A 72,089-nucleotide genomic window follows, 5' to 3' on the forward strand; every position below is an offset into this window, starting at 1 on the left:
TTTTAAAATAATAATAATAATATCCTATATGTCCCCAACGGCTATAATTTTTCCTATCTCTATATATAGGCCCCTCATTTGCAAAAATTAAGACAAGATTATGGAGTTTGATTAAGAAGAATTTTCTCTAAATTTTTGAGTGCCCTTTCTTCATATACAGCCCACATATTCATTCTTTTATCATTCGCTTGCCAAATCTTTTTGAGTGAGTACATCTTAAGAGATCCTACAAAGCTATAACTCTTATCACGTTTGTTGATTTTTGATTTTCATATTGAGAGTTAGGCAAATATTTTTTCACTGATTTAATTCGATAAATCTTTGTGTGGGAAAAATCTTATAGCTAAGTTGCATTGTTATTGCAAGACTCATTTCGGCTTATATTTTTATATTTTACAAACTTATTTTTTTAATATCTCCTTGTGCTTAAATATTGAGAAAATATTGTTTTGAGATATTTACAATACTCTTGGTAGAAATCTTTGAAACCCTAGACTTATGATTGAGATATATTGATATATAGTTTCAAAGATAGTTCTAGTATACACTCGTGTGCTTACTTAAGAAAACATATTATAGTGAGTGTAGATTGCACACATTCACATCACAGAGCTTATAGTTCCTATTGTGTTGATGTGCGTTGTTTAGTGACTGTGCATAGTGGTACATACTTGCTTGTGTAAGAAGCATATTTTCGTGTATGCAAATTTTTATAACATTTGTTGTATTCTAGGCGTGGGCTTGAAAAGGGAGACTAGTCATATTGAATAGTCCCGGACTGGCTTAGACCCAGTTAGGAAAGATAGGTGCGCCATCCTAGTAAGGCGTGTTGGTTGAGGTAAGCCCCGTTAATTGACCTAATTGTAACCGGTGTCACTCCACCCATTAAGTGAGCATTACTGGAATCTTCGGACTTGCGAGCTAGAGGCGAGGACGTAGGCAGTATTGGCCGAACTCCGATAACATATCATGTGTGCATTTTATTTTTTCGTAATTTATTTATCGCACGTGTATGTTACATTGTGAATGCCGTGCATGATTTAATTTCGGCACGTTTTATTTATTTGCATATTTGGAACTGTATAGACAAATCTTAGGTTGCGAATATACTACTGTTAGATTAGCTAAAGCTAAGAATAAATTTTAAAGATCCAATTCACCCCCCTCTTGGGAATACACCAAAGCTAACACAACCTATGGATATTCACATCATCATGTATTCACCCCATATGACTGGGTTGTGCGGCACGAAGGTTGGACCTAACCGCAGTTGGCCTACCCGATTAGATCAAATGGGGAACGCGTCTATAGTATGATTGGCTTACCCAAACCTAGTCCGGACCTCAAAGGGTAAGACAACCCTTCACGAGCCCAATCGACTATCTCACCACACTTTGTACTGGACTTGTGGCTGCACTAAAACAATGCTAGCAATGGTACCGTGCTCTCAGAATAACTCTGGCCCATCAGGGTTCTCATTTCCACATTTCAGTATTCATATTTCATTATGTCTGTATAATTCTCATCACATTTATATATATCTCATCATTTCTGTATAATTCTCTGTTCAACATTTATGTACAAAACACCTTTAAGTATTTCACATATCATCATTTCAGTATAAAACACATCTGTGCATTTCTCATTTCATCATTTCTGTAATTCTCATTATTTATGTATAATTCTTATCTAATTTCATCATTTCTGTGTAAAACATATATGTATATTTCATATATCATCAATTTTCAGTAAAAACATATATTTATATCGCATTTCATCATTTCTATATAAAATATAACTGGGTTTCTCGTATCATCATTTCTATATAAAAATATTTATGGGTTTCTCGAATTTTTATATCTACATAAAATATAGCAATATATCAACATTTCTCTATACAAATCATATATTTCAATATCATTCACATACCCAATATAAAGCTTTTATTTCGTATTCCTCATGCCACACAATTTTAAACGGTTATTCACAATATAATAATCATAAGGAAAATATTCATATCATAATTTTCCAATACTATATATCATATTCTCATTTTTTAATGAAGAAAAAATCAAACTCTTCAAACATGATAATCTTGTATAAAAATAAAGGTAATAATATATGTGTTGTTTTGTGGATGTTAGCATGTGTATTCTTATGTGATCATCTACATACATATGACTTTTCTTTTCTTTTTTCTTCTTTTTTTTTTTTTTTTGATCTAATTTCATTAGTTACTAACAAATCACAATAAACTCTATTCACTACCAAAAAAAAAAGCGTCAAAAGAAAAAATGGCAAGTGATGTGATATAACATGATTAGCTAGTGTTCAATATAAATTTAGCTAATACCAATAAATGGTGGAATGACACATTACTTGCCATTTTTTTCTTTTGATTCTTTTCTTGTGAGGAATAGTAAAGCACCACAAATCAATAGTTACTTTCAACATTAATTAATAGTCATTCTTGATGAACCATTTCCAACCACGAGGTTTTACTCTTGTTAGCACATTTGAGAAACCCCCATCTCTCTCTCTCTCTCTCAGGCGCACACACACACATAACATATATACACACATACATACGCATATAAAAGCACAATTTACTTGTTGTCAACCAAGTGTTACGAGCAAGAATTTTTCTACATACAAGGAAATTTTAAAGATTAATTATTTTGGATAAAACTTTTAAGTTGTCCAAAAAGTTGTACCTTAATGATGATATCAATTTTCCTCTTAAATGTCAAAAGTTGTACAAAAAGTTTGATGTCTATTTATTCAAAAATGAAAAAAGCACCTTTAATAGTGTGGATGTGTGTGATTGATTATGAAGATGGTAAATTGGGTGAAAATGGACTTGTTATGTCAATCCTGTGAGAGCTGTTAGGATAGATGCCCTATTGCACAAAGGGTATCTTACAAAATAAATTAAAGGAAATTATAAAAATTCTAAAAAATTATAGAAAGAGGGAGATGAGCATACCGCAAATTAGAAGAGGGATAAGGGAGACATAAGAGAATCTATCAAAGGTTGAGGAAATTAAAAGAGAGAGAGAGGATAAAATGGCACCAGGCCATTTAGCATTGGGTTAATTGTATTAAAATGTGTAATCATTGAAGCTCCTATACACAAATACACACACACATTTATACACGCACATACATATACATATAAAAACACTATTTATTCATTGTCAACCAAGTGTTCTAAGGAACAATTTTTGTACCCACAAGGAAATTTGATTTTTAAGGGTTCTTCATTTGGGACAAAACTTTCAAGTTGTTCAAAAATTTGTACTATAGTAATGATATCAATTTTCCTCTTAAATGTAAAAAATTGTACAAAAATTTTGATGTCTATTTATGAAAAAAAAAATGAACAAAGCACTTTAATAGTGTGGACGTATGTGATTGATTATAAAGATGGTAAATTGGGTGATAACGGACTTGTTATGTCAATCTTGTCAGAGTTGTTAGGATAGATACCCTATTGCACAAGGGGTACCCAATGAAATAGGAAATTAAAGGAAAGTATAAAAAACATAAAAATTTATAGAGAGATGGAGAAAAAGAGGGACATGAACATATGCAAATTATAAGAGGGATAAGGGAGACAAAGGAATCTATCAAATATTAAGGAGATTGTGTGTGTATGTGTGTGTGTGTGTGTGTGTGTGTGTGTGTGTGTGTGTGAGTGAGTGAGAGAGAGAGAGAGAGAGAGAGAGAGAGGATAAAATGGCACCAGGTCATTTAGCATTGAACTAGTTGTATTAATATGTGCAATCATTGAAGGTCCTTTTAAACTAGAAATACATATTTATATCCCTTCTAGATCAAACCCACTTTAATATTATTGTACAAATAATAAATTTAAGATTTTTCTAAGGGGCGCTAAAATGGTGTCTGATAAGCCCTTCTTTGCAATTTTTTTTTCCAAGGGGGTCTAATCGATATCATTTTGGGGGCCTTAGCCATCTTCTTCCTTTCTTTTCCTGTGCTTGCGAACACCCCCCCCCCCCTTTGACTTTCTCAATGACACTACCATTCTTGCCATCAGTTGAGCCTCCCTTGCCACCTTTAACCTCTATCCCATCCCTTAGTCACCTAAAAATGGATTATGAGCCCTCCCTTGTCCCTTTCCCTCACTTCATGTCACCTAAAGTGGCAAAATTTCCACTACCCAAGAAGAGGCATCATCAACCATGGCAATTGGCCTCACCTCTCCCACTTATCCTCGGTCCAAAAGTCATTCACAATCCTTTCTCAGCCTGGTTTTCCAATAAAAACCTTCAAAAAAAGACCCTAAGCATGATAGAATATAATGTTCGATTGAAGACATTGAGGCATGGAATGTCTCCTTGTAGTTTATTGGATTTATGTTGCATTCATATGGTTTCACATGCAAAATCCAAAAACCTATGGGAGTAGTTCTTCAACAATATTTTGGGTAAATGGAAAATACTTATTCTACTTCTTCGGTAATAAAGGTATTTGGTTTCTTTGATTGCTTCCACCAATCTCAAGTCTACTTTTTCAAGATCCCTAACTTTAATAAATGGCTCCAACAATGCTCCAAAAATTCAAAGCTTCTCTACCCTTTGAGGGATTTGCCTTCATTGCAAGGGGTTTAAATGTTGGCACAAGTCATATGCTCTTTCGTTGTGTGAATTGTTCTCTTATACAAGTGTCATTTCTTTGTGAGCGTTTAGTCCAAAACAATACATATTTAACTTTTTTACTTATGTTTTCCTTACATGGTGCCAAAATGTTGATGCAAATTCTAGTAAGTACTCTAATATGCCTTTCTTCTTATCTACAATCAATAAAAATACAACAAGTAGAGTGTTTTGAATGAACCTTCCAATGACCAATTCAGAAAAATGAAAAAGTGATATTAATAGTGATTTGAATCATGTGCCTTTTTTCAAGGATTCATCTTTCCCCTTTCATAAAGGCAAGTGCCTTGAATAGTTGTCGCTCATTTTCACCAAACTTTGGATTTAGGTGAGAGAGTAGACTTTAACTTTCACTATTGGGTCATGGCATTTTTTGAATGGTCCCTCAATGAATGTGTTTACTCATCTTGCATTAAGTGTTTCTAAGATTTATTTTCAAATTAACATCAACACTCATATGATACAACTACACCCATAAAACATAAAGAGATATACATCTATATATGCATCATATTATTGGGTTCACATATATCGCGCGTAAACTCTAGAAAAATCTAAACATACAAATAAGAGAAAAACATGTAAAGAATGTGCTTGGAAGCAAAGTGCTTATGTTTTGCTATATTTGCTATGGGGAAAATTGTAGGACCTTACAAGTCAATTTGATGCAAGCACATGGTGAACCGAAAAAACGTCCACCATTTGGTGTGAAAAATCTAATGCTATGTTTGAAAATATAAATTTCAAATCTTAGATGTAGATTCTAGATTTAGACAAATTTTAATCCCAAACCTCTCTAAATATAGAATTAGAGTAATGAAGTGTAAAGGGCCGGGTTGAAAATTATAAAGAAAAGGTATTATTCCAAAACAAATTATCTTGCAAAAGCTAGTTTTGATTATGCTTCAAGGATTTGATATAGAAAAGTACAATTATAAAACATATAATGAATTTTTTTTAAACCATGACATAGAATAAATAATAATTATTACTAAATTTCTTCATAAAAACATTCATTCATATCCTATCCTATGCTAGATTTCACATCCTATTTCATGTTAGATGAGTTAATATAAACTTTACACAAATTACTCGTCCCACCTTGTTTCATACCCTCCAAACACAATATTATTATTTTTCTATTGAAATAGACGAGAAAGAAATACTTTTAACACGTGAGAATATGAATTCCTTTAGAAGTTTGAAATACCAACTTCTTCCAATGTCATTTTACTCGCAAACCAAAAGAACATGATCCTCTGAATTAACCAACGAGGTCAGGGCGCCAGTGTACGAAGAGGTTGGAACTTTAGCATTTACACTGTCTAGATTTTTATTTACCATTTGTCCCCCTCATCTGTTTATATGTGCACAATTTGACACCGAAAAAGAGACCATACCAAAGGAGCAACCTCTTTTGTAGCAGGGCATCATGTTTTTATATATCATATCAAACGCAAGCATAATTATAATTCTATTTTCATCCCATTCTTCCTACGTGGGAAGATGAAAACGTTGAAAAGCTAGTTATCTATATAAAGGCAAAACTTTGTGAGTTGTATGGTAAACTGATACGAGGTGACAGTGCAGAGTTCTGTATCATTTGTAATCAAAACAAGAAATTCCAATTCAGGGTCCTCATTGTTTTTATATAGGTGGGGCGGTGAAACAAGAAAAGCAGAGAGCCTCCCTATTAACTGAACTCAGCATAATGCTACCTCTCACATCCTAATCCTAATCCTATCCAAGGAAGTTCATAATCACCAAATGCAGAACCAAATTGCAGAGGACAAAGTCGGCAAAAGCGCGCTCGGGTGCTAGGTCCTGCAATTCAATGGCAGAAATCGCATCTCAACTATTGGAAATAAAAACATTTCAAGTGTAGAAAGTGTTTTTTTCAAAAAATGTTCATTTTTAGAATGTTCATTTTTCTGCCACTTCTTTTTTTCTGTGCAAAACAAATAAAATCTATAAATACCATACATGTTGGCGGCCAAAAAATATATATAAAATTTTATTTGGAAAGAGGAAAATAAGTAAATTGGAAAACTTTTCACCTCTATTTTGATTAAGGATTTTGTCTGGGATAAGAAAGGAGGAAACTCAAAAAAATGAACTTATTTTTTTATTATATTTTATTCTATATAAATAAATTATTAAAAAAGAAAAATTTTTAAGGCATGATTAAAAAAACTTTATTACCAAATACCAAAGATGTGTAAAATCAATTTCTTTCATAATTATATTATATATTTTATTTTATTCATTTTCCTTGATAACCAAACATTAAAAAAAACAGACTCTTCCATAGTTTTCTTTCTTTTGAATAATGCTTTTCAAGTATTAAACAGGACTTAAAGAATGCACGAGGGTGGAAGCTCTTCAAATGAGAAACATACCTTGAATTCCTTGTTTTCCTTGTTCACTTGAATCCGGAGACAGACTGGGGTCGAAGAAATCAGTCAGTCAAAACTTATGCCATGTGATAAAAAAAAATCAGTAAAAGTACCTATTATTCTCCTTACCAGCAAGCACTGCTGTTCCTACGCAAGAGAGCAGAGCTGAAAGAAAGGAATTGAAAGGAAACGACCCAACAATAGCTATGTAAGCTACCTATTCATCAGCAAACAAGATAAGTGTCAAAACGCCACAATTAATTTGGGGTCAAATTCACCAAAACAACTAAATGGAAGAACATTCATGAATGAACATGCAAGTTAATATGTTCAGAGGAATGTCAAAAAGAGTATTAAGAGGTAAAGTTCTACACCAGCATTTAACCATTCTGTGGATTGAAAATTAAACCATATTCAACAGAAAATTGCAAAGCATCCATTAACATTTCAAATGCAATAAAACAAAAATTTCATGCAATAACATGAATCTAGAGTGATCTAGTCAGGGCAAACCCTGCACCAGTTTGGGGGTTTTGCGGTGTGGGGACGGAACTCAAATGTCAACTTTCAAAGGAACAATGAAGCTGAACGAGTTGGACAAAAACTCCGTACCGGAGAAGTTTGAAAATGCCAAGAAGCTCTGGTTAACCAAACAATAACTGGTTCCCCAGTGAGTTTGAAAACCCTGATACTCTGGCTGACCCTACGATCATTGCTGGTCATTACCAGAACTACTTGCCAGCTCAGACTAGAGTTGCAAGACAAGTTGGGCTACTGAGAAATGCCAGTGCAATGCGAAAGAAAACTTAACTAAATTGGGAACTCTATGACACTGGAAAGGTGATAAAAACATGTATCTTTTAGCAAGAGAAAAGTTCACAAGGCTTAAAGTAGGGAATTCTTCTTGAAAAATCACTTCCAATGGTAAAATTGGCTTTCAAATGCACAGCGTTGAGTATAACAACCTCCAAATAGTGTGATTTGGATGTGGCAAATTTTGCCATCAGCAAAAGGAATGCAAGGAGAGAATGCAGGGAAATCCTAATGCTGAAATTCAAAAGGACCAAGGATCCAAACCATTATCCAAAAAAAATTGGAGATAATCCAACCTCTTGACTCTGGATATTGATGGCTACAAGGATTCTCAACACAAAAGGCAGCAACTTTGTGCTGAATGTTGCCATGAACAGGCTAACAGAATGGCAGAAGCTGCACGTCACAGAACCATAGCCTTGAACTGAGAAACAGTCAAAAAACCAGACCCCGGGCAATTATTCGTTGGTAGACACCATGTTATGATGTCATACAGAAAATGATCAATTAGGTGTGAGGAAGCATGGAGGACAGAGAAATAGAAGTATAAATAGAAAATCATGGCCCAGATGCCGTTTCTCATGCAAACCTCACAAGTCCCAAACATACACACAGATGCAAAAATGCAGAGAGCTTCATTAACCAAACCATCCACCATGACCAGAGAATATCTTCCCCTGGGGCCCATTCCAACTGAATTCCAAGCCAATGACAACCAGAGCTGCATCCCCAACTCAATAATATCCACATTAACCAACCAGTACATTAGATTGACAACTTTTACAAATCAAAGACTTTTAATACTCCTGCAACCATCACACATTCCAGAAGCCTTACATTAAGCTGGGATAATATATCTACCTGGAATAGTCATGAACTGTATTTGTCATCCCTGCTACCCATAAACCCTTCAGAAATTATTGAGACTATGATTGTCCCAGTGTCCCAGACCAGTTCTTTCTCAAGACTGGAAAGGGAGCCAAGATTTCTAGAACCTCCAACTTCCACATGCAGGTCCTTCAAGCAGAAGCAAGCCCCCATACTAAAGGGATCCTGGCCTGGCTACTCGAATCTCATATTCATAGCATTTATAGCTCTTCTTGGTGAATCAAATGCATAATCCCACTATTTCGGTAAGAATAATTGAGGACCTTGAGCAAATAACGTTAGTGCAGCAAAGAGGGGGTGATGAGTTTTTTTGGAGGTGCCTGGCTTCTACGGAGGAAAGAATTTAAAATTGAAATTCTCAAAAGTTCTGACAGATTGGAAAAGCTTATGTTAAGAGAAATAATGATGGTCGCTATTGTCCTATGCAATCTATGCAAGCTCTAATCCACCAGACACAAGACACTCACAGGAGTTTCCAATGAATCTGGTACATAAGAGCAAGCATGGAGGGATATTTGTAGCCATACAAACATAGACCACCTCTAGAGATGTATCCAGCAGTGTAACCCAAATGATCTAGGGGTAGGAAAAAAGAGAGAACTTTTAGCAAATAAATGACTACCAAATCAAATGAAATGGGTCCATAAAAGCACAAAACAATGCCAATCAAAAAATTCCATGCATTTTTCAAGGATCTCACATATTAGAATCCAAGATTGCCATGAGTCACTAAATTACTTCAATAGGCAGCTAGCATGCGCGCATCAAAAATTGCCAGGTGTCCTATACTTCATTAAAGATGATACAATCAAGCAAATAAACATCCATTTATTGCCAGGTATGCCATATAATGATGCTCTAAATGACATACTATTCATGAAATAATGCCATGTATCACTTAAGAAACACGTAAGGAATAACTATCCTGTTCGATATTGATCCCTAACAAATTTATTTGGCATTTACAAATGGATGAACGTGGTGGGTCATTTGTCAATGTCACAAGAATTTCTCAGGGTCTAGAGCGTCGCAACACCTGCCATACAATGTCTGGATTTTCTCTTATCTTCATGGATACTGGTATTCAAATTTGATTTGCATCAATTTCTCTGCGTCAAAGGGTATTTTCAGGCAGTTTGTCTTTACCTTTTTAGTTTCAGCCACCAGTAAGATCTTCTCCTCTCATTGTTATTTATTTTCTTATTACTATTATTATTATTATTATCATTATTATAATTATTATCTTCAATAGTTGATTAGCTGTGGTGATTTTTGTGTTTAGAATTTGTAGGCTTAACACATGCATTATTGTGTTTTTTTTTTTTTTTTTTGTGTTTTCATTTGCAAGTCTTGGAATATAACAATTTTTTTTTATTAAAAAAAATATTATTGCATGGTTTTTAGTCTAACTTGGATTCACGCCCAAAATTGTATTTCTTTAATGCATTGTATGTGTGTGGTTTTTACTAGTTGTAGGGCGTGACTTAGAAAATTATATATGTGAAATAAGTTTGCTATTGAAAAAAAAAAAAATGCAAACATGTACTTCACCTATGTAACACAAATTCTTTGCACACAAAGCCGGTCCCAATCTCAAATAAAGGGGCAGGGTTGTGTTAGGTAGCTGACAGTCAACGTAAAACTTTGTCAGATCTTATTATCATGAATTTTAACCAATTCCAACTAGATCAAGGGAATAGACCAGGTTAGTATAAAAGGGTGAGGATTAATATGTTAGCACAAGAAACTAAGATAAGAATAGCAACTTGGAATATAAGGGCTCTTGTGGGGAAAAGTATGGAAATAGTGGAAATAATGTTTAGAAGGAAAATCAACTTAATTTGCCTTCAAGAGACGAAATGGGTAGGAGAGAAAGCTAGAAAATTAGAATTTAAACTTTGGTACACTGGTAGAGAGAAATAAAAACGAGGTGGGTATTATTGTAGATAAAGACCTAAAAGAAAATGTAGTAGATATTAAAAGAATAGGAGATATGATCATTAAAATTAGGATAGTTTTAGGCCTAAAGATAGCGAGCGTCATTAGAGCATATGCTCCCCAAATAGGCTTAGCGAAAAAATTGAAAAGATAATTTTGGGAAGATATGGATAGTATTTTACAAAGGATACCAATGTCTGAAAAAACATTCATAGGAGCTGATTTAAATGGTCACATTGGCAAGGATAACATAGGATATAAGAGAATACATGGAGACCATAGATATGGAGATATAAATGAGGTCGGTGATACAATCTTAGATTTTTCCATGTCTTACGATTTGGCTATATTGAATGCTTACTTTGTAAAAAGAGTGGAAGAAAATTCCAGAAGAATGGAAGAAAAACAAAAGCGATATTCAAAACTGTAATAACTATCATGGAATTAAGATTATGAGTCATACGATGAAATTATGGAAAGGAGTAATTGAATATAGAATAAGATTAGAAACAGAAATTTCATAAAATCAATTTGGTTTTATGCTTTGGAGATCGACAATAGAAGTTATTTATCTTTTAAGAAGTTTAATGGAAAAGTTTGGGGAAAAGAAGAAGGACTTTATATGGTTTTTATTGACCAAGAGAAAGCTTAAGATAGAGTGCCTAGGGAAGTGCTTTGGTGTGTATTAGAAAAGAAGGGAGTTTGCAGTAGATCTACAAAGGTCATTAAGGATATATATATGACAGAGTAGTGGCTAGAGTTAGGACTGTAGGAGGAAATTCTAGAGAGTTTCCAATCACAATAGGTGTAAATCAAAGTTCTACTTTGAGTCCTATTATTTTTACTTTAGTAATTGATGAAATTACTAGGAATATCCTAAATGTGATCCCTTGGTGTATGTTGTTTGCAAATGAAATCGTGTTAATTGACGATAGTAGGAGCGGAGTGGAGTCTAAACTAGAACTTTAGAAAGCTACATTAGAGTCTAAAAAGTTTAAGATAAGTAGGAATAAGACTAAATATATGAAGTGTAATTTCAATAAGGTAAGGAGTAGCAAAGATTAAATTGGGTAATCAAGAGATTAATAGCACTAATAAATTTAGATATCTTGGATCTATCATGCAAGGTGAAGGGAAAATTGAAGAAGATAAATAGAATTAAGATAGGTTGGGTAAAATGAAGGAGTGGGTCAATGTGATCGTAGAATATCCTTGAAATTAAAAGGAAAGTTTTATAAGACAACTATAAGGCCAGCTATGCTTTATGGTTCAGAATGTTGGGCAACTAAGAAACATGTACAAAGAATGAAAATTGCTTAGATGCGCATGTTAAGGTGGATGAGTGATTTAACATTAAAATATAAAATAAGAAATGAACAAATACACAATAATTTAGGCATAACACCGGTTGAAAACAAGTTATGGGAAGGGCAAATTAGATGGTTTGGGCATTTAAAATGCAGGCCTAGTAGAGCAACCGTGAGGAGTGCGTTAGTTATGGTTTCTAACATGGAAAGGGCTAGGGTAGACCTAAAATAACCTAGAATGATGTAGTAAGGAATGATTTAATAGCCCTTAATCTAATAGAGGAAAATGCTTAGGATCAAGTGAATTGGCGGAGAAGGATTCATGTAGCCGACCCCACCTAGTGGGACTTAAGGCTTGTTGTTGTTGTTATTGTTGTTGTAGCAAAGAAAGTTTATTAAAGGGCATCAAGGGGATGCCACCCATTTACAATGAAAGTACAACAATATAACTACAATGAACATCCTCTCACGGTAAGGAGTCAAAAAAATCAAGGATTACATTAATATCCATCACAACCAGCCCATTATGCCAATTAGATACCATAGTTATCCAATTACCCTTTACAACAAGACGGGCCAAAGCCAATCCTTAAAAAGCTCTCTTGTTTCTTTCCCTCCTTACTGTTCAAAAAAATGGCAATGGAGATGAGGGAAAGAGCTTTGCTTCTTTCCTCACTGGAGAAGACACCTTCCAAGCTCATAGCTCACCATTCACAGTTTCAGTAGTCACCAAACTTCTGCTTGATCAGAGAAATGCCCAAATTCCAGAAACTTCTAGTCCAGGAGCAGTGCAACAGAATGTGCTCAACTAATTCAGCTTGATCCAGACACAAGTAAAACCTGTTATCGAAAGGCAAGCCCTTCTTCTAGAGGTTGTCAATGGTAAGAATCTTCATGAGTTGCCTCTCACATGAAGAAACCAACCTTTATGAGGGGCTGCAGTTTTCCAAATGATTATCCAAGGGAATTTGCTGCTGTTTTCCTGTCAGAGAGATGAGGCGTTTATGGTACGATCTGACCATAAAATTCTCATCTTTATCCAAGGTCAACTTGGACTCATTGGTTGTGTTCTGGGGCTGGATTTTAGAAAGGCTGCTGGTAAATTCTTCCAAATTAACAGTTTCCCAATCAAAGGCATTCCTAATGAATGGAATACTCCAAAACATCCCATGAAGTGAGCTCAAGGTGCTGGCTAATAAGGGCATCTTTGTCACAGACCAGCCTGAAGATAGAAGGGTCTTTTTAATTGAGCGGGAACTTGCCACGCCAAATATAATTCCAAAAGAAAACATTCTCCCCATTCCCCACTTGAAAATAAATGAGAGAAGACTTTCTCCCATCCTATTCATGAATTTCCAAACACCAACACTGTAAGCTCCACTGATATCTTTTTAGAGGCCCAGCCATTATAGTGTAGACCGTATTTAGTGGCAATGATTTTCATACAGAAACGGTTCTTCTGCTTCATGAATCTCCAGAACCATTTTCCCCGGAGGACCTTATTGAGAGTGGGAAGAGATTTTAGACCTACCCTCTTTTTTTGCATAGGTTGTTTAACCGCCCTCCATTTGTTATAAGACGATATTTAAAATCCTCGCCCTTGTTCCCCCAAAACAATCTCCTTTGAAGACCTTCCAATTTCCTGGCTATAGAACTAGGGATGGGAAAAAGGAGGCATAAAATAGACCAGGAGGTTGGATGAAGTGCTTACAAGTGTGTATCTTCCACCTAGGAGCTCCTTTTCCAGCAAGTTTTCTTTCTGATTCTTCAATCAGATATTCAGATTGAAAGGCGGCTTTGATATAATTTTGTTTTCATTTTGCCTTCTTCTTTAGAGGATATCTTATCCTCATTTCATTGTAATTATTTCTTCTCTTAATAGATTCCTTTTGCTATCAAAAAACCTGATTCTTCACCCAGAGTTATGTGAACACTAAGGTGGTCAAACCAATGCAGGATCTCCCCCCTTCAGATATCTATGAACAAGGATACATCCAAGGCTTTCCACATTCAAAACAAGTAGTTGAAGCTCTGATAGAGATTCAATCCTCAAAGTCCTTAAGAACTTTAACCTTCAAGCCATCCATCTTTCAAGAACAAGTCATCTCAAGTGTTGAACTACAGGTTTGTTAGTGAGTTCTAATGTTACTCTGATTTGCTCCATCCTTGTCTGTTCCAGATCAAGTCATTCAGGCCCTCAAGGCAAATTATTCATGACAAAAAGAATTGGAAAACATTTTCTGTAAAGAATCATTCAAAGATGGTAATTTTTCCCTCAAAAACTGATGACGCAAATTCGTCACTTCTTTGTACTAGAAATTTGTAAATTTCTAGCACTCCCACTCCCGGTGGGACAATCCCTGCTCCTCATCCCTCTTCTTCAACAAACAACCACCCTCAAATCCAAATTCCAAGCTTCTAGATGATATAAAGGAATATATCTGAATTTACCAAGGTTTATACTCATAGGGTAGCATTGGACGTGGGCTTGAAAAAGAAGGATTCTCTTGCTGGTAATCAAAATAATAATAATATGTGGGTAAGATTTTAAAAGGAATGATGAAAGCGCATTTTGTAGGGCAGAAAATCCAACTGCTTCAAAATCAGGACTGATTAAGAAGGTTAGTGCAAGGGATCATATTAAAGAAGATAAGAATGGGGGGATGTATCTGGTAATGAGAGAGATTTTGATAGCGAATTTGCTGGTGACAGTGGGTTATGGTTGGATGATGTTAGAGAACAACTTTGCTGTGTTTCAGATTCCTCAGACTTGGAGGGCAATATTTCTCATATGCCAATTTACACCCACTTAAAGGTCTAGAGGGCATTTCTACTTTTGAGAATAATGGTTTGTGGGTAGAAAGCAGAACAGAAGAGGCCAAGGACACCCACTCCAGTTTCTCCTACAATGGAGGTAAATGGGTAGGAATGAGAAGTTCAACAATTGATGGGTAAGATGGGATAATGGATGTCTGATCCACATGGTCAAGAAGTTCATTTGGATGGTGGTAAAGCAAAATGAAAAAATGCCAAGCATGAATGAGCAAATCCACAATGCTGTATTAGTTATGATGGAGTAGTTTTAAGAAGGGATCTCTTTTACCTTTCGCTCGGTTTTCCCTTTTTTTTTTTTTTGGGGGGGGGGGGGGGGGGGGGGGGGGGTGTTGGATTTTTAAGGACCTCTGCACCTTTCTTTGTTATTTCTTTATCTTCTTCTGTCTGAATATATTTCTTTCATCATTAGAGATTTAACTTTTATATTGTAGTAGCAGAAATGGAAACTTTGGGGCATCCACAATATGAGTAAAATCAAAGAAAAGTCAGAAATGGCAAAGGCAAATGGTCATTAGTTAAAAATCTAAGATTATACAAGTTAAAGAAGAGGGAAACTGTTCATATCATAAATGGCCAAAAAAACTTAGAATTAAATGTAAAGTAACAACAGCAGCAGCAGCCAGGTCTCAAGTCCCACCAAGTGGGTTCAGCAAACAAAAATCCTCTTCCGTCATCCCACACTCAAGCCTTAAGTGCTGTGAAATCCTTACTATGTCAATCCAAGTTATTTTAGGTCTACCACTCCTACAGTCCCTAATATTAACTAGCTCACTCCTCTTCATCTATGAGTTACTTGGCCTATATTGCAAGTGCCTAAACCACCTTGAATCATTTAGCAGCATTTATGGAAAAGTGCTGAACTGAATGTGTGTGCGCGCGCATGCGTATACTGACTTTGATGGGTGTTGATACTAAATGTTGAACTGAAAATAAGTTCCAATAATAAAAATATATTTCAACATATAATTCATATATTATATACATAACAAAATAATAAATAATTATTAATTTATGTTAATAATATTATTATTAATTAAAATAATATTTTTCCAAATGATAAAATTAAAATTTTTCAACTAATAAAATTAAATTTTTTCAATTAATAATAATAATAATATATTTCAACATGTAACAATGTGTGGACTGAGGGGTCCCCTTCACTCAAATAAAAATTTAGGGGCGAGAAATGGGTTAAATTAAATTGATGAAGTTGCCACCTATTATTCACGTTACATCACCTAATTACTATTGCTCAAGAGCCAAAAGTCACACTCAAGGAATCAATAGTCACACTCGAGGTATCAATAGTCACAAAGCAAGGAATCAGTAGTCAGGGTCCATGCTACTTCAGGTGCACAATAATGCAGGAGGAAGGTGTCAACACCATGGTTTTGAATCGTGGTAGCGGGTAGCATAACGTAACAGTAACGAGTGTAACGGGACGCGGGAGTAGCGGATGTTACATAACAAGAAGCGGGTGTAACGAACGTGAATTTTTTTGAAGCACGCACAACCTTGTGCATATTAGCGTACTTGCATGTTTAAACTTTTAGCCATTGTTAGAAAGAGTTTTAGTGCATTTTGGATCCTTTAGTTCGGGTAACTAAGTTATTTGGTAAGGGCAACAAGTTTACATTTGTTTTAAACCACCATTGATAGAAAAATTACATGTGTGCGTATTTATACTTCTCATTGTTCTTATATGTGATAAATTCTTATGTGTGCTAAATTAATTAATAAAACAAAATACATTACACACTCCATTAATCTATTAGACACATAAGACATACGAATAATACAAATATAAAATTGCTAAAAAAGAAAGAAGGTTGAAGTTGAAAAATATAGAGCATAAATATCACATTACTAATATTATCAAAATAAAATATTTTCCTAACAAGTTAGTATTTTTGAATTGTTAATTAATGCATCTATCGTGAGTATTTAAAAAAATAGTAAATTTTGTATCATTGCCATCCTCATTATAATCTTTTCCCCCTCTTGCCACTAGGTATATTGAGAATGATATATGAAAGAGAGGGAAAAAGTGAAAAGAAAAAGTAAAAAAAAATAATAATTTTTTTGGTATAACAGTCCTGTAGCGGTCTTTACATAAGGGTCGCGGTCCGTAACGGCCACTACGGCCGTGATTTTTCTTCCCACTGATTTCGCGGTGTGTAACAATATCGGTAACCCAAAAAACCGTTACGTAACGGTCGCGGCCTTTATTTAAAACCATGGTCAACACCCCTTTCCTTCTCCTCTCTCAACTATGAGGCTGTCTACAACAATTTGTTTTATTTGCGGGCATCAATTTAAATTTCTAAAACTCCTCCATTGTTGTTCAAATCTGCAACCACCCATCCACAATTTTTCCTTCCAGGATCTACTTTCTACTAGTATTGATTCATATTTTTAAACAATGAATTCCATGCAAGCCTGGAGAAGCTGAGGATCACCAGCAATCCGCAACACTCCAGCCAACAGCAAAGATGGCCAAGACGGGATGAAAGCAGCCAAATACTACAACAATGCCACCGTGCATGAACATTAGCCACTTACAAGTGCCAAAAAACCATTTTGATTTCTTCTCAAAATCCAATTTAAAAAGTGGTTCTTTTCGAGCAATTTTATTAATCGACTTTTCAAGAACATGTCAAACAAAACTTTCTTTGTGATGCCAAACAGTATCTAAGCATCCTTCCCATTTCTTCTAAAAGTGCTATCCCTAGTTGCCCAACACTCTGACACCCTATAGAACTTTCCTTTCAATTTTAAGGATATTCACGATCACACAACATATCTAAAGTAGTTCTCCTTTATACCCAACCTACTTTTAACTCTATGTATCACATCATTTCCTATTTCTCTTTCAGCTAGCATGCTAGATCCAAGATATTGAAATCTGTTAGTGATAGGAATTTCTTGTCCATCAAGTTTAATATTTTCTCCAACACTCCTCATATCATAACTAAAATTACACTTCATGTCTTCTGTCATATTTCTGTATATCTTAAAACTCTCGGTTCTAAAACTTCTCTCTGCAGTACAAACTAAGAATCTACCCCAACTCAAGTTTTATCAATCAATACTATCATCGTCAAACAACAAATGAATCCTCATTTTGAATATTCCTATTAAGGTCATCCAGTGTTTTAAAAGGTGAAGGCATAAGACGAGGCGTTTTACCCTCCGTGAGGCGAGGCATAAGCCTTAAGGAGTTGAGGCATAAGCATTTTGGGACTGTATTTTTTAAAATAATTAATAAATAAAATTAATTTATATATAATAAATAATAATAAAATTTTAGAATAATGGATAAAAAAATATAATTTTTAAATATCATATAGGCCAAAACATTACAAATGGTTCCCATTAATTTTTAAATTTAAAAATTAAAAAGCTTAGGCGCCTTTTAAAACATTGGTTTTTACTATAAAAGAAGGGCCCAAAATTTTTACATTAAGCCCAAAATTTTGAAATCTGGGGCAAAATAGCTCCTAGCTCTTTTCGACAACTTCGATTTCCCTTCGAAGATGGACGAGAAGCTTGGACAAATTGTTGGAGGCACTCGTCAAGTCGTCGAAGAGGGAGAAGAAGCTTCGCCAAGAGAGGAATAGTCGAGAGAGCAGAAGCTTCGTCAAGAGAGGAATCGTCGAGAGATATGAAGCTTCGTCAAGAGGAATCGTCGAGAGAGGAGAAGACTGGAGGCTTCGAAGAGAGAGCAGAGGCTTCGTCGAGAGAGCAAAGGAGAAGAAGCTTCGCAAGAGAGAGAGAGGGAAGATAGGGTTTCAGGTGCATTCTGGGTGCTGGCTTTTTAAATATATGTTTTAAACCAAGAATCCCAAAATGCGTACGCCTTGCAGCCGAGGCGTAAAAAGGCGAGCTTTTTGGACTAAGGCGTATGCCTTCTCACCTAAGGCATACGCCTTTGTGGACTCACGCATTTTCACTAAAGCCTTGGTGCGTTTTAGGCCAAAATCGCCTCAAGGCCTCAATTACGCCTTTCAAATCACTGAGGTCTATCACTAGAGCAAAAAAGATAGACTCATAGCAAACCTTGAGAGTAATTGGAAATTCCCTAAGCTCTGCATATCTAGTCCTAGCAATAGTTGTTACCTCATTGTGCATACACTCAAATCACAAATACATTCCTACTACATAGTCCCCTATTTTTTTCTCGAACCCACCATCTAACTTCCCTTATTTGCATGTGCAAGTCCATTTTCTTGTCCCTAAAGTTTTCCATTAATCATCTTAATAGATATATAGCTTATATAGTTGATGTCCCAGTCATATGGACAAATTGACTTTCTAAAAACCCCATGTTTCTAACATTCAACTTTATCCAATTATCATTTTCCAAAGAATAAGTCTAATCCCAAGATAGTAGTTACAATTTTTAATATCACCTTTGCTTTTGTATACAGAATTTAAAGTGCTTTTCCTCCATTCATCAAGCATTTTCTAGTCTTCATAATTCAGTTAAATAAATTAGTTAATCATATTATTCTGCTATCCCCTCAACCTTTCAAAATTCCAAATAATAATATGCCCTCTAATCCCACAGCTATTCCATCTTTCACCTTTTTTAATAGATACTTCATCAACCCTAATTTTTTAGATAAATTTCAAACTTTTAACCTTTTCATCATCTGGATATTCTAATTTTAGCCCCCTTTCAGAACATCATAAAAAATAAGTACTTTGTCAAAAAAGTACTTTTTAAGTACTTATATCAATAAATAGTGTCTAATTTCCACTTAAATATGTACTTATTTCAAAAAATACTTTTCCAAAATACTTTTTTTTTTTAAGGAAAATAAGTATTTTCCAAAAAAGTATTTTTTTTAAAAGTAATTATTTGAAAAAGTACTTATAATAAGTAATCTCAAACTACTTTTAAATAAGTATTTTTTCATATAAGTGCTTTTTTCTAGGAAAGTACTTTTCTACAAGTGGTTGCAAACAATCCTTAAGCTTTTTACTTACTTGGTCTTCATTAAATAGATTATTAAAATAAGTTCATCATCTAAAGCAATATCATCCCATGTTTTTATATAGTTGATATCACCTAAGTCTCTAATCTTTTCTTCTATTCTATCACTCCTATATACTTTTCAAAAATTTCCAAATTTCCACATCTTTGTCATGTCCTAAACCACAAATTTTTTTTTTTGTTTTAAATGCTTTTTAGACATCTCCACCCAACTACCAACTCTCCTCACTAGTTTTGCATTCTCCTCTAGATTCACCTAAAACCTAAATTCCTTTGTCTAAAAACTCTTCATAGACCTTATAATGTTGATGTTACGATGTTACAACAGTATAGAAAGAAGTCAATTCCATCTAATTTTACGGTCAATCTTAGATCAGGCTCGATGCTTTTCAATATAGAGGCCATTGTAATCCATAGCATGGCTTTTTCCAAAACTACAAAGCAATCCAAGAGCACATGCTACCAAACTAGAAAGTCGAAACTAAGAAGCTGAACCCATTGCTACTATGAACTCAACCCATTGGCCTGAAGAGCAAGACTTTGGCGAAGAAATTGCTAACAGGAAAAACTCCTAGAGCTCAGCGAACCCGAACTAATGTAACGGTACTGGGCCCAACTCTGGTGAGGTATTATTCGCTTTAGCCCACTGGCCTCACAGGTTTGTCTTATAAAAGGCGTCTCACTTAGTTGGAGCCCAAACCCTCCTTATAAGCTTAATATCTCCCTAGTACGCATCCGATGTGGGATCATGAGAGGCTCTCTCGTCCAATCTCTAATGTCCTCGTCAACGTGATTTCCCTAGTACACATTCGATGTAAGTTCATGATAGGCTCTCCCATCCGACTTCTGAAATCCTTGTCAGCGTGATCTCCCTAGTATACATCCAATGTGAGACCACGACAAGCCCTCTTGTCTAATCTTTGACGTCCTCGTCAAAGTGGTTTATATCTTTATGTAGGATTCACTTACATGATAGTACCCCCAGGGCAGATCCATTCACATGATAGTACCCCTAGGGTGGATCCACTCACATGATAGTACCCCCAAGGAGGCTTTGATACTAAATGTAACGGTCCTGAGCCAACTCCGGTGAGGTATTGTCTACTTTGGCCCATTGGCCTCACGAGTTTGTCCTATAAAAGGCGCCTCACTTAGTTGGAGCCCAAACTCTCCTTATAAGTTCAAGATCTCCCTAATACACATCTGATGTGGGATCATGACACCTAACTATAAAGCTATCCATTTTATTCCACATTATCTTGTATTATCCACACTTACAAGAGTGCTTCTCCACATTATTTTGTATTATCCAGTAGCCTCCTTTTTATCATTTTATATTTGAACTTAATTCTAATTTCTCAAACTTAGGTTCCACTTCCACCACCTAGTTCTCTTATATGGATCTATGTTACCCTTTTCTCTTCTATTTTTTAATGCATGTATCTAACATTAATAATTTTATGACCCTAAAACTTTCAATGAGAACAAGTTCACAATCCTTACATCCTCTTAATTAATAAAATATCTATTTGACTTATTATTCAATATTATATAAGATCATTTTTTATAAAAATAAACAAAGATATATTAAGAGGGGAAAGCACAATTACAACCTTAAAAAGGACAAACAATTCTTAGGAGAAAATAAAAACCAAAACAAAAAACAACTACCAATTGAAACAATGAACCCATTCTTTAAACCCTTGCCGTTGTGTTCACCAAGCACTTCAAATTTTCTAATTTACATTGTCCCTTATTCAACTTCCCTCGCCCCCATCCGCACGAACTTTGTTAGCTCCATGACCAGATAACCACAAACTCATCTCACCCAACAATTCTTGAGCTACGAAGTCCTTCCCATTAACCTCCTAGTTGAGTGAGCAAAATCCTATCCTCGCACTTTTGCGACTTGTGCGTTCCATCCTCAAATATTGAAATACCCTCTAAACCTTCCATCAAAGATGATTCAGATCCATTGCCACATTGTTCTCGAATCTCATCCAAAAGCAAACCACCATCATTCGCAAACTCATTAATATCATCATTGCCATCATCCAACACGTCACTCCACTTTTCCTTCTCCTTAACCTTGCTCCTCCTTGCATCTAAATCTCCCTTCTAAAAATAATCTACAGTTTCACGACACAAAAAGTACTTTTCGCATTATTCCTTACATTTTTTCTGTTGTCCAAGTATAATTACCTAACCTGTCCAGCCTACGTGCATAGACCCTCTTGAATTTTTTTGCCTTACAAGTAGAAGTTTTAAGTATCCCCCTCATTGCCAATGTTCTTGGTGGGTTTCTAAGTGTCTTTCTTCAAGATTTTCTCATGTGGAGAAATTTGAAAATTTTTGGTATTTGGTGTTGCTTCAATCAGGTGGAAATTTTTTGGAGCTGGGCTTGAGTTTAAGGGGAAGAGTCCATTCATTTTTTATTCCTGACTCTTGAAGAAGTGAAGGGTTCTCTATGGTGAGATTTTTCTGTGACTTTGAACTCCATTGTAGATCCAGTGAACTTTACAGAGAAGCAGGTAATTTGGATTGTGCTTTATAGAATAAATGCAAAGAAAGGAGAGAAATGGGGAAGAATAGATCCCCTCATAAACCTCTTTTTGAATCTCTTCAAAGTGGAGCTATTTGGATAAAATAAAATAAAAAGACTAACTTAATAATACTATCTTAAAATACTAAAAACATCGTAAGTGAAAGAAAGTTTATCATCTTATTTAAGAAATAAAAGGTCAATTTAGTAAAATAATATAATATCATTTTCTTTCTCTTCTATTACCCAAACAACATGAGAAAAACTAGGAAACACCAACATTTCTAGAAGCCTGAAGTGTCAATATCCGACGCAACACTCACCTAACTCTCCTCAACACATGTCACATATGTTGAGAATTAACTATTTTGTTTTTGGCACACTTCTAGACACGGAAAGGACATGTCTGAAACACTTCTTGCAGCAAAATACAGCACTTTGCTGCCCCTATTAATTCTGTTCAGAAAACCCAAAAAAAAATACATAAAAAGTAAAAAAGCCAAGAGACTGAGAGTCAAGAGGTTCATTAAAATTGGAGTAGCTGGAGTTGGAGCCTTATGGCCATTGCCCCAGCTGCCCAGCCCTGCAGGGCACCGCCAGACCAACCCCAGCCCCCAGAATTAAAGTCAGCCCTAGCTCACTACTCTCTATTAGTTTTCTTTTTTTCTTTTTTTTTCATGAGCCATGCCTACTGCTCACCATCAGTCATGCCCTTAATTCTACAATATAACTAATGTTGATGATTTTATAACTGTAGTATATAAAATGTGCAATTGCTAATTGTGTATGACGGACGCTTAAATTTCATTTAAAACTAAAGTTACAACAATATTTGTCATCTACCAGGAAAAACATGCCTAAATGTATATTTTTTATGTTAATTGATTAACACATCCCTGTCTTGTCGCATCCTCATTTTTCGAAATTGTTGTATCCCCGTGTGAGTATGGTGCACTATCCATGTAGAAAAATCACCATATTTTATTTTCATCTCTCTCTCTCTCTCTTATTATCCAAATAATATACTACAAAATCACTCCCCAAACCCACAGAAAACATCAGATAAAAAATTTTATGTTGTTGTTGCATCGTCCATCAAAAATGAATATAATAATGAGGAAGCAGAAATGCCATTTTATACCCAGCAAGTGTCGCCTGATGACATAAATAGTAGAAAAATACATCAAATATGACAGATCAGGAAGGATGAGTACATATTGAATCTCAAAATTGTATTACCTGAAACAGGGCAGTGAAGATCGCAAAAACCACATAGAGATCGATAATCTGCTCCAAAAAAAGGAAAAGTTCAGTTAGGTTTTCAAGTTCAGTAACAGAATGAAACTGTAACTTCCCGTGGTATGCATAGAGAGACCTTGAGATTTGTCGGGGTAGCAGAGTAAGCAGATCGGAGAGAATGAAACAAGGCCTGAGCATCCTTTGACGTTGACCTCGCCATTGCTTGTCCTTCGCTTCTCTGTCTTTCGTTCCCGGGTGCAGTAAAGGGCGAGAGGTAGAGACACCGATGGAAATATCCTAAAAGGAGGATAGTATTGTAATTTGAAGAGTAAATATTGGGGCGTAATAGTTGGGGATATTTGAATATTGAAGTTTTAAAAATTGAACCAAATTAAAAACTTGGGTTTAGTACTTTTATTATTTGTTGTTCGATTTGAATAATCTATTCGAATTGATTCTCAATACATTATAATTTGTTTTCAAAAAAATAAATATTTTACTCGATTTTGATTTAGCATGTGCAATCACACTATTTTTATAAATCAATGATAGCAAATTATACTAATAAAATTAGTTAAAAAAGGAAAAATTCGATAATTTTAGATGAAAAATAGTCTCTTAATGATAACATAACAACTAAAAACTTCTAAAAACAATATCAAATGAGTGTCATGACACTTTATGGGCAAGATACTCAGGATAGCAATAAACTTATGCCTTAATATTATATAAATAATATGTATTGTAAATAAATGCATATATCGATTCAATTCAAGTAACTATTGATTTATGAACATTAAAACTCAAAATTGAACTAAAAGCCGTTAAAAAAATGTACCAAAACTAAATTGTGATTAGATTAGGGGTATCATTAATTTTGCTTGGAATTCTAAACACAAGGATTTTCTAGAGAAACATGTTCATGAAAGAGAAATCATATACGTTTTTTTCTCGTTTTCTGATGATAAAGCTCTTGAGCCTAATGAATTTAATGTGAAACTTGTTAAAGCTTGTTGGCCTAGCATTAATAAGGATGTTACTATCGCTATCTTGGCTTTCTTTAAAATTGCAATTTGTTAAAGCAAGTAAATGTTGCTTTCATTATATTAGTTCCAAATGTCCTTCTCAAGCAAAAGACTTTAGACCTATTGTCTATTGCAATTTGATTTATAAAAGTATAACCAAAATCTTGGCTGATAGATTACACAAGTGTATTGGTGACTGTATCAATCTTAATCAAGTAACTTTTATTAAGGACATATAATTACATGATAACCTAGTGGTTCAAAATCTTTAAAGCAACTATCAACTCAATAAAAAGCCAAGTAGAATTGCTTTAAAGGCTGGTCTTATAAATGCCTTTGATTAGATACATTGGGTTTCTATTTAGAAGCTACTTGAGTGCACTAAGACTCCAAAAATCTTTATTAGTTGGATAAAGGCTTGCCTCACTTCTCCCTATGTTTTTTTATCTTGATTAATGATAAACGTGGAGGTCATTTTGAAGGAGCAAAGGGTATTAGACAATGGGATCTTATTTCTCCCTATTTTTTTTTGTCATGATTATTGAAATCTTATCAAGGCTTTTGAAGCATGCTAAAAGAGTTGGGCAGCTTTCTAATCAACCAAGGTGTAGAAAAATGGGCTTGATTAATCTTTGCTATGTTGATTATTTACTAATCTTGGCTACGGGTGATGTTAAGCATGTTGAATTTATAAAGATTATTCTTCATGTGTTTTATCTCATCAAATATGAGTTTTTCTACTTTAGATTCAGTGAAAATAAGGCTAAAGCAGTAGTAAATATTCTTGGTTTCTCTATGGGCAAGCTTCCAGTGAGATACCTTGGTTTACCCTTGGTTATCAAATGGATTAGTAGAAATGATTGTGAAATTTTGATGGATAGAATTCTTGGTAAAATCTGTAAATGGTCATCGAAATTTCTTTCATATGCTGGGAGGCTCCAGTTGATAAAATTAGGGTTTCAGAACATCCAAATGCATTGGTATGTTGCTAATCACCTTCCTAATGGGAAGATTTGGAAAGAATGCTTAAAGCTTTCTTATGGAAATGATATTATTGGAATGCCAACTCTTGTGAAGTCAAGTGGGAAGAAGTTTGTAAGCTGTGGTTGAAACTGGTGACTAAATGTGGAGAAGCACGTCTAGTGAAGCTTACTTGGAAACTTTGCTCATCCAAGCAATTCCTTTGGGCTGTATGGTTTCATGCCACAACTGCAGATTGTGCAATCCCTACAAATCATTTGATTTTTGAGTATTCTATTCTCACTCAAAACAACAATTCTTTAAAGCATGTTCCAGGCTTAATATTGGGAGGTACAAGTGATCTTGGGAGGTACTCCAGTAGTCCTACAGGGGCATCCATATGCAATATTGATAATTTTACAAAGGCTTTTCTATATTTCTAAAGTGACCCTAACATAAAACTTTTCTTGTGCTTTGAACAAAGTTTGAGATGAGAAAATTAAGGGCTACTGTAGTATCATTCTTATTTTCTTTTTTTTTTTTTTTTTCTTTTTTTTTTGTACAATATTGGAGAAATAACTTTTCAAAATACATTTATTTACATAGCAAGTTTTTTGTTTCTATTATCAACATCTGTTGGTTTTCAAAAAAAAAAATTGAAAATCAAATTCAATGGTTCTTAATTGTGTTCGACAACATGTTAGCAAAATATTATAAAATTCAAAATTAATTTTTGCAACCTAAAGCATTCGAATAATTTTTAATTAAAATAAATAAAAGGACCATTTGAATCTAAAATATAATTAAAAAATATTCATAAATTTCTAGTTTTAAAAAAAATAATAAAGTCATATAAAATATTTATACTAATTTTCAATTTTTGTGCACAATAAAACTATTCTTATAGTACTGAAAATTAAGTTAAAACGTATTAGTTAATTAAAATCATTATAGTAATTTTTTTATTATTATAATATTTTCAATTGGAATTATTTTTATATTGTCATCGTTAGTATTGAATTAGGTTCGGGCTAACCCAAGACACTGTGCGAAAACTCGGACAAAAGAAAAAACCTCGACTACCCTGTCTTTCTATTCATTTTTGTTATTTCAAACCATGTCTACTTATTTTTAGTCATTTTAAACCATTCCAAGTGATTTAGACATTCCAAAATAGGAATAGTCTAAAGAGTTTTTGACCTTTTGCACAAAAAAATCGAGAAAGTTTCAATTTTTCTAGGTTTTTTTTTTTATTTGCCATTCTTAAGCTCTCTACAATTTTCTAGAATTTTGGGGAAATTTATGGGGCCCATAAGTGATTTCCTTCATTTTAGTAAATTTAAATATTTTCCAAAAATTAATTAATTAAAAATAATAAATAAATAATAAAAATGAAATAAACTAGCACATAAGCCTGCACACACACATGGATGGGATGGCCACGCATATGTGTGTTCTCACACGCACACGACGATCTTCAACATCTTTTTGATATTTGTGAAATTAAAAAAAAAAAATAGACAAGCATCACAACAACGTCGTTCAGCTAAGGATCAAATTGCAATTTTTTAAATTCGTTTAAAGCGACATCGTTTTGGGGATATTCCTTCTTTCTTCTGCCCTCCTTGCATTTGCAAATGACCACCTTCCATCACCACCCATCTCCTCTTTCCCTATGCCATCTTCGATCGTCTCCTCCCCCTCCATGCCATCTCCAGTCACCAAACCTACCACATCCCACGTTTCCCTCCCATCCCATCTCCCACCTACCTTCCTTTCTTATTTTTTATTTTTATTGGCTTATAAAATGGGGGGGAGGGGGGGGGGGGGCAATTAGCTACAAACGGGAACTTTGGGAATTCTCTCTCTCTCTCTCTCTCTCTCGCTCATGAATGAACGAAACTCCCTTTTGTCAGCATCATGTTTTGAGAACCCATTTGGGTTGCTAACAATTGATGACCATTTTGAAAATAAAATATAGACTATCCAAATCATTGGTTAATTTAACTTGCCTTTTTTTATTTTTAAAAAAGGAGTTGTCACTTTATTTTGTTGTTAAAAAAGTAAAATAAAGGAAACCCTTTTGAAGTGATTAGGTTCGGGAGTATAATTGTGCATAGGGAAGGTAACACTTCAAATTCTCTTTTTTGAGAATTCAAAAGGTTAGCACCTTAAAACACTTATTCCATTGAACGGTTGTCATGCTTATCTTGTGTGTGTGTGTACATTCCTTTTAAAAATGATTTTTTAAAGAAAACAAACTCTTTAAAGACTTCCATATTATGCCTAATTAGAACACTAAACAAATAACACAAAAGAACACATATAGCATAAATAAGAATGGCAATGTTGAAACAATGCTACGAGATTTGAATTTTTATTTGGTGTTAACTTTAGTGTAATCCCAAAAAGGGGGTGAATTGGAATTTTAAAACTTATTCTTAGGTTAAACCGGATGTTAGTAGAATATCACAACCTAGGGTCAGTCTATGCAATCCCAAATACGTAGATTAATATAATATGCAAAAATTTAAACCATACGCATCATTCACAATAAAACATACATGTGTAGTAAATAAATTGCAGAAATATAAAGAACATGCACAGTATGTTATCGGGGTTCGGCCAACTGTGCCTACGTCCCCGCCTCTAGCTCGCAAGCCCGAAGATTTCACTAATGACTCACTTAACGGGTGGAGCGACACTTAATACAATCAGGTCAATTAGCACAGGGCTGACCTCAACCTTTACAACCAGGTCACTTAGCGAGGCTGACCTCAACCTACACCTTAACAGGATGGTGCACCTAACTTTCCTAACCAGGTCTAAACCAATCCGGGACTATTTCACAGGGCTAGTCTCCCTCTTCAGGCCCGTTCTTGGAAATACAACAGTATTTTTCTCAATTAAGTTGGTACAGTGATTGTGCTTTCATGTAAAGCAGATATGTACTCAAATACACGCAAAATAATCAATGCACCTCAATAATGTATGAACTATAAGCTCGGTGCTCTACGTGTGCAATCAACACTCAGAATAATGACTTTATCTAATCAAGCACAATAGTGTATATCAAGCAAGCTATTCTTTGAAAACTAGATAAACTATATCTCAATCACATATTAGGGTTTCAAAGATGCCAATTGGAGTATTCAAACAACCTCAAAAATATTTTCTCAAATGTATCTAGCACAAGATTTGTTTGAAACCTAGCTTTGAAAAATATTTTTTTGCACACAGAAAAATATTTTTTTGCACACAAAAAAATAAGCCCAACTGAGTATTGCAATGATAATGCAAACTCACTTAGCTATATGATTTTTCCCAACTAAAGATTTATCAAATGAAATCGGGGGAAAAATCAAGTTAAACCCTCAATATGAAAATCACAAGCACAAGAGCAAGTGAGGGTTTTTAGCAAGATGGAATAATCAATAAAACACTCACACAACAATTTTTCTCAAAAGAATGGATGTATTATAAGTGTATAGGCTTGGAATGAACAAATGAGGTTTTGGAAATTTGAGAGATTTTTTGTCTAATCCTATTTGCTAATCATATCTAATCTAAGCAAATGAACCCTTATATATAGAGAAAGGGTAAATTATGAACGTTGGGGGACACATAGGGTATTCTTAAATTTTTTAAAAAAGGTTTAGCAAAATTAACCCCATTTATTAAATTTAAACCCCGATCGAAAATAATTTTACCCGCGAAATTCGGGTGGCTAAACCAAGGTTCGGTCGCCCGAATAGACTCATCTTGAAAAGCCCATTTTAAACAGTTCGGTCGCCCGTGTGTAGGTTCGGTAGCCCGAACAAAAGTCAGTAGCATTTGACACGCGATTTAGGTGCCCGGTGCAAAGTTCGGTTAATCGAACTTACCAATTTGGTCGCCTGAGCCCAATTTGAACATGTCGTTCGGCCGCCCGAGTAGTTGAAAAAGTGCCCTGACACAGGTTCAAGTGCTCGAGGATGATACACTCAAAACAAGTTCGGGTGCCCGAACACAAAGTCAACATGTTGACTTGTTCAGTTGCCCAAGCCGTTTTACATGACCTAGGTTCGGTTGCCCGAATCCTCTCAACATTTTCCATTCAGTTCATTTTAGCCTTGATTTGATTCCGTTAATATGTTGGGGACTTTCTTATGTGCAAGTGCTGAGACCTAGGGTCTTTTCTAAGGCCTTTTAAAGTATGCCAAAAAACCTAGCGTCAGTCGACCGAAGGGTGTTCCCTAAGGTCTCTATGGTCTTTGAGCTTTAGTTCCTACATGCATGTCATGCATTATTAGAGACCGTTCCTATATTACTATTACAAACCCATATAATATAAATTACAACAAGAAATTATCTTCTAAGTCTTCATGCTTTGCTTTCATGTGCCATTACTTGATCTACTACAATGAACCTACACATACACTTAAAAACCATCAAATACCTGAGTATTTGTCATTATCAAAACCGGGTGTGACCTATAAGGTCAACATTTGGTATGGCTGAATCCATAAAGTAGATTGCCTACATATCTTAAAAAGTGGAGTTAAACCATCTATAGTTAAAAATCGTTTTGAAAAACAATTTTGAAAAGAAAATAATCATCATTGTTGAAAAAAACTTGAAATCCTTAATTAATCTTGAAACCTTCATTAAAAGAAACATTATATTCTTGATTTAGAAATAAATTTTCCAATGGATTCTCTATAAAAATAGAGATTAAATACAAGTTTATACATTTTGAAAAATCATTTTTTTCATCCTCAAGCCACTTCATGGATGATTGTCTTGAAATGATTTTTCTTTTTTGTAAAAAACTTGTAAATGTTGTGGATTTTTTAAAGGAAAACCACAAACCCTATTTGAAACCCGAAAAAGACTGGAAGAACACCCAAAAGTTGTATCATGGGTCTGTGACTCTAAGATTTTTTGTATAAAAAAAAAATCTTGAAACCTTTGAATTATTTTGAAAGAAGCATGAGTGACCATGCTTCATCTCATTAAAAACTTGACTTTGTATGAAAATTAGAAAATCCCTTACAATATCATCTCTAGACACACTAATTTACACTTAGGGAAGTGGAGAAAGTCAAATAGAGGCAAAATCTTAGAGAAAAATGGAAAAGGTACTAATTTTACACTTCTTAAGATTTGGCAGTTGATGAAATTTCTAAAATTTTAGAGGGCCAACTGACCGCATGTAGCGTCAACAACTACTTTTTCAATTCATGAAGGCTAGTCGATTGCCTGCGCAAGTTGGTTGACCGCTTACACTAAAAATGCCCCATTTTGTGCCATTTTGGGTGCTTTCTCCATGCATGCTTATGCACATCCTAAAAAGGAGATAAAATACTACAAGCTTATATTTAAAGCACTATAGAAACATGGAAGAAATGGGGAAGATGTCATGCCCTAAACCCAGAAATGGGACCCAAGGGTGAATTAGTAACCTAATCTGTCCCTATATCATACAATCATCAATGACACAGTACAATGAATGAGGGTTCGACCCCGTGGGGTTCCCGTACATCCTATACATATTCATATACATTACAAATACACAGTAGAAAAAGGTCTTTCTATACATATTTTGTACCATACCATAGTCTATACAAAAGGAATTCAGATTCCATCACACAAAACATAACCTGGGTGTCAGCCAAAACCACAAAAGACAACCCGATACATTCCTAATACTTACCCAAGTACCTCTCACACTACACTGACCACTATGCTCCCAACTCAAAGACACTAGTTCCGGTTACTCAAAGGACCTGAAAAATATATACGTACAGTAGGGGTGAGACACCTCTCAGTAAGGAAGAATCAGGTTATATAAGTGTTATCATGACATAATAGCATGCACAGTTCAAACAGTTAAAACAGTTCCAGCATTTTCACAAAACAAGCAATACAATCTGATGTTGTCACACCCTTAGGCCGAAGCTGGACTGTCTGGTGGTATTTCACACCCTTTGGTAAAAACCGGCAATTTGATGATATCTCACACCCTTTGGAAAAAGCCAGCAATCTAATGATATTTCACATCCTTCGGCGAACACCGGTGCCCCTGGTAACCTGGCATAGCGTCAGCCCATAGTCTTGAACTGGTGCAGATCTGGTGTTTTCACACCCTTCGGCAAAAGCTAGCTGATCTAGTGGCATTGCGCACTCTTTGGTAAAAGCCGGATTTCGAAACCTAGAACAATTCGGAACCCCATTCCTATTTCATTTCATCAAAACACAACTCTAGCATATTCATATAACTAAACAATTCCACACCCATTTGGTAATCTAAAATCATAATTTTCCAAACATATACAGTTTAAACAAGTCAAGGCACGGTCATCCCTATAACACAATATATATCACAATATATTTACAGTTTTCCAACAAAACTAGGGATACAGCCCGATACTCCCTTTCCCCAAAACTATAACATGAAAAACCTATAATTTGACCCGTTATATTTTTCCAAATGAGTGGCTAAAACGCACACAGGAACGTGAACTACAATTCTACCGAATCCGATTTCAAAAATAACCGACATAAACAGAATCCCCTTACCTTTCCCCAAATGATCAATCCTGAACTCTATGACCCCTAAACAGCAAACCGAGTTCCCAAAACCTATAAACCACAGTACTGAACATACTCACAATTCTATTCTCTACATAACTACTGGAACAGAATTGAAAACGGAGTCTTACCTCGATTTCAAGCCAAAACCTGAAAATGACCGAAACAAAGATCTGATCCGTAAATCTTGTAGAGAATTCTCCCTTGATCCTCGTGGTAACATCGGATCGACGATTCCCTCAACGTACGGTGAAGAAATCTAGAGAGAGAGAGAGAGAGAGGGTATTTCAAGTTCCTAGAGAGATAAAGAGAGATCTCTTGATTTCTTAGTGATTAAGCAACCCGAATAAATATTTATAGCCCTTTGACTCGGCCAACCTCGTCAACGAGATGGTGTCATTTATTTAAAAGGTAAAAATTGAAAATCAACAACTGCCCCTTTTTTACTAACATTTTAGATATAAAATGTTAGGAAAAGATAAAGATGTCATTTTTTATTCCTACTCCATGAAGAAATGTTATTGTCTTGAGCTAACCTTAGTGATTTCTGTCATTATTTGAGCTAGCCTTTGATCATGTACATTTGTTTCATTTGGTAAAACTTTCATTCCTTGCATTCTTCCCTCAGAACTTGCATTATTTTATGGTGCATATTGCCGAACAAAAGATGAATTCTTTTCTTGAAGGATAGTGAAAGGGTCTTTAGGTGGGAAAAAAGGTTTTTAAAATAGGCAAAGGATAGTTAGGGTAGTATAAGACCTTCATTGACTGCATTTGGAAAACACTTTCGTTCTTCGTTTATAATAAGAAATGAGAAAATTTTACCTTTGAAAATACTTTTAAGAAATCGCCAAAACTTCCAAGAACTACCCCAGTGTTGATTCCCAAGTCTTAGTTGAGTATAGATTAATCAAATTTCATAGGCAAGCTCTTCCATAAGTATTATTTGTTCCAAAATCTTCATTTTCATGCAAGCTACTCATTTTGAAACCCAAATTTGTGACTGTTTGAACTAAACCCATCATTTCATTTGATATATTGCCTACGTACCTCATTTTTTAGGATCAAGTACATTCGTAGTTCAGATGTAATTAGAAATTTCTTTTTTCCTTTTTTTTAAGTCACAAATTACTTAAAGATTTGAGACAATGATAGAGAAAACTTGCACTTTATTGATTGAAATGAGTGGTACATCATCTTGGATTCGAATGTAAATATGAAGGATAGAACTTATTGATTACATCCAAATTTACAGGGTTAGTCTTTAACTCCATTATCCATATGAATTAAGATCGCAACACCTCTAAAGCAAACTTTCTTTACTATAAATGGTCTTTTGTAGTTTGGAGTAAACTTGATCTTCTTCAACACCAAGTGTAACGACCCCAAAAAAATAGATACAAGATTAGTGGAATGATAAAAATTAATTAATTAATTAGTTAATTATTATTAAAGTGAATTAAATAAATAAACAATATTATATATATATATATATATATATAATATGAATATGATATAATAATAGCTATATATGTAAGTATATACAGTAAATGGAAAATATATACAATAATATTATATCTTATCAAAGCTTAAGATTGAAGCTTTCTAAAATTTCTTTTCCAATCCAGAGAGCCCCTTTCTCCCCTGCATTCACAACCTTCTCTCTCTCTCTCTCTCTCTCTCCTCAACCACTCTCTCTCTCTAGATTTCATCGGCCAAACGGGTGCCAATCGAAAAATGGAAGATACCACTAGGTTCCATTCTTCGTCACCGACATTCCCACCGGAGTGGATTTGTCGTAGGAGCGACGTAGGCACCACTCATGGGGTAAGGTAAACCCTTTTCCTTTCCTTAGTTTTTCCTTAAATCTTTAGTCAAACCGACGATCGGACACCACCACGAGGTCCTAGCCTCGATCGTCATCATTTTAACCGGAGTGGATTTTTAATTTGGGTTTCCTAGGCACCACTCTAAGGCTAGGGTAAGATTTGAGGAATTTAGTAAATTTGCTATTCTTGGGAATTTAATTATTTATTTGGAGTTTATAAGCTTAGGAAATGTTAAATAGTTATTTGGAATTTTGTGAGTCTAGGAATATTAAGGAAATTATAATTTTGGGGTTGAGTTGATTTTATTGGAGATAATGTGATTTCAGGGTTTGAATTTTTGAACGCTCTGGGTGTGGGTTGGAATTTTTACCAGACTTTTCAGGATTCAGGTAAGGTGATTAAGTTAAGTCAGGATTTTTATTAAATTTGAACCTATTAAACTGGTGTGTGTGTGTGTGTGTTTATATATATATATATATATATATATATATATATATATATATTTATGAGTTCAAAGACTATTTTGAAAACCAACTGTTCAACATGAATTTTACAAACCTAGGATATACGATATAGTATTTTTGAATATTACGAACGGTAGAAAACCTGAGTTATTTTACGAACTAAAAATACTATGTATCTTTGGTTGTCTCCTGAATTGTTTTCAAATATTGGCAGGTGAATGATTTTATAGTTTATTGTGAAACCAATTTTGAGAATGGTTGTGAAACATACTGGGACTATTTGTGAAATAGATTGGAACTGCTTATGAATAATGCAGGGATTTAATATGATGGTCGGGGGCCGGGTTTTATATGATGGTCAGAGGTCAGATTTTATTTGACTGCTGTGAGCCGGGTTTATTTGACGGCCAGGGGCTGGGTTTTATATGATGGTCAGGGGCCAGGTTTTATTTGACAGCTGTAAGTCAGATTTATTTGATGGTCGGGAGCCGAGTTTTTATTAAATAGCAGGCGTAAAATGAAATGATTTAAATTACAGTTTTTATTACTTAAATTGCATGATATGCTTTAGGAACTCTAGGGACCAGTTGTTATGTGAGCACGGTACCATTTCTAGTGATTGATTATTAGACAATGTGCACCCACACTGTTCTGGATAAAAGTGTAGGGGGGTCTTAGTCGACTGCTTGCATGAGGTTGAAGTAAGGACGTCTGACCTACAGCTTGGCTATAAATGCCCATAGACGTACTTGCAGAGGATGATGTTTTGACTTTGTTTTGGGCTGATCACCTAAGCTTGGTCCAGCCTTCGGGCCGCACAACCCGTGCCATGGGAGAAGTAAATAGCGTTAGTCATAGGGAGTTTTCTTATATGCATATCTGTGGATTTATGTAAATGGTGTTAAATATTTACTGAACTAGTTTATACTGTGGAAAGGAAAAAATGTTATTTTCAATTGTATGGAATGACTATATGTTTTTAATTGATATTTTTGGTTAAATGAGGAACTGGTTATTTTCAGCATACACTAAAATTCATGCTAGCCGCACACTAATTTGAACTTAGTCTTCTTTATTGAGAAGTGTCTCACCCCAATAAACAATCATCTTTTCAGGACCATCTCAGGATCGAGCTTAGCAAGCTACGGGGCTGGGCGGTAGCTAGTTTTATTTGTGAGGGTCTATAAGATGTTTTATGGGTTTTAGTTATGTTTAAAGTCCCCGGTTATGTTTTATGGTTGTTGGGACTGAGTTGACTTTGTACTGTACCATTGTAACACCCCAACTTGGGTCTACTAAGGAGCACTATGTCTCTCCTCCTTCACCTGGACCAAACAATAGGGGGGCGGGCCTTATCGAACTAATGACTGGCCCCACATACCAACATGTATCTTTTTTAGTGTGTTTTGTTTTCACTCACACATTTCCTAAGAAAACTTCCCAAAATGTCACCCATCCCAAGATTACTTCAAGCGAAGCACACTTAACCGTTGAGTTCTTATGGGAAGGCTCCTGAAAAGAAAGGTACACCTTGTTGATATGGGTAGTAACATCTAATTCTTTTAATCCTTTCTTCCACGAGGTATCACATTCTCCCCCACTTACAGAACGCAAAGTCCTCATTGCGAACCCACATTTTCAAACTCAGGCGATGTGAATCTCATCACACTTTCGATTGGATAATGACTCTGATACCATTTTGTAACTCCCCAACCTGGGTCTGCCAGGGAGCATTGTGTCTCTCCTCCTCCACTTGCACCAGAAAACAGGGGGGCGGACCTTATCGGACTAGTGACTGGCCCCACAGACCAACACATATCCTTTTTAGTGTGTTTTGTCATCACCCACACACTTCTTGAGAAAATTTCACAGAAGGTCACCAACTTAAGATTATTCCAAGTCAAGCACGCTTAACCGTTGAGTTCTTATGAGAAGACTCCCAAAAAGAAAGGTGCACCTTGTTGATATGGATAGTAATATCTAATTCTTTTAAACCTTTCTTTCATTGAGTATTACAATAGGATGCTAAAAGATAAGTATTCTTGTCATCCTAAGTAACAAACCTATAAAGAGGGAAAATTTTAAATGCTTCATTTTGCTTGGAGCCTTATTTAATATAAATTACCTTTGTAAAAATTATTAATACAATGTCAAAAAATGAATACAAATATAAATAAATGGAAAATAAAAAAAATAAAAAGTTTTGATGGGCAAACTCCTCCATGCTTACACTTGCACACATATCACAAGAGAGTTTCAGTTAGTAATAGATTGGTAACTACAAATAAATCATAATAAAAAAATCAACTAATTAGTTTTAAATTTGATTGATCAATCAAACTTAATCAACAAATTAGTTTTAAATTTAGTTGAACAATTAAAATTGATTGACCAATTAAACTTAATTGATTGTTTCCATTTTGGCCTATAAATAAAGCACTTCAAAGAATGGTGGGAGAGGAAAAAAATTGGAGAAGAATTGGAGAAAGGAAAAGAGTAAGCTAACTACCGAGAGATTGAGATTGGATAAAGAAGGAATTGAGAAGGCAAGACAAAAAGGAGCTAGAAATTGATACATCGGGAAGCTTTAAAGTTCAGATTTCAGAAGGCCAAAGAAATTGGGTGAGATAATCTAAAGATCAGAGAAATTGAGAAATGATTCTAGGGAGAAGCAGCAAAGTAGGAGGAGTTTCAAGGTTTACAAGTTTAGTTCTCTTTCTCTCAAATTTCATTGAATTTGAATTATTGTTGCAATTTGAAAATGAGAGGCGTTTAACCAAAAGGTGTCATATGATTTGATTTGTGTGGGATTGGAGTAATCTAGAATTCAGAATTTTAAATTTAGAATCTAAAATCCCAATTAGATCCCTTAAAATTCTAAGCTCAGCAAAAAAAAAAATAAAAAAAATCAACAAATAAGTCCTGAAATTTTGACCCAAAAAGCCCAAATTCCCGAATTTGAAAAACCATATCCGAATATCCATTTTTATAAAACCCCATACCCAACCCAAGAGAGGCAGAGATGAGAGAGAGAGAATTTGGAGGAACAAAAAGAAAAGAAAAGAAAAGAAAAGGAAAAGAAACAAACAAATAAATAAATAAGTGTATATATAATTTTCAAAAAAAAAGTTATCAGGACATGTGTCATCATATGGACGGTGACATGTGGTACAACCAGGACCACGCATTTGAGGGCGACATGGTACGATCCTGACCGTCCAAATTGTGTTTTCTCTAGATGGCCAGATTGCTACTACATCAACAATTTGTATTAAGCCTCCTATGCCTATTACTTTTTATATGTGGTGGGTAATGTCACCCTGCCACATGTCGCTTCCTAACTTAAAAAAAAAAAAGGAAGAAATATCTCCTACTGCCACATGTCGTCATCGAAGGCTGACACTTGACAACCCTAAGCGTTTCCTTGCCTTATCCTTCCATGAATTGGGTCAACGCAGTTTGACCCATGTCAACTTAAGTTGACTCGTTGACCTAGTTCAAACTTCCTTAGACTATTTTTTTTTTTATTTTTGAATTTAAAAATTAATTTAATTTTTTTAAAATTATAAAAAATAGTAAAAATCAGATAAAAATTAGGAAAATAAAAAAAATTTCTTTGAGTCATTTTTGACTCAAGGAACCAAAAAATGGAAAAAGTAAAATATTGAAAATAAATAAAGTGGAGAAAATTCTTTAAAAATCCTATAAATTTGCAGAAAAATCTTGAAAAATTATTGAAAATCTAGGAATGTTCTAAAGACCTTGTTTGCTTAAATTTGACGAACTTGTATGATCATTTTACATGTATATTATCTCTGTATATCTTACTTTGTATGTGTGTGCGTCCTGATGATAAAATAAAGGGAAAAGAGGTCTTTGAGACCTAACCTATATTAGTTATGAAGGGGGGGGGGTGTTTATCTATTAAGATCCCCTCCTTTGGAGGTCTTATTAAACATTATTAAATCACATCTTATTTTACATTTTCTTTTGTAATTTCAATGTTTTTGGTTTATTAAGGAGTTAATTAAAAACCATTTGATTTAAGTTAGGATAATTCATAGTTAATTAGATATCGTTTATAGAATGAGTGCATAGGAGGTGCTGATACCTTCTTTTCACATAACTGTACTCCCAATCTCAATTTTGGTAAAAGAAAACCAAGATTACTAGTTCCTCAACCTTAAAATTAGTTTAAAGACTAATCAACAAGTAATAATTAAGTGAACTAACCACACCTAGGAAAACATCATATTAGTGGTAACTTTATTGAACCATCAATATTATTATTTCGGGCTTTTCTTTGAAACGTTGAGACATATGTTTATTGAGAACCCTTGTGACCTATTTCATCCTTAGAAATGTAAATATTCCAAACTCGTCAGATTTTCATGTTCAATCAAATATAAACATTCTTGAAAATCATAAAAGATGTTTCATTTTTCCGACATTTTAAAAGGTGCTTTCACTCTAAACGCCCAAAAGAAGACTAAGCATTCATGAATGGCTCCTAAATTCCCATCCCTAAGGCTTTAAAATCTTCTTTACCCACCATTAATTCCTTTCCTTGTGAGCAAGGGATGATCACAGTGTAATCCCAGAGACATGCAACAGCCCTGAGCAGCTATTGTAAATGAATGCTTCACCAGGAAATGGGGAAAAGGATAAGAAAACATTATAAAACAAGCTAACAAAATAAGTAAATCCACCTTCTTCAGATACGAACCAAACGGAAGGTGGGTTTTTTAAATGAAGTAAAACTTTCGGATTTGAAATTAACTGAACTTGCCTATACTAAAAAAATTAATCAGAGTACTAACTTACATTAATTTCACAGTACAATAGAAAAAACAACTATAATAGAAGATGAAAAAGGTTTAAGGCAGGACTAAAAAAATAAAAACTATAAAGGAGGGAGCTACTCTTGCATTTAAAATTCTCTAAGGTAAGCGTTTAGGAGTATGGATCTTGAACTTTAAATTTGAATTTGAGTGAATTTAAAAAAAATTTAGTACAATTTTATATTACATTTTATTCAAATTTAATACAAATTCAAATCTAAAAGTTGTCCAAAAATAGGGTTAATTGTTGTTTATAGCTTCTGAGATTATGATTAACATGATTTTTAGCTAAACTTAGTGTTAGAAAACTCATCTTCAACACTTAGGTGTTAAGGAGAGAGAGTTATAAGAATCTTATACTGACTTTGAAACTGCTCACAAAGACGATGTGAGATGGGATAGACATTAATACTCCCCATCGAACCTATGGGGGGAAATGAGGCGAGGAGAAACCCAGCCCATGGAGGAGCTAAGCAGCCCAAGACCCAACTCTGATACCATGTTAGAGAACTCATCCTTAAAACTAAGTGTTCAGGAGAGAGAGTTAAGAGCATCTTATACTGCATTTAGATTGCTCACAGAGATAATGTGGAACTAGATAGACATTAATACTTAGAAAATAATATTCCAACTTATAAGTGGAATATTGTGATAAAATTCGTCTATATCTTTTGATTTAGTACCCATGTTTGCAGCGTCATCAAAGTGCTTGAAGAGTTTTTCATTTTTTTCTTCATAAAGTTTATATCATATTTAAGTATTTGTCCATCTTTGTTTATATTATCTTTCTCCTTATACTTTTGATATTATGTGATTTTTTTGTAGACTTTAAAATTTTGATATAAATTATCTTTTTGTATAGCTTATGACTAAGACTTCATCAAAAGTTCTTTTACCATTTTGTGGAAAATTTTTAATTTTATTTAGTGACAAGATTTTATAGACCCACCAAACTTTTTATTGACAAGCCTTTTTTTGTTTTATTTTGATACATCTGCATAATCTATTTGAAGAATATCATACATATTGTAAAATTTAAAATCGATTTAAACCAATACAATAAAATTTAAAATTAATGTAACTCAATTATATTGACAAGGTATGGTTCCTCATTTTATCTCTTTTCCAAACACATTTTTTTATTTAATTGTTCATCTTTACAAGTTACATGATCTTGCTTAAAGGTTCAAACCTAATTTAATATTGTTTAAACACAACCCATAATGGATCAATAATACAACTTATTGACCTAATCTTGATTTAGACAGTTGCGGTAATAAATATTAATAAGATGTTAGTTGCCAATACTCTAGAAAGATCTAGGGTTTTGGTTTTGTTTTTTAAATTTTTTTTTGAACCATAAGAATGTCATGCTATTTTTTAACTTTCTAACATTGATAAAAAAATTAACAAATAATTTTAATTATTTTGCATTTTTATTGATGTTGAAAATTTTTTTAAATGTTATTTTTAAAATTATTCAAAAAATTTAAATAAAAAGGTATTTTCATAACTCCCATACTTTTTGTTCTAAGTAAGCTTTCTGCGGCTCTAGAAGACGAATGGTTCACAACGTTAAAAATATTCCCAAAAAATGCCATTTTCTAAAAGCTCATTCTTGTGAACATGATGTTCATTTCATGAGAATATTTTTTGTTTAGTTTGCATTGTAAGATTAATAGGAATATACATAGAATTTTCATATCAATATTTGTTTCAATGTGAAAATCCTAATATGAATTTTAAGAAGATGACCACTATACTCTAGACATGTGTGTAACTCATAGTTTAGAAAATCGGAATAGATCAATCGATCTGACCTAAACAGATCAACTCATTGGTCCAGATAAGGGCATAAAATTGAGAAATCACTAAATCAGAATCAATTCGGACAAACTGAATCTAACTCCACGAGTTAGCTGGCTTGAGCCGATTATAATAGAAATCACGACAAAATGTATATTTTGTGTGTCGGAGTCAATTCGAACAAATTCAATCTAACTCCGCGAGCTAGCTGGGTTGAGCTGATTATAATAAAAATGTAGGTTTTGTGTGCCTAGCCTAGATGCCACAACCTCCCTCCTTCCCTCTCGTGTTGTAGGTGCCTGACTAGGTTACCTAAACCGTTTTGATAAATTTTTTGCTCATTAAGTTATATCTAGGATAATCTAAAATGTCAGGTTTTAACATACATACTTATAATAATTTACATATACGATAAATGCATGTAATAAAATTCTAAACCCTATTATCTTGTTTTCAATACAAAATTAATACATAATTAAAATTATGTCCTAAAATTTTCAACATTTATTTAAAATATTTAACACTTAATAATTGATTGACCAAAATAATTGAAGGCAATATAGTGTCTAGATATTAACTATTATATTAAAATTTAAAAAATAATATTATTTTATTTGATAAATGACAAATTTCAATTAAAATGTTAACTGACACATAATTATGAACACTTTTAATAGACATTTTAAATATATTCCAATTAAAAAAACTAGTTAAAAATTATTATTATTATTTTTAATTAACAAACAAACTAATGTTTATGTTAATTAATATTTTAAAGTTCCATTTTATTATTTTCTCATAATGTTAGTTTCTTAAATTAAGTAAAACTTTTAGATTTGAAATTAACTGCATATAATGACTTTGCCCAAATAAAAGAAGAAGAAGAAGAAAACAACTATAATAGAAAATGAAATAGGTTAATGGGGGATAAAAAAAAAAAAAAAAAAAAAAAGAGCTATAAAAAGATCAGCTATGGTGTGACCTTTGTATTTAGAATTCTCTAATTGTTGTTTATAGTTTCTTATATTTTAAGGTTACAATTAAATTGATTTTCGGCTAAACTTGGAAATAATATTCCAACTTATAAGTGAAGTATTATGATAAAATTGATCACTACCTTTTGATTTAGTGCCTACATTTAGGCCATAACCCAATTGTTTGGAGAGTTTTTCTTTTGTTTTTTCTTCATTTTATTTCAAACATATTTAAATATTTGTCAATAACATACCAAATCTTAAATCTCTCTAACTGGGTCAATTACATGAATCTTTTTCTGCTAATTATATTGTGTTCTTCTTCATACTTAAACCGTTAATATCCTATGATTTTTTTGTTGACTTTAAAGTTTTGATATACTCTAACTTTTGTATGGTATACGACTAAAAGTTCTTTTACCATTTTATATGATATGAAAATTTTTAATTTTGTTTGGGCAACAAGATTTTGTAGATCATTAAAGTTTTTATATTCTCTAGCCAATGGTGATTCAAGAAGATTTTCTGTTTTATTTTGATACATGTGCATAATCGATCTATTTTACTACCTTGTTTAGGTTAGATTCTAACCTTGAATTTATTTGAAAAATATCGTACACATTATGCAATAAAATTTAAAATTAATGTAACCTAATTCGTTTTTGATTACATAGGAACTCCAGTCACTAACGAGCCCTTGGTGCGGCACCAAATGTACGAATCAACGTCCGCTGCCCCCAGATCTTGCTGATCAGGGCAAACATGTGTTTTTATAATTACTTTAAATTTTTAAATCAAAAATAAAAAAATATTTTTCACAACTTTCACATTTTTTGCTCTAACTAAGCTCACACTTTTTCTTTGGCTCTAGGGGACGATTTGTTTGTGACGTCAAAAATATTTTTATAAAATGACAATCTTGAAAGCTTTTTCCTGAGAATATGATGTCCGTCTCATCAATATATTTTGTTTGATTTTCCTTGAAAGATTAGCAAGAATGTACACAAAATTCTCGTATCAATATTTGTTTAACATGAAAATCCTTGTATGCATTTTAAGATGATGACCATTATATCCTAAACATATGTGTAACTAATATATGAAAAATTAGTTATATTTTTCAATTCAAGAACCTACTAAGAATACATATTTAATTAAAACTACATCCTAAAATTTTCAACAAGCATATAATCAAACATTTAACATTTAATAATTGATAATTGAAATAATTGAGGGTAATATAGGGTCTAAATATTAACTATTATATTTTTAATTAAAAAATTAACTAATATGTATTAGATAGTATTTAAAATTTCCAATTTAGTACTTTTTCCATTACAATTATTTACAACTTTATAGTTAATATGTTTATTAAAATTTTGTATATTCTCAAAAAAAAATAAATTATTTTTTAATGCTAATTTAAAAAATTTACTTTTATTTTATTAATAAATTTTTATTTTAGATATTCTAAGAGAGTGTGATTATATTACATTATAAAGTCACTGTTGTCAAAAAATTAAAGTAGTAAGAACAATTTGGATTAAAAAAATTGAATTTTCATGAAAATTTTCATTTCGGACAAACATGCAAAGATGAACATTCATGAACGGCTCTTAAATTCCCATCCCCACCTATCCATCCTTTGTCCTGAAGCACTTAAAAGGCTTTAAAATCTTCTTTACCCAAACATTAATTCCTTCCCTTGCGGGCAAGGGATGATCACGATGTAATTCCCACTCACATACAACAGCTGTTAATGGTTTTTTACAGCCCAAAGCAGCTACTGTAAACGAATGCTTCACCCCGAGAAGGGGAAATGAATAAGAAAACATTACAAAACAAACAAACAAAATAAGTAAATCCGCTCCAGCATCTTCAGATGCAGAGTCAATTCATGACGTCCTCACATGCTGTTCCTGGAAAAGTATATTCTATTCAAGGGGTTTTCTCTGTTCACTGTGACGGGGGAAACCTCCGGCCTCATTGGAGTTTCGATCGAGCTGGTATAATCCTTTCTAATGGTTCTTTCTCATCTGGGTTTCTTCATTCCTTGTTTATTTTCTCTGTTTTTTTTTGTCAAAATTTGTTATTTCTTTTCTGGGTTTTGTGGTTTGTCCATGAATTTCATGCTTCGTTTCTCAGTTGACTGTTGGTATATTGATCGGGTTGCGGGTCTATAATTCTGCTACTTTTAGAATTGATGAAATTGAAGCCACTGGTTCAAGAAATTGAAGGGTCATGAGATTTAGCATTCCAATTAGTATGTTTTTTGGGTGTTGAAATTTGTACTTAATGGAGTAGTGAAGTATTTGCTCATGTTTGACTTCGTTTTGTTCCGGGTGTTGAGCTAATTTGCGTATTTGATACTTATTGCGTGTTGAATCTCTGCATATTCTCTTTTAGATCTGTGTGGATAATGATAAGATTGAAGTTTCTTTTCCGCTGTACTATTGACATGATTTCATTTAAGATCCAAGTTTATCAATTCTTTTGTATTTGTTAGTCTTCCATTTGATTGAGTGTAAAGATGAGTGAGAGAAAAGAGTTTATAAATTTAAAATTGAAGAAAAAAGTCACCTATGTTTGGGAGAGGTTTTTGATTTGGATTTGTGTAGATTTGGACAATATGTAATACAAAATTATGTTGAATTTTGCCTAAATCTATCCAAATTTAAATCCAAGGCCCAAAATTCATGCAAACAAATGCAGCATTAATTTAATTTAAATTCATCCTTATAAGCACAAACCAGAAATTTCAAAATTATAGGTTTTGAATTGAAGAATGGGTGAGCGTGCTGTTTTGTTACAAAGCCTAATGATTATAATGCTTCCTTTGATGCATTCCATAAATACTGGGGCTTTTTGCTTATTGGTCAAGTTCATAGCAGTTGGCATGAAGGGAGGTTCCATCTCTTGGTTTATGATTCCAAAGATTTTTGCTTGGGGTAGATACACATGCTCTTCTTTGAAAGCATTCCCAGAATTGGGGGTTTGTGGAGTTGCATATCATGAGTTTGGTGGGAAATGGCGATAAGTAGTTTCAGATTTAGGAAATGGGTGGAATTTATTCCATTTAAAGTGATTTTTCCTGCAGAGACAGCAGTCCTAATAAAAATTGATGTTAAGTGTGCCAGAAGGACGAGTAGGTGGACCAACTTTGTTGTCTCCTCCAATGTTTGGGGGCTAGCATGGGAGCTTTGTTTTGAAACATGGGCTTTTATGTGGAGAGCAATGCCTTCTTTGACATACATGGTGTGTTTGAAAAGAGAGAAATAAGCATATCTTTGAAGGAGAGAAGCTCCCTTTCTCTATCAGCTTCTTAAGGAGGATCCAAGGTCACTGTTACAAATATGAGGGAAATCTAATGGTTGTTTATGCTTTTTCAGCTCAGCCTCATACTGTTTTTCTCTGCTAAGTAACACAATCTGGTTAAGATGGCAGTGGCTACAGATTCTGCAGTGCTAGAGACATGACAGTAAATCCTTAAAAAAATACATTTTAGAAAGTTAAGGATTTGGTGAAGTAGATTGGCTAATTAGTTAGCTATATGAAGTCCATTCTTTCCAGCATGTGCACGGAGAGTTTAATAGCATGGCAGTTTTTTTTTTTCTTTTGTATGAGCATGGTGCTGTTGTTGTTGTTGTTGCTATTGTTTTTGTTGTTTTGGGCTTGGACAGGAGGTAGCCCATCTCCCATCCCATACCCCTTCCCAGCCCTCCCAAGATTAACTTGAGGCCTTCAATATGGAAGCCCCAAACTCTAACTGCAGGGATACTGTTGTAATATGTGGCTCATATGTTGAGTGGAATGCATGTATAAAGAGAAATCATGGTAGAAGGCAGGAATGCTGACTTGCAGGAGGAAACCGTTGATGGTATGTCTGAAACCGTCGACAGTTTGGCTTGGTTACTTAGCGCTGGTTTTCAAATTTTGAATTGGGAAGTTGGATAGGTTGGGTTTCGGGGGGAAAACCTCCGGGAGGGTTATATATACATGTTGTATGATGTAACTCAGTGTCTTTGGACACAAGATAGTAAAAAATACACTGCAGTTTGCTCTCGTGGATGTAGGCATTGCCGAACCACGTAATTCTTCATGTCATTGTTTTATTGCTTTCATTACAATTTGCGTGATTGTGTTTTCTGTATATTTCACTGTTAGGTGCTGCATTGTGAGATTGTTTGTTTCCGCTGCGCATTGATTTGCACAACAGATACATTGTTGTACATATAGATGCATGTTTAGTCATGTTTTCCCATGAGAGCATTGCTTAGTCTAGGTGGAATGGTTGTAAAGGACACTTGAGGTTGCAACACGTCCCTGGGCAGCCCTAGTTATGTTTTCCCCTAAGATCATTGCTTAGGCTAGTTAATGGTTGTGAAGGACACTTGGGGTTACAGCACCCCCCTGGGCAGCTCTAGTTATGTTTTCCCCTGAGATCATTGCTTAGGCTAGTGAATGGTTATGAAGGACACTTGAACACCGCCCTGCCCAGTGGCTCCCTCCTTAAAATAAATAAATCCATAAATCGAGTACCTGTTGATTTTCTTCCTGGATTCAATACACTGAGTTATACTAATGAACCTATAAATTGATTGAATTTCTTATGCATCTTTTTGTTTCTGAGAAAATATATTTACATTCCAGGTTTCACTTCAGTACAGCAAAAAGAGCACAAGTGAAGATCAGAGCTGCAAGTTTGCATAAATCTCCTTCCGCAGAAAGATTCAAATAAATGTGATGACCAGTTTACACATATAAGACTGCACTAATCCAAAACAGGCATTTATATATCATTGCATCGGTGCGAATGCAGACATCTCCATTGGTAATTACACGCCAAGCAAGAAAAGTAAAATTGGATGGAAGAATCAGTTGCTCCAGTTCTTCCTACTGACCTCCCTAAATCTGCCCCTCAGAGCTCTGTAAGGTTCAAATCAGATGGGTATGGAAGTCATCTAGTTCGTGGGTCTGGCTTTCAGGGTCCAAAGAAAAGGGGACATGGAAGCCGTTCTTGGATAAAGATTGATCAGAATGGAAATTCAAACACTTTGGAGCTTGACAAAGCTACTCTAATGAGAAGATGTTCATTGCCTGCCAGAGATCTCCGGCTTTTGGATCCTTTATTCATTTATCCTTCTACAATATTAGGCCGGGAGAAAGCCATTGTGGTCAATCTTGAACAAATACGGTGTATAATCACTGCTGATGAGGTTGTGTTGATGAATTCCTTGGATGGCTGTGTTATACAGTATGAATCAGAATTGTGCAAGCGCCTAAAGACAAAAGATCAAGCTGGTAACTATGATTAACTCTGTCTCCATCTAACATAATATTGAAATCATTGCTGATTCCATTTTTCCTTTGGTTGCTGATAAAGTGCGAAGAAGAAGTAATTTTAAATTTTTAGAAGTAGCTGAGGTTGTATTGGCTATTGTAAATCCTGAATTTTCATTTTCCCATTAATTGGCAAGCATGAAGTATTTTGATGCCTTATTGTCGGGAGGTAATTCCCAAATGAGAGTTTCCTCCTTCCTGCCCTGCTTCGTAATCATTCATAATAGGCTTTGAGAATTCCTTGAATGATGTCAGTCTTATCTCGTATTTTAATCCAATCCTTCTGATTCAAACTTGAGTGACTTTGCTGGAGGCTCTGTATGGATGAAATGGGGTGTGGGATTTGATTCTTACCACTGAACTCCTCCTTCCCCCAGCCCCTCCAACACATATGCAGAGGGAGAGAAACTGTAATCCTGTGCTTGGGAGAATATATTTGGAAGGTTGACTTTGGGCAAAATTCTGTACCAAATGTATTGAATTATGCTCAAGTCCGCACAAAATCCAATGGCTTCAAATCCATGCTTCAAAATGCAACTTTTGAGTCCAATTATGTTACTTTTGTTGGCCAACACAAAGGAAAGAACCTCTCTATTATCCCATTTGAAATCTAGAAGTTCTAGGAAAATACCTTTGGGAAACGTGGCTCTCAGGAAGGGAGTACACTGTATCCAAATTTGATATGCAGAAGCTTAAGTGATATTAACTTTTGGGAATTAAAGCTTTTCAACGGAAACCCATAGAATTTGTTTGGATGGGTCTTATCAATTTTTTATGTTTCTGTACATGTGCATGTAGGATGGTTCTGCAGAAATGATTTCTCCAAAAAAGTGAAATATCCCTCTTTAGTTTGATGAATGAAGTAGAATTAAAGAACCGAAGTGCTAGTAGTAGGATGAGACGCTTGTAGCCTTACTCTAACTGTATCTAAGATTGACATAAATAATTAAATGAGTGACCATTACAGAAATTTCCAAACCAATAATGTTAATTGTGCTTCCAATAGCATTTAAAGATATTCTAGTTACCATAACTATTAATTCAAATGCTTCATAACTTTGTGTATTTTAAGTTACAACACTTCTGAGGCACAGTAAGATCCTATGTGTACGAAGTTGTCTTTTATAATTGATAGGCAGTCACATTCTCGACCATATATGAGGGAATTGCCTCTAATGACAACTAGAATGATCTCTTATTAAGAAAAGAATATGTAGCAGGGGATGGTGTGCACTGAAATCTATATTCTTTGACATTCAAATTTCCCCTTATACTCTGTTTAGGAACTTTGATTTGAAATTGTATGGATTTGGTCAAATTTTAATACAAGTTCTGCTGAGTTTTGTCTGAAACCCAAAGCTCCACATGTGTGCCCCTAAACACAGTTTTCTTAAGGTCTTCAAACATGTAAGTGGTTTTAGAATTTTACATATATGTTATATACCCCAACGCCTCCCAAAAGGCACTGCAAAATGTATGTACAGCAGCTTCAAATATGAAATATTTCATCAGTTGTTCTTGTAGGATAGTAACAGTTTCTCAGAATTGAAATTGTATGCTTAATTGCACTTGGGATTTTTCTTATTGTATCAATTCTTAGAAAGGGTTCTTTAAAATTTAAGATTTTGAAGTTAAATGTTACATGAATTGCTTACAATGTGCGCTAACATGATTCAGATGACTTGCCTTTCGAATTTAGGGCTCTGGAGCTGGCTTTGGAACTAACATGCCTTTCCCTTCATGCCCAGGTATGTAACAATCTGGGCCAGTGACTCATAATATGGACTTCTACTTTTAGGTTACTTTTGGTTCGTGGAATGCCTATTCCTAGGAATCTATTAGTTATAATTAGTTGTACAAAAAATTATGTTGTCATCATAAAACAAATAATAATGTGAAACTTTTTATGAGTTCGTAACAAGGAATAGATAAGGAATAACTATTCTCAAATTTCACCATGGGAATGTATATTTTTTTCTTATTACACTTTGAACGAAATAATGAGAATACAAGGAATAGCTATTACCTCCATTGTAAATTTTTCACTGTACTACATGGTGTAGCTATTCCGCAAACCAAAATAACCTTAGCCTTTCGGACTGTGGATTTGAATTCGGGTGGATTTGGAAAAATTTTAATAAAATTTTGAGTTACATTTTATCCAATCCAAATCCAATATAAATCCAAACCCAAGGCCTCTCCAAACATAGAGTAAGAGTTACGACTTGTTTTCAATTTGGCATGGCATTTCAATGTACTATGAAACCCGTTGTTGGAAAGCTCACTTCAATTCAATCATAAACATATACACATACCATGCCTTAGTTTGAAGTTTTTAACTACTAGTTTATCATTGAAATGCTGTTAGTTTAAAGTTTGAAACATGGCACATTATTATCTTGTTAGGCAACTTCCCTTACTTTTTGGATTACATAGGTAAAGGAGCTTGAATTGGAGATATATCCAGTGCTGGATGAATTAGCAACATCTATTAGCACCTTCAATCTAGAACGGGTTCGTAGATTCAAAGGCCACCTCCTTGCATTGACTCAGCGAGTTCAGAAGGTAAAAGCAATCAAATATGCTCATTTTGGCCTGTTTATATTACTCTTTTAACACTTTTCTTCCTAACATTTGCATATATATATATATATATATATATATATATTTTTTTTCTAGGTCCATGATGAAATAGAACATCTCATGGATGATGATGGTGACATGGCTGAGATGTATCTGACACAGAAGAAACAAAGTGCAGAGGCTTATACGGATGACCTAGATTTTCATGGTAACATTTCAAGTGAGACCACCAGAACAGTCCCAAAGTCTGCACCTGTTTCACCAGTGGCATCAACTGCTGGAAACCAAAATTTGGCAAGGGCTTTTAGCACCGCTTTGAGTTCAAGCAAATATGGAAGTTTAATGGGTTCATCTGCTGCTGGAGAAAATGTTGAACAACTTGAAATGTTGCTTGAAGCATATTTTGTCGTCATCGACGATGCTGTCAGCAAATTGTTTTCAGTGAGATACATATTTTTCTTTCAAGTGAAACAAAATTTTGGTCCTTTCTAAATTGAGCACAGCCCACTTTAACTGGGAGTCGTTTGTTCATCACCTGATGATTGGCTAAACATGTCACCAACTGCTCCTTTAAACCTTTGCTGGGGTTAAGTGACATAGAAAAATTGCGGCTTTGCTGAACCCTTTTTTTTAATTACTATTTAAAAAAAATTTTGGTGCATTAGTAAAATAAAAAATTGAAGGGGAGAGCTTAGGCGCAACAGTAAAGTTGTTGCCGTGTAACTTGGAGGTCATGTGTTCGAGACATGGAAACAGTTTCTTGCAAAAATGCAAGTTAAGGTTGTGTACTATAGAGATCCATTGTGGTCTGCCCCTTGTGCGGACCTGACATACACGGAAGTTTTGTGCACCGAGCTACCCTTTTTAAAAATAAAAAATAAAAATTCAGTTTGTCATAAAGTCTGAAGACACTGATGCTAGATATTTTAAATTTTTTATTGGTGATGCAGCTGAAAGAGTACATCGATGATACAGAAGATCTGATTAACATTAAACTGGTAAACAGAGATTGAAAGCTTGCAAATTTTAGTGAATTTTTTAAATACTTTTCTTTTCAACTACATTGCAATCATTTTCATATTTTCATTTGAATTGTCAACAGGCCAACGTTCAGAACCAGCTGATACAATTTGAGTTACTTCTTACAGCGGCTACATTTGTGGCTACAATATTTGCTGTTGTAACAGGAGTTTTTGGAATGAATTTTGATACCACGATTTTTGATTACCCATCTACTTTCAATTGGGTACTTCTCTTAACTGGGGTTGCCTGTGGGTTGTTATACTTCTCATTGTTGTTATATTTCAGACACAAGAAAATTTTTCCTTTGTAAATTCTATCATGTATACTATTCTTCTATTGAGGACAAGCTTTGTGTTCAATAATAAACAGTGTCAGTAAAAACTTCCATTTATTCCCTTCTTTATCATATTTCTCCGCTCTTAAAGAGGAAGCTTGCTCAACCCAAGCCAAATTTAGAGAATGGTTTGTGGAAATTGCATCCTTGCTCTTTTTAGAGCTGGTTATAATCTGCTACCCTATACTTCGCATTTATTCTAAAACAGGGCCCCAAATTTCCATTTCATCAAGAGGGGGTACACTTCTAGAATTGATTCAATGTGAGGCAGGCCTTTATCATGAAGAGCGTTCTTAAACAGAATTTTACACAAGGTTATATAAAGTTAGAAGTGATTAGGATGGCAAGTGAGTTTAGGGTTTCTCGTTTCTTAATTGCCCTTCTCACTCAGCTTTCTATCCATGGCAGGTTCCAGGCACTGATGCCTTGAGGATAGGAGAGGGCAGGAACGTTCCATGGTACGGTATAGGGTCCTGCCTAGATTGGAAATCTAGAATATAATTTTTTATTAGGAGGCTATTGGTTACATAATGTGAAGTAACCAGAAACAACCTTATTGATGGGAGCAGTTGCTGGGTTTACTGCATAAATTGCAAATTACTACCAAAAAAGGAGATACAATACAGGGACAGTAATCCATATGAAAAATTGACCATTTATACTTTTTTTACTGCCACTTATATAGAGTTAAACATGCCTATTAATTTTATATGAAACACCAAGAAGTAACAGCAAACATAGATTGCACATCGGATTCTAAAAAGAGCACTGTATGCAAATAGAAGTTTATTATGAAGATTCATACGAAACAACCATTGGAAATTTCCTTTCCTAGAAAGCATCCAAGAGAAAGGCCTGATGAGCAATCTTAGCTTGTCGATATTATATGAAGCTGTGTATGCGTTTTGATGTTTGCCACAACAAAATAAGAAATCGTATCCAATGTTGGTTTTTTTTTTTAACTAAAAGAGGGTGGCACCTCCATTTATTTATTAATAAACCCTCACTTTTGGTGGAGGAATACCATGGTTACAAGATAACCAAAAGGGAGATTACAAAAAAATAAAATAAAATTGTAAGCAATCTGTGAGCAAAAAAAAAAAAAAAACACATACTAGAAAAATAGATGACACCAAAAATTACATGACTCGGTTTAGATTAACTTACGTCCGCGGAGCACACCACAATCCACAATGAAATCAGGAGAAAAATACAAACTCTTCGGCAACTCTCTCTGCACTCTTCCTCACTCTCTTTTTTGCATTCTACCTCTCTTTTTTTGTACATTTTTCACTCGCACACACCTCTCTATTTATAGATGGTTGGAGGAATTACATTAAATGGTGATGGAGGAATTACAATAAATCAGTGAACACTGCTCAACGCGGCTCTAGCTTGCATCAGCTTGCACGCGGCACCAGCTCACACACGCATCTCTTGGCTCCAGCTACTCAACAATCTCCCACTAGGAGACGGAGACACCTCCTCAACCAATATATGGTTAAATGATGTGCTCAAATATGTCTTCAGGTATGAAAACCAACTAAAGTTGAACACAACTTTAACTTCTCTGTAGTCACCAATGTGTTTGGTTGTGAAATAAAATACAGAGTTCTTTACCAGATGTATTGCACTCTGACTGTCGCTGTACAAAACTTTTCTTTCCTACTTTATTTCGAGCTCTGTTAACAAACTTTCAAGTCAAATCATTTCTTTACTTGCTTCTGTCACTGTTACGTACTTAACTTCTGTAGTGGATAGAACAACAATCTTCTGTATCTGTGACATTCAACTAACAGTTGTTGTGCCAACAGTGAATATATATTTGGTGGTGCTTCTGCGATGATCAATTTCATCTGCAAAATCAGCATCTATATACCCTTGAATTTTCAAGTCGCTTTTGCTGAAACATAGACACTTATCAATAGTGCCACGTAGATATCTCAAAATCCACTTCACTGCTTCCTAATGAGTCTTCCCTAGATTTGACATATACCTGCTGATAGCTCCCACTGCTTGGCCAATATCTGGTCTGGTACCAACCATAACATACATGAGACTTCTAATGGCTGAGGCGTATGATACCTTAGTCATGAAATCTTTTTCTTCATATGTCTGAGGAGACTAATCCTTAGAGAGACGGAAGTGACCTGTCAATGGTGTATTTACTGCTTTGGCATTGCTCATGTTAAACCTTTGTAAAACACGCTAATGTACTTTGACTGAGATAACTGCAATGTGCCTTGTTGCTTATCTTTAGAGATCCGCATCCCAAGAATCTACTTTGCAGGACCCAAGTCTTTTATGTCAAACTCTTCTAACAATTGCTACTTCAATTTTCTGATCTCTTCTATATTTGATCATGCGACTAGTATATCATCAACATATAACAATAGGATAATATAGCTAGTACAATACCTCTTGAAGTAGCAATAGTGGTCGACATTGCACTTATGAAAATTTTTCCTCTGCATACAACTGTCAAATTTCTTGTGCCATTGCCTAGGAGCTTCTTTGAGACCATACAAAGTCTTCTTTAATCTGCACACAAGATTCTCTTTACTTTTAACTGAGTAACCTTCTAGATGTTGCATATAAATTTCCTCATTGAGGTCATTGTGAAGAAATGCCATCTTCACATCCAATTGCTCAAGATGTAAGCCCTCTGAGGCAACAATACTCAAGACAGATCTGATGGTTGTCAGCTTCACAACTAGTGCAAAAATATCAGTGTAGTCAATTCTTTCCTTCTACTCGAAACCTTTTACTATTAACTGAACTTTATACCTCTTGGATCCATCAAACTCTTCTTTGATCCTGTATACCCATTTGTTGTGAAGAACCTTCTTACCTTTGGACAACTTAGTTAGTTCCCATGTTTTGTTGGAGGTAAGAGACTTCATCTCTTCTTTCATTGCAAGCTCCTACTTGTTTGAATCTCCTGCCTGACATGCTTCAACATAACAGTTAGGTTTTTCTCCATCTGTAAAAAGTAAATGATTCACATACCTCCTAATTGGTACATGTTGTCGAGAAGATCTCCTAAGCTCTAAAGCTAGAGTAAGAGGTAGTGGTGCAACAATCTGCTCCACAAGTTCTTCTGCCTGAGGATTCTCGGTGTTCTGCTGAGGATTATTGGTGTTCCGCTGATGTGTGCTTACACCTTCTAGGACATCATTCATATCTACATAGGTTGTTTCAAACTCTGTAGGTTTTGTTATGTGTCTATCTTTGTACATTACCTTTTCATCAAAAATCACATCTCTGTTTCTGATCACCTTTTTGTTTTCATCATCCCAAATGCAATACCCATATTCATCTTCACCATAACCGACGAAGGTGCATTTCCAGGATTTTGGATCAAGCTTATTCCTGACAAGATCATTGATATGTACATATGCAATACAACCAAAAACTATCAAATGTGAAAGTCTTACCTCTTTACTGCTCCATACTTCTTCTGGTAGTCTGTAGTACAATGGTACTGATGGACTCCTGTTAATCAAGTAAGTTGTTGTGTTGACTGCTTCTGCCCAAAACATCTTTGCTAAGCCTGACTACATATGCATGCTTCTGACTTTTTCTATCAACATTCTGTTCATTCGTTCGGCTACGTCATTGTGCTGAGGCGTACCTGGTACAGTTCTTTCTATTCTAATACCATGCTCATAGCAGAATTTCTTGAACCCGATGTCATCATACTCATTACCATTATCGATTCTCAGCTTCTTGATTTTCAAACCAGTTTCATTTTCAACCATTGCTTTCCAAATTTTAAAAGCATCAAACACATCAGATTTGTTTTTCATGAAGTAAACCCATACCTTCTGAGAATGATCATCAATAAATGTTACGAAGTAATGCTTCCCAGTTGTGCATGAAATGGTCGTTGGTCCCCATACATCTGAATGGACTAGCTTAAGTATCTCCTTCTTTGGGGTACTGGTGTGTCGTCTGGAAACTGACCCTCTTCTGTTCTCCAAGTATGCAATCCTAACATATGTCAATATTCACTGACTGTAAATCACTCAACTTTCCTTTTGAGTGCATCATCCTGAGTCCCTTCTCACTCAAGTGTCCGAGTCATTGATGCCGAATGTTGCTATCATAATTTCCTGTAGCAACTGTAATAGACATGCATGCATTAGAGGTTACATAAAGAGTTTTACTTTTCTTACCTCGTGTAATCGTCAGTGCACCCTTCGAAATCTTCCATTCATCACCAATGAAAGTTATGTTATGTCCTTCATCTACTAGTTGACCAACTGAGATCAAGTTCTTCCTCAGGTCTGAAATATATTTGAATCTCTCAGCTTCCATACTGACCCGTTCATTTTGATCTTCACTGTCCCCTTGCTGCCAAGGTATACTTTACTGAAGTCACCTGGTGTATGCTCCTCTAAGCAATCTCTACTACAAGTTGCATGAAATGAAGTTCTAGAGTCTAACATCCAAGACTCCTTTTTGCTCTTTAAAGATCAGATCAACATATCATCATTTTTAGAAGCAAAATTTGCTTTTGTTTTCGCCTTCGTCTTATATTCTTTCTTCAGACCTTTGCACTGGTTTCCGTAATGATCAGTTTTTCCACAGTTCCAGTACTCAATATTCTTTGTGCCTTGGGAACCTGTGTCCTGAGAACCTCTAGGTTTTCTGGATTTGGACCGCCTAGACCTAGATCTGCCGTGATTGTTTGATCGTCCATGCCTTTTTCCTCTGCCTCAACTTTCCATGTTCAAGGCTGAACTCAAAGTGGGACCATGGTTTGATTGCATTCTTATTTCTTCTGTCAAAATCAAGCTGACAACCTTATCGTATACTAGCTTTGATTTTCTTGTGGAGCTATTGATTGTAGTAACAATACCATTCCAACTTTTAGGAAACTGACTAAGAATCAATAGGGCATGAATATCACTATCAAATGTAATCCCGACTATTCGAATGCCTGCTAAAACTTTCACCAAGAGACATGGTCATAGTAAATAACCTTTTCAAAAGATGTACCTTATTAGTGGTTGACAGCTACTCGTACATGTTAGAAAGCGCATCCATCAGAGACTTGGTGGATGATATATGCTTGATATTAAATGCCACAGACTTTGACAATGCCATTCTGATAGCTCCTAGAGTTTTCTAGTCAAGCAACTCTCACTCGTCCTCGTTCATAGATCTTGACTTTCCCTTCAATGGTAAGTGCAACTCCTTCCCAAACAAGTAATCTTCAATCTGTAACTTCCAGAAACCGAAATTGTTGCCATTAAACATCTTGATCTTTGAGTTTTTTTCATTTGACATCCCGATTCGCTGATCTAGAGATGGAATTAGCCCAAATGAATAGCACGGTTGGACCCAGAACAGTTGAAAACATTAGAAATGGTTTCAGTCTTCTGAAAAATAGCTTCGAAACGGCTTCAAAAAACCCAGTCAAACCCTCAGTCAAATCTGGTCAAACATAGTCAAACTTAATGGAATATACCTCTGATTGGCGGAATATTCTTGATTGCGTCATTGACGCTGTTAACAAATGCCGTCTGCTAATGTGGTAGGGTGTGGGGTCCACTGTTGATGTGGCGATGATGTGGCACTATGGGGCCCACCTATTGGAAGATTCTGTGGGTCCCACTGGATGATGTGTCAGCACTGACGTGTCAGTTGTTGCGGTTGCCACGTGGCGACTGGCGAGGATGCCGCGTGTCGGTTGGTCGGGTCTGGATCAATTGGTATGGATCCAAGTCGGGTACGGTCTGGGTCTAAAGTGGGTTATCGAGTCGGGTCGAAGTGTCCGGGTGAGGAAAACTCGTGGAGTGCATGCGGGCGCGTGGCCGGTAGGTCGCCGGTGTGTGAAGGCTTGTGAAGACACGAATGACTCCAGCGTGGCGCGTATTGGAGCGTGTGGTGCCATTTGGGCTCCTTTCGAGCTCCGGTTTGCACGTTGGCTTCGTCTTGATAAGATGAACGTGATGGTGGCTCAAAATTCAACTTTGAGACACTAGACAGGGCTCTATTTTAGGTGAATTTCTCCAATTTGGTGTTTCTGCTTCGAACCAGGCTCTGATACCACTTGTTAGGAATCTGTGAGCAAAAAAAACACAAATCGGAAAAATAGATGACACCAGAAATTATGTGGTTCAGTCTAAATTGACCTACGTGCACAGAGCACACCACAATCCACTATAAAATCGGGAGAAAAATACAAACTCTTAGGCAGCTCTCTCTACACTCTTTTCTGCATTCTACCTCTCTTCTTTGTACATTTTTCAATCGCACACACTTTTATATTTATAGATGGTTGGAGGAATTACATTAAATGGTGATAAATGAATTACAATAAATCAGAAGACATAACTCAATGTGGTTCCAGCTTGCATGCGGCACCAGCTCACACACGCGTCTCCTAGCTCTGGCTACTCAACAAAAACTCTCCCAAAAACAACACCAGCAACCAACCAATTAGGACAAAAAAAACAAAACAAAACAAAGATAACAAGATAGAGACATGAAAAACAACCATAAACAAATCAAAATTCACCAAACAAAACACGAGGGTTGAACTAACGACAAACGGCTTCCAACATCTTCAGCTTAGGTTGACTTTATTAATCTACCTTTAGAGTGGCTATTGAAGATAGATAATCTCTCTGTTGGTGTGCGTCTAGACCCACATCGCCTCTGTTAACAGTTTCGAAGTCAGTATAAGACCCTCTTAGCTCTATCTATTAAATACTTAGGTTTTGAGCATGAGCTCTCTAACTTGGTATCAAAGCTGAGCCTTGGGTTGCTTGGCTCCGCCGTGGGTTGGACTCCTCCTCGCCTCATTTCCCCCCATGGGCTCGAGGGGGAGTGTTGGTGCGCGTCTAGTCCCACACATCGCCTCTGTGAGCAGTTTCAAAGTCAATATAAGATCCTCTTAATTCTCTCTCCTAAATACCTAGGTTTTGAGGATGAGTTCTCTAACTCTCTCCACTGTTATATTTAGTAAACTTGCTCCAACTTGGTTCCATCCTCGTTCCCTCAAGTGCTTTTGCTTCCCCAAAACCCAAGCGGCTAACTCGCAAGCCAAAGTTCAATCACAATCACAACTCTTGGTGCAACAACTGGATATTCTATTCCTTTGCTGAAAAAGCAAAAATATCAATTTTCCAAACCTGTGGAGCTAGAATATAAGCAATGTTGGAAGGGGCCAAGGGCACATTTTGATTTGACGTACCAAATTGCATAACAAATGTACCTCTTTTTACCATACATGGAAGTGTTTAGAAGAAAAAAAAAATTTGTATCAAGGACAAAAAAAATGTTTATTCAGTTTTTCAAAGCACACTATGAGAAGGGTGTAGACACCTTATTTTATCTGGGACTTATATAATATAAATTGGGTAAAGTACATCAATGCAATAAAGTGAGAAAAATAAAAAAAAATATAGGGAAAACGAAAATTTTACACTGAGAAATTAAAAAAAAAAAAAAAAGTATAATGAAGCAAAAAATACAATGGGCCGACATCTTTAAATCTGCAAGCAAAAGGAAAAAGGGGTTAGACATGTGGGATTGCACAATTAATATATAGGTAAAATGAGAGTTCAATGCAAGCGTAATTTGAGCTACCAATTTAAATTGGATTGATCAGTTAAATGTTGTCAAGATTGATTGCATTGGATCTCTCAAGCCTATAAGTAGTGAGATTCAGAAGGACAAAAACATGTATAGATAGAGACGGACAAACAAGAGACTAAGATTTGGAGAGTAAAGAAAGGGAATTATTCATTAAGAGTTTTGAGAGGGAATTGTGAGGATCAAGAAGAGAGGTCTGAAGACTTGAAGTTGAGGAAGAGGAAAAAATAGAGGATTCAGAGGCTTAAATTGCAAAAGGTGAAAGATTGGCATAAGGGAATTCAGGAGTCCTAGAAAAAAGAAAGAATTGTAGAGTGGAGAATCCAAAAGAAGTAAAATTGGTTAATTTTGCATTATTCCTCTTATAATTTTTAGCAAATAATGAATTTTGAATATTGTAGTTAGTGTTTAAACAAAGTAGAAAGTAATTTTTTTTTTTTTAAGAATATACCAAATCTAGTTTAACCCAACCAAATTAAATTAGCCTCTAGAGAGAGAGACCCACCCAATTAGCCCTATGATCCAATTGGGTTTGTCTTTAGCCCAAATCTAGTTTAACCCAACCAAGTTAGCCTTAACCTTAGTTTAACTTAAACCCAGATTGAAACAAGAGCCTTATCTTGTTTGGCTTATGAAAAATTGTTAGGAAAATTCAAGCAAACAACCAAAAAATCCAAAGAAAAATAAAAGAACCAAAGATAATAATAAAAGGGCTTATCTTTAGAATGTTTGATCTGAACTCATATTTGAAAGTAGAGAACCCAAAGCTCTTTGCTCATGCTTCCTTTCGATCAAAACTTGAAAAATAAGAAAGGAAAGTGTAAGAACAGAAAAAGAATAGATAAAGGTAAAAAAAAAACAGAGAAAAGGAAGAGGCGAAGGGTGGAAAGAGAGAGATCTATGTAAGAATAGAGAGAGAGAGAGAGAGAGAGAGGGAGAGAGAGCGAGACAAAAATAGGCAAAGGGTGGAAAGAAAGATATATGTGCAAGAGAGAGAGAGAGACCTATGCGGGAGAAAGAAGAAAGAGAAAGAACAGAGAAGAGAAAAGGGAGAATGTAGGGAAAAGAGAGAGTGTGGAGAAAGAAAAGAAAAGGAGGAATTTTTTTTTATATTATATTTTTTGAAAAAAAAAAAGGAAAAGAAAAAAAATCATTAGTAGGACATGTGTCACCGTAGGGATGGTGACACTTGGCGCATCTACGACTGGGCGTTTAAAGAGCAACGTAGCACAGTCCTGGCCATCCAATCTATGTTTTCTCGGGATGCACGGATTGCCACCACTTTAGTAATCCTTGTCGAATTCCCAAAGCCAACCACGATCTGCCACATGGTAAATGATGTCATGTTGATGTCACCCTAGTGCAAAAAATTCAAAAAAATAGATAAAAATAATAAAAGTAGTGCCACTTGCCACCATTGTTGGCTGACACATGGCCAGCCACCCTTTCCCCAACCTGATTGACCCTATTCAGACCGATTGAATCGGTATGACCTGTTCGAACCGTCAGTCCATTTATTTAATTTTAAAATTAATTTTAATTTTTTTAAAATGGGAAAAATAGTTAAAAAATCAAGAAAAATATTAAAATTATAAAAAAATAAAATAAAATTTATTTGAGTTATTTTAACTTGGATAACAAAAAAATTTTAAAAAAATATCAAAAATGAAAGAAAAATTCTTTGAAAAATCCAAAAAAAAAAAAATGTTGAAAACTTTTCGAAAAATTCAATTAGATTTTAGAAAAAATTGGGTATGTTTTAAAAACTCTTTGATTAAATTTTTTGAATTTGTTTGATTATTATCTGTATATATTCTATTTTTGTGTGTGTTCATCTTAATAATTAAATAAAGGGTAAAAAGGTATTTTAGACCTTACCTATATTACTTCTGGGGGAGAGGGGTTTATATAATAAAATCCCCTCCTTTGGAGGTCTTATTAGACATTCCTAAATCCCACATTATTTCACATTTTCTTTTTAAATTTTAAATATTTAGTTATTTTTTAAGGAGTTAATTGAGGACAATTAGATTTAGTTTAGGGATAATTCATGGTTATTTAGGTACCGTTCTTAGAACGGGCGTGTAGGGGGTGGTAGTACATTCCTTTCGCATAACTGAACTCTTAATCCCAACTCTTGTAAATGCAAACCAAAACTACTGGTTCCTTGGTTTAGGATTACTCTAGAGACTAATCAATAAGTAGTAATTAGGTGTGTTAATTGCACCTAGGCAAATAACATGTTAGTGGCGACTCTATTGAACTTTCAATATTATTATTCCTTGCCATTCCAGACCTTTCTCCAGGACATTGCGACGACTTGGCGACTCCACGTGGGAATTAGAGAGTCGAGCCATTAATTAATTATGAATTATCCTAAATATGAATTTAATGGCCCTTTTGATTACTCCATGATATTTTACTTATAAATATGAATAATTGTTGTGTACTTGTGAATATTTTACCTCTGCATATAACTCTTATATGTTTGTTGTGAATGAATGAGTATGTGTAGGGTGTGATGATGTGTTAGGATTAGGGGATAGACTTTTAAATCTGTTAGAGTACACATACTTCCACGAGTCTTATACTCAGGATTTACCCTTTCTGAAATAGAAAAGGGTGTAGTATCATTAGCTCCCATAAGACAAGGTCTTTAGGGGCACATGAACCACTCCGCTCAGTCTGTACTTTGCCCAAGCCTATTGGGTAAGGATAGGGGACATTCGGGGAACCTATTGTTGATAGGGAATATAACTTGAACCACACTTATTTGACTCTAGCTTCCTCCCTTAGAATAAAGTCTTGGAGAAAACCTATTAGTGATAAATCCATCTGAGGTTAGGATAGGAGCTTTATCCTTTTTCAAATGACTTAGTCCAATTTGTTGTTATATTTGTTTGATTTCCTTTGTGTTGTTTCACGTATTCTGCATTTATTCTAGGCATATGCACTACATTGCTAAAATTCCAGAGTAGCCCAAAATCACCCTGTGGATAGCTCAGTAATGGTGTACAAAGAGGAAGAAATTGAAGTACATTTTTATTTTGAAGACTAGAAAGGACATTGGGGTGATAGTTTGAGCAAAGGAACTAATTTGATGCTGCTAGCTTGGGTTAGGGTAAATACTCGATCAAATTCTCTAAAGGAGTTAAGGATAATCTAGGCAGATGAATAGTTGAAAGACGATTGAAATTCTCTCAGCTTTATGATCACATTGGATTCTTGTTGCATATAATAGTGAACCTAGAAGTAACGAGCATTCTTGTGGATTTTTGGAATCCTTCTTATTGCTGCTTCATTTTTTAGGGGATAGATATAACTCAAAATGTTGAAGAATACACATTTTGGTTGCATTTGATGAAACTTCATACACCTTATAGGATGTACAGATACAATCCTAAAGTATCACTGAGAAGGGAGATATGTAAGGTGATAGGGATCAAAGCTCAGAAAGTAAACCGGTATATTGAAAAAGGTGCTAGAAAAATCACTTGGGAATGCTTAAGGACCCTAGTGAAAGAAGAAGAAGTCCACATAGGTGTTTTGGCTCTTGCTATTTATGGACTAGTTATTTTTCCTAAAGAATTGGGATTTATTGACTAGGAAGCAGTCTCCTATGTAGCCCAAGTTTAGGACAAGAATAACCCAATACCTGGAATTCTAGCAAAAATTGTTCTAATCTCTTAATTATTGTAGAATAAAAGGAAATGATAGACTGAGATGCTGTGTTCTATTGTTATATGTCTGGTTTATAAGTCATTTACCATGTAGAGAGGGTTACTTTTATCCCATGTTCTCGGGGCTTTGAATTCCTTTAACCAATCAATTGGCTAAGTAGGAGAAGCAACCGAACAAATTTGAATGGGGTGAAGGCATGCGCAACTGAGTAGCAAAGGGTTTGTGTGGCAAGCACCATGGATGGGATACACTAATATGCTATACAAGTGTGGAGAGTTTCCATAGGTTCCATTATTAAGCCCATAGGGAGGAAGAGCCTATGCTCCCCTTATGTTTACGAGACAAGTAGGGTCCTTTCAGTTCATAACAATGAGGCATGGTTTGGCTAATTTAGAATTTAAGTATGATTAGGAAGGGACTCAAAATGTAATGACCTGCTTAAATATTCATATAATAAAATATAATTAATAACAAAGTCAACCCGAACCCATGGATATTGAGGACACTTGTCATACACAGCGGAAACCTAAGCAGCAGTAAATTTAAATCACATTTTCGTAACCATAAAATCCAAATACCAGAGTTAACTACATTCTCAAATATATGTGTTTATATACAATCTCCAAAAATACAAAAATATATTCATATCTAGGAACCCACCACACCAATCTATGGCTCCTAGATAAAAAACTAACCTTCCTAGCAGGGTAGAACTACACTATCTCAACGGCGGCCTCGATCCGCCGGTCCTCCTGGGTTTCTTGAAAATTATTTAAGGTTGGGGGTGAGACACTTCTCAGTAAGGAAAAATAAATTAAATATAACTGTGTGGCAACATGAACATTTAATGCAATTATACATATACAATACATTTCATATATCTGTAAACATTCATCATAAAATACTGAATAATCATATACTTTCGTATTTTCTAATAAATCATTCCGTTCATAAAATGTCTGTTATAGCTAATAATACTGAAAACATACCTAGGATGAATAACTAACTGATGTCATGTATTACCCCCTATGACGGGTTGTGCAGCCTGAAGGCGGGACCCGATAATGGTTGGCCAACCACTACCAAGTCAAAAATATCTGTAAGTACGATGGGCCCGCCACACCCTGGTCCGGACTGCTAGTTGGACGTCTACAACTCTACACTGAAAGCCATATTGACTATCCATCTCCCACCCCCTCGTGGGGTGGTTAGCACCAATATGAACATAGATATTTAATCTATATAGTTATGGTACCGTGCTCCTGAAACTAAACTAAACTAACATTCGGGTTCTAATAACATATAATACATGATAATATAGCGTTTAAAATAAAGGAATTGATAGCATTTTCTATAATTTCATAAATACAGCCTTGCGCCGAACAATTCATAAATACCATTTTGAATAAATAAATCAATTATCATGTGTTTTCAAAATTATAATGTACTGTATTATTTCATAATTCTTGAAAACATGCTTTACTTGTAAAATTGCTATAACATAATACTTGTCACGTAAAATAATGTTCATGCCACACAATACTGAGTAAAATCATACATTTCATTCTAAAATTATATTTCCCGTATAACGACAATATTTTCCCAAATATGCATTTTCTCAATAATATTTAAATATATCATATGCTTTCCTGAAAATTAATTTGCTGATAAATAATACTAATTTGCATAGAAAATTAACTGCTTTAGTTTATTTCCTTACTTGACAATGGAGAGAAACCCCCTAAAAATTCTGATCTTGCACTCACAGGGTTCCCCGTTCAACTCCCTAAAAACAATAACTCCCAGAACTGAACTTTAGTATTTTCACGTGAGTATCATTTCCTATAACTGCAAAAAGATCAAATTTGGCATAAAAAACCTTACCTCAACTTAGGGATGAACTTCAACTTGCTTCCACCAACGATTCGCTCCAACAGATTTGTAGAGAACTTCCCCAGGAGCATCATGGTGGCCTTAGATCATCAATCCGGTGAATGACGGAGCCAAAATTGAAGAGAGAGGAGAGAGAAATCGTAGGAAGAGAGTGTGGGAGTGATTTTTTTTTTTTTTTCTGCGTTAAAACCGAGTTTCACACTATTTATACTAAGGGCTTCGTCGATGAGCCATGTCACCTCGTCGAAGAGGTCAATAGGGGATTCGTTGATGAACTCTCCCCTTTGTCGACAAAATTTAGAGTTGCCCAAAAATCCTCTTAGTATAGGGAGCTGCTAATAGGACACAAGTTATGGCTAAGAAAATAAAGCAAGTGGAGCACAAGGAGTATCCCAAACAGTTTGACCCTGAAACTGCAAAGGCTATGCATGATGTGCATCAAAAGCTGATTGGTTTGGGCGGTTTCATTAAAAATGTGTTGTTGTAATTAAGTTAGTTTACAATTTTTTTTTGAATTTATTTTCTTTAATGGAGGCATGGGTTTTTTTTTTTTGTTGAGAATTTTGGCAAAATGGTTGTTTTAGATTTCATTGTATAAGCATTCACGCATTTCATGCCTAATCATACATACATGGTCCTTGTTGGCCTTACAAGGTTTAACATCCTGTTTTGATACTAACAAATAAGTGGAACTAACATATTTGGTTAAGTGATGACATTTCAGGACTCAACTATGAGAAAGAGAGGTCAAGTGTTCAGAAGGATTTATGAAAGCTTATATTTCAAGAAGGCATATGAATCTTAAAGCATGGATTCAAGGATAAATTATCAAAGCTTGAAGCAAAGCAAGAGAACTCAAAGAAAAACAAGCATGAAAACTCAAGTGCTTAGAATGTCAAATATCCTAAGAAGTCTTTATGGAACCAAGCATTATAATCAACATTCAAGCCTTCAAGTTAAAATCTCTTCAAAAGCTCTCTCTTGCTCATCTATTTTGCTGAAGAATACTAATGTGTTGATCCATCATAATTCGTTTTTATTGCTGATCCTTATCCTAAGAAGGAATCTTGGTGAATTCTATACTTGAGCTTCATCTTATTTCATCTTGATATTTAAAGTTTGAAGCATATAGTGCTGAAATTGTACTAATCTACTCTTTGAGAGAGTGTTCTTGTACGCAACGTTTATCTTGTATTCTTGCAGTGTTTTTGATGATTCTAGGTTGTTGGATCATTGCCCAAACGTGGGGTATCGCTTGGAGAGACTTTGCTCTAGCCTAGTGAAGGAGTGTTTAAGCGTGGAGTTTGCTTGTAACGGTTTTGTTCCGCCCAGAAAGGAACATGTATAGTGAAATCCTTAGGTGGTTTGCCTAAGGCGAGGACGTAGGCTGAGGATAAGCCGAATCTCGTAAAAACCCTGGTCTCCTTCTCTTTCCCTTACTCTCTTTATTTTTTAGCATAACTATAAACTGCGTGGATGATTTAATTTCTTAATCATAAAAACTACGTGGATTGGATTTTAAATAAAGTAAAGATTAATTATGTTTTGGGATTACGAAAACCGAAAGGGAGTACGTTGGTTGATCAATATCTTTGCGGAAACCTCAAAGGGAGTACGTTGATTGGTTAACACCCAAAGACAAATTAACTAGAAGTTTATTTAAATTCTGAGTTTGTTGATTAAGGTGTAATCCCAAGAGGGGGGGGGGGTGAATTGGGTATTTTAAAAAATTCTTTGAAACTTATTTACCAATTAATCCCTATATCTAAGTTTAACTAGTCACTTATCAAGTTGGTGTGAAATTATTCAACATGCACAAGCAAGTTGAAAATTGAAATACGATGCGGAATATAAAAAGATAAGGGAAGAGAGAATGCAACCACGATTTTACGAGGTTCAATCTACTTGGCCTACGTCCTCACCTTGAGCAACCACTCAAGGATTCACTAACCCTACTCCTTAAAGTGGGAAGGAGCTTCCCTTACAATCCGCTGCTTACAAGAGGCACAACTTCCTCCTACTTCGTTGCTTACAAGAGATACAACTCTCTCCTCTCACACCGGTTCACACACTGAACCGTGTATACAATATAATCTGGAAAATATACAAAAAAACAATGCTTCTAACAAAAGTTAGTGAGTACAATTCAAATTCCTAAAGCATTGACATATGATATAACTTGAAGCTCGTGAATGAATGAAAACGATAAGATCATTTTATGTATGATATGCCTCAACACACAAATCCTTTTTTAACCAAGACTTTCAAGTAAAGATAAATTCAAAACGTTTTGGAATAATCTAGGGTTCTGGGTTCACTTTTAAAAAATGCACACTTATATAATTGAAGTGAACTTGTTGGCACTCAATCAAAATCACAAAGTTTTATTTCAAGTACTCAACCACAAAACTGAGTATATTAATTTGCAGAAAAATATCCCTCAATTAAAATTATATTTATAAGTATCAAGGATATTAAATCGAGTTCTAATGTATCTAAAGATAGATCCTTTTAGAAACCACACACTCGAATCAAACCTTTCAATGAGTCACACACCATAAAACAAATAATGATCTTGTTTAAAATAGCTTGATATATATAAAGATACTTTCAAGATCACTCTTTTAATCAAAAACTAGGTTTTTCAATAAGAAGCCCTTTGAGATAATATATGTATATTTATATGCTCTTGAACCAAAATTTAATCTACCAAGTTAGATAAACTTTCTCAAGTAATGATCTCTTAGAAAATTAATTTTTGTATGAAAGGCACACTCAAGATCAATACTTTTAAATACTAGTCAAGAAACAAACAATGAGATGATATGCAAAAATCACAAGACTAATAACTTGAAAGATCAAACCTCAATACTAGATTGAAATACAGTAGAGTAAACAAGTTCCCTTTGAAAATCTGAATTGATTTGCCCAAGCTTGAAGATATGAGATTGATGTATAGGCAAACGAATAGCACTAAGAGTAGATAATCAACAAACTTGCAACAAGGTGTGTTCTTCTCTTTCTTGTGTGTCTCTCTCTTTTCTAGGGTTTAGATATTCATAATATATAGTATATTACCCTTAGAATTGATCTCAGCCGTTGGATCAATAAGATACCTCGCGTGTCTTTTTAATAAAGAACTGATTTTTAGGCTTTCCCGTGAGTTCAGGCAACCAGACTTGACTTCAGGCGCCTGAGGTTCTAAGGTTAGGCGAGTGAGGTACCTCTGCCAGGTTCTGTCTTTACCATTTAATTCTTCAGGCTACCGAACTTAATCTTGAGGCTACTGAAGAAATTATTCAGGCGCCTGAGGTTAACTTCAGGCTACCGAAGTCCCCTTTTTCACACATATTCATTTCCAGTTTAAAATTCTACTTTGATTCTTTGCTTGGGTCTTTTAAAAAACAAGTTTTCATGATTTTAAACACATTTCTAAGCCCATATAAGTACTCTAATGATGTACATGAAATGCATGAATCCTAAAATCATTCTAAGTTATATCGAGCCTCAAGATAAATCATACGAAAATGTAGATACATGAGTTCTAAATAACCATTCCCAAGACCTTCTTGAACTTTGTCGCTTGCATCTTGATTCTCATACTCTTTGAGTTCCATGGTACTTTCTAATATGTATAAGCTTTACTTTATGGAATCCATGACTTGTTATCTTTCCGTGCATGCTCAGTGTAAGTCCCTCAATGCACAGATCAAATATCAAGTGATTTGTCATTATCAAAAACTGGATTGGACTCATAGAGTCAACAGAGTTAATTGGGAATTTGGGTTGTGGTTTGCTTTGAATCAAATTCATTATTTACAAGACTTACAAAAATACACAGGGTTGTAAAAGCTGAAACTTGGATAAGAGATGAATCTCATATCTTGATTGAATATATTATTGTTAATTGGTTTGGTTAATTGATTGGTTAATTAAGTTTTTTTTTAATTGTGTGGTTGTGGATTGAATAAAAAGAATTAAGTTTTTGTGTGATTTCTAAATCAACAAAAAGTTAAGAATTCATTAAAAGAATTAAAAATGGTTAAGAATTCATAAAACGATTTAAAAGAAAATTTTTAATAACCCAATTCACCCCCCATCTTGGGACTACACCTTGGTTTTCAATTGGTATCAGAGAGGGGTTATAGCAAATCCTAACTAGTAGCTATATAAAGATCTAGATGACACATGTAGGAGTAGCTCCCTTTGGAGAAGGTCAATCCTCAACTAGGCCACCCCTCTTTTGTGGTTTAAATTACACATTTGGGAAATAACGTATGAGAATCTATCTTTAAACAATGGATTGGAAGACTTGGAAGGTTGTCACACATGGTGACTAACCCCTACCAAACTAGTGGATGGAAAAGAGGTACCTAAGGAAGAAAAAGCGATGACCGAAATAGATCACAAAATGCTACAAGTTAACTCTAGTACAATAAACGCCTTATATTGTGCACTTGATATTAATGAATTCAATATAGTTATGACATGTAAAACAACAAAGGAAATTTGGGATAAATTAGAAGTAACCTATGAAGGTACTATTGATGTAAGGGATAATAGGGTTGATATGTTGACTAGTGAGTATGAAGCCTTTAGGATGAACCCGGATGAATCTATCACTAGTATGTACACTAGGTTCACTCATATAATAAACTCCCTCAATACCTTAGGAAAAACATACTCAACTTATGAAATGATTCGAAAAATTCTTAGAGGACTTCCACCAATTTGGGAACCTAAGGGCACTGCAATAACTAAAGGAAGAAATTTGAAAAACACCTCCCTTGATGAATTAATAGGTTATCTCTTTACATATGAGATGACAATAAATGAAAGAAGGGAAAAAACCAAAGCCCAAGAATCCATTGCATTTAAAGCCTCAAAAGAAAGCTCTAGTAATGAAAATGAAGAAGAGATGGATGAAGATGAAGTAGCCTTCATATCTAAGAAACTTGCCAAAATCCTTAGAAGGAAGAATAAATTCAAAATAAAAATCCAGAACTCGGAATCAGATGCAGAAGAAAACAATATAAAGGAATCAAGGAATAAATTCCCCACATGCTATAATTGCAAGAAAGTTAGACACCTAAAACCGGATTGTCCAAAACTTAGGAAAGATTCTAAAAATAAAAAGAAAAAGGCAATGAAAGCCACTACATGGGATAATCTAAGTTCTTGTAGTTCAGATAATTAATCAAGTGACCAAGAGATTGCTTGCTATATGGCATAGGACGATGATGAAGAACAAAGCTCTTCATCCAAATCGGTTAATGAATATAGCAGTGATTTCATCTAATGAATCCAATAATGAGAGCATGCCATCTTATGAAGAGTTATAAAATGAATTATTCAAAGCTCATAAAATGTTAGTTAAAGTAACTAAACAATATACCTCATTGAAAAATAAGAATGAAGTTGTCATGAAGGAATTAGAATCTAAAAATCTTGCTGAAAGAGAGAAAGATTCAAAAATCAAGAGATTAGAAAGCAAAAATGAAAAATGATGGAATAAATATAAGATCTAAGATTACAAACTTCTATGGAAATTGAGAAAGACATATATATTTCTGAATTAAAAAGTAAAATCTATAACTTGTCTCAAGAAATAGTGAAATCACAAGTGAATGTTGATGGCAAGAAAGATATAGAGATAAATGATCTCAAAAGTCAAATTAAAGACAAATAAAAGATCATTTACAATTTTACTAGAGGGAAAGAAAATTTTGATAAAATGATTGGATCACAAAAAATTTCCTTAAACAAAGAAGGCATAAGATTTAACAGAACTGAGAATAAAAGGAAAAAGAATCTCTACATAGGATGCTTTACAAAAGCCTCAAAAAATTATGCTAGCACCTCTTCTAATGCCTATACTCACACTATATGCTACCTATATAAGAAGAAGGGATATATAAAGTTTGAATGTCCATTAAAGAGGAAAGATGTGAAAGTTAAATAAGTTTGGAAAGTAAAAGAAACTTCTCTTGTTAAACCATCCGGACCCAAGAAAATATGGGTACCAAGATAAAAATCTAGTTCATAAATCAAGGACCCCATAGATGTTAGGTATTCCTTTTAGAAATTATGAAAGAAACTTAATCACATCTTCTACGATGATATTGAACTGGTTGAAATGAAAAGATGAGTTTTAAGAAACTTACTGATGCTCATCATATTAAAACTAATAAAAATTATTGGCCTCAATCAATGAATGAATCGTACAAGGCTTAAGTTAGAAAATATTAAGATTTGCAAAGCAAATTTTGGAGTTCATATGAAATCAAAAGAAAGAAAATCTAAAGCAATATGAAAAATATTTGAGCAAAATGAGAAGTAGTAAGCAGAATGAGAAACACTTAAGAAACATGAGCAAAATTGTAGCACAATGCAATAATATGCTCCATGCCTATATGATATGTTGTTATACTTACATGCTTATATGTTATGCTGATATGCTAGATGCTTACATGCTGATTTCTTGATAGTGCCAAAGACATGAAAATGATTTGACTTATATTAATAATTTATGGCTCATTATATATTGAAAATTTGAGCATGAAGTTATTGAGCATAATTTTGATGCATGAATTTTGATATGATATTGATATATGAATATGAAATTAATTCTTGACCGTACATGCTAATGATGGATCACATAGATAAACTTATTTGTCTTGTGCTTCTCCATGTACTAGACTACATATGCTTATTGATAATCTTCTTTATGTTAACTAATGTCAAAAAGGAGAGAAATTTAAATTGAAAAATTGGCATCTAAATAATTTGGTATCCATGAGCAGTGCATGATGTAACATCAACATTAGTATCTATGAAGTATATTGGTATCCATGAATATATCAATTGGTATTTGAGTAAGACAGCATAATTATATCCATGAGCATGTTATGATATTGATGATATTGACATGATATTGGTATTTGATATTAGTATCCATAAGCACATACATGATATGAATCAATATTTGAAGCATGGGATGATTGTTGACCCTATAGGTCATACCCTGTTTTGATTATGACAAATACTCTATTATTTAATGTCTATCAAGTTTTTGTACAGGTTCATATTAGTTTGATCATTTAATGGCACATGAAGACTTGAAGATTGAAGACTCAGAAGATTTATTTTGTATTATAATTCATGTTATGTTTATTTTGGGTCTGTAATATTTTTATATGGTCTGTAATAACTGTATCTGCATGCATGATACAGATGAATGCTCAACATGACCGTAGATTGACCATAGGGTCCGAATGACCTTAGGGCACCCTTCGGTCGATCGAAAGATTTTTTCAGTGTCTTCATTGACTCTAGAAAGACCTTCGGTCCCTACACAAATATACAAAATAGACCCCATAATCACTTATAATATCAGGGAAATTAGTTGAAGTGAAAATGGAATAAATAGGAAAAATTTGTGAGAGCTCAGGCGACCGAACTCGTTGTGCTCAAAAAACTTCGGGCGCCCAAACGACTGAGAAGTTAGTGGGTTGACTTG

The 72,089-nt window shown here is 34.7% G+C and overlaps 2 protein-coding genes across 5 annotated transcripts; one reads left to right on the forward strand and one right to left on the reverse strand.

Annotated features, from left to right (window-relative positions):
* Window positions 1–6,194: 6,194 nt before the first annotated feature.
* LOC131154602 (dolichyl-diphosphooligosaccharide--protein glycosyltransferase subunit DAD1) lies at window positions 6,195–23,963 on the reverse strand. Its single transcript, XM_058107519.1, has 5 exons — window positions 23,773–23,963; window positions 23,637–23,684; window positions 7,205–7,292; window positions 7,079–7,122; window positions 6,195–6,503 (listed from the first exon to the last, which is right to left on the reverse strand). Exons 1-5 carry the CDS (start codon window positions 23,854–23,856, stop codon window positions 6,420–6,422), a joined length of 348 nt encoding a protein of 115 aa, XP_057963502.1. The 5' UTR covers window positions 23,857–23,963; the 3' UTR covers window positions 6,195–6,419.
* A 19,999-nt stretch (window positions 23,964–43,962) lies between these two features.
* LOC131154153 (magnesium transporter MRS2-5) lies at window positions 43,963–52,064 on the forward strand. Of its 4 annotated transcripts, none has more exons than XM_058106714.1 (8): window positions 43,969–44,114; window positions 46,759–47,409; window positions 49,126–49,196; window positions 49,885–50,013; window positions 50,128–50,472; window positions 50,982–51,029; window positions 51,134–51,277; window positions 51,797–52,064. In XM_058106714.1, the coding sequence occupies exons 2-8, from the start codon at window positions 46,974–46,976 to the stop codon at window positions 51,887–51,889; spliced, it is 1,266 nt and encodes a 421-aa protein (XP_057962697.1). In that variant the 5' UTR covers window positions 43,969–44,114; window positions 46,759–46,973; the 3' UTR covers window positions 51,890–52,064. The 4 variants fall into 4 exon arrangements, with proteins under 4 accessions (XP_057962699.1, XP_057962697.1, XP_057962698.1 ...); XM_058106715.1 differs by having other exon boundaries at window positions 43,978–45,985; XM_058106716.1 differs by lacking the exon at window positions 51,797–52,064 and having other exon boundaries at window positions 43,963–44,114; window positions 51,134–51,445.
* The last annotated feature ends 20,025 nt before the right edge of the window (window positions 52,065–72,089 follow it).

Source organism: Malania oleifera, chromosome 4, assembly GCF_029873635.1.
Source record: "Malania oleifera isolate guangnan ecotype guangnan chromosome 4, ASM2987363v1, whole genome shotgun sequence".
In the NCBI taxonomy this organism is placed as follows: domain Eukaryota; kingdom Viridiplantae; phylum Streptophyta; class Magnoliopsida; order Santalales; family Ximeniaceae; genus Malania; species Malania oleifera.

Excerpts from the sequence above, each read along its gene's own strand:
- LOC131154602 (XM_058107519.1), bottom strand. The coding sequence starts at position 23,856 with ATGGCGAGGTCAACGTCAAAGGATGCTCAGGCCTTGTTTCATTCTCTC. Across the intron at positions 23,685-23,772 it reads CTACCCCGACAAATCTCAAG|ATTATCGATCTCTATGTGGT; the intron begins GTCTCTCTATGC and ends TTTTTGGAGCAG. Across the intron at positions 7,293-23,636 it reads TCTTCACTGCCCTGTTTCAG|GTAGCTTACATAGCTATTGT; the intron begins GTAATACAATTT and ends GCTGATGAATAG.
- LOC131154153 (XM_058106714.1), top strand. The coding sequence starts at position 46,974 with ATGGAAGAATCAGTTGCTCCAGTTCTTCCTACTGACCTCCCTAAATCT. Across the intron at positions 51,030-51,133 it reads ATCTGATTAACATTAAACTG|GCCAACGTTCAGAACCAGCT; the intron begins GTAAACAGAGAT and ends AATTGTCAACAG. Across the intron at positions 51,278-51,796 it reads ACCCATCTACTTTCAATTGG|GTTCCAGGCACTGATGCCTT; the intron begins GTACTTCTCTTA and ends TATCCATGGCAG.